We start from the raw sequence: 72,089 nt of genomic DNA on the forward strand, positions 1-72,089 counted from the left end.
ATTCTATTTTGTCATTTTCTTTTGTTCATCTATACAATTGATCGAAACAATATTTTTTTAACATTTCCCAAATGTGGTGTGTCATGTGTTTGAACATATTATTGTAGGATGAAATGCCCACGACTTAATATGACACTTTGGTATTTATTAAGCTTGGAAATAAAAAGGCTCCACAAAGGCATTAATCAGAAGGAGATTAACAAACATTTCCCACCAATTTATTGAAACTGGTGATGTATATGTGTGTATGTGATCATTTAATTAATTGGTGGAATCCTCAACAAATTTCCGTGTCAATATTTATGATGTTTGTAATTGCTTTTAATTTTGCACAAAACATTTGTTTGCCTAGCAGATGGTTCCTTTAGCAGTTACAAGAGGCAGGACCATTTAAATCATCACATGATAAAGCATCTAGAAAAGTTATTTGTGTGCCCCAAATACGACTGCAAACTGTAGTTGTCCACTATGTCTAATTTGAAATGGCATATGAAGTGGCACAGAGAGAGAGGTGAAGAAGTATTCTTGCCCAAATCCATCTTGTGGGAAGGTTTTTAAAAATCCATAAAGCTTAGTGAAGAACTTAGATGATGTTCATTATAAGTATTTACCCCCTCACTGCAAATATTTCTCTTTTGTTTGCACTAGAATTGAGTGTTTGATTATTGCCCAGAATTATGGGCCTGCAGGTCTGAGTGTCAGTTTAGTTATGAATTCAATATAATTTTTGCTTATTTATGTTTCTACACCTCTAACATGATATCTCATGTGTAGGGGTAAATTTTTTTCTCAAACGCAATGTTGTTCCAAACTCTATATGGAGTTTGTTTTTAAGTGAAATTGTTAATTTTTAGGTCCATCTTTTGGAATATGAGTTGATTTTTTAGATTACCTTTAAGATATTTATGATGAGGCATACTCTACATGGTAACATGAAAAGGATTGAACACTTTAGCCTCTATTACAGAGTCTCTTTTTCACTGGAACTGAGTGTTTTATTATTGCCCAAAATGACGGGCATGTAGGTCTGAGTGTCAGTTTAGTTAAGCCTTTGATATCAGTTCTGCTTATTTATATTTCTACACCTTTAACATGAAATCTTGTGTGTAGGGTCAAAACCTTTTCCCAATAGCAATGTTGTTTCAAACTCTATATGGACGTTGTTTTCTAGTGAAATTATTAATTTGTAGGTCCATATTTTGGAAGATGAGTTGATTTTTTGTAGTACTTTTAAGATATTTATGATGAAGTGTAATCTACATGGTAACAATAAAAGGATTGAATGCTTTATCATAGCATTCATTTGATATGCAAGAATACAAATCATATCTTGAAATCATGTATATTAATCTATTCTCGACATGCTGTCCTTTATAAGCAATTTATGTAAGTGATTCATAGGTTAGTGATAGGTGGGTTATAAACTTATAACACATTTCACCTCCAAACAGTTTTACAAATCTTAAAGCTAGCTCTATGATTCAAGTCCCTGTGGTTATGTAATACCAATCTCCCATAATCGAATATCAACCTTTTCTATGGTTTCAGTGTTCTACCCTATGGTGCCATCGTTGGCTCATTGTTGTTCTCTACATGATGCCTATAATAATTAATCTAGTAGATATATTGTATATATTGTGATGATTGAATTGTTCTTAGGATCTTGTGCTTTCGTTAGGATTAAATTCAAATATGCAATTTTGAATTGTATACAATGTACATCTATTTGTTTTTTATTTTGGATTGATTCTATTTGTATGAAATATCTTGACTAATAGGAATCTAAGAGATAAAATTTGTACCATATCACATCTTTGACAAAAATCAATGTTTGTAAATGTGTACTGAAAATTTGAAAACACTATGTAATAGGAAAATGGTGAGTATTCCATACTATTTAGTTCTCTGATTTCTATACTTTTAACATATAGTAAGTTTTGGCAGATAAGCCTTCATCCTGTATTAGACAAGGCTACTTACCACTTGATTAACAGAGATAGGCTATCAATCATGCAGATGCTAATGCCTTTATTTCAATGATTTCTTTATGAAATTAGAGTATTCATCATTAAAAACATACTATGTGTCCTGCTTGATTATGTCCGGATTGGGCATCTAATCTTTGATAATTCTCAATTTTAATGCATTTAACAAAATGGAAAACTTATCGTTAAAAGTTTCTTCTAGGATGCAGGAAGCAATTCTTGTAAATGCAAGCCGAGCGCAGTGATTGATGAAGCATCCTTAGTGGACCATTCGAAAGCAAATCCCATGTTTCGTGTAGGACTGGATGTGTTTGAGGTAATTTACTTTATACGTTTCCTTAGCACACTTTCATGTGGATGCATATTTAATGAAGTTTTGAACTCTAGTGTGTGCAAAATATGTTGGTTTAATGACCAAGTTGATATTGCGAATGATGCTAGAATTTATGTTAAGCATGGAAGGAAAAGCACTCTCTTATCGTATTTACTAGTTTTAGAAGACACATACTAGCAAGTTTCAATGTTTTTGGTGTTACGAGTAAACTGCTTCATTCCTTGTTTGACATGGTAGAGAATGAGCAATACATGAAGCCTGGTCCTATAGAGTAGAAGAATGTTTTTGTGGTCCCACACATTGCCTCATCATCAAATGTTATTATGCAGACTCTTCATATGTACAAAAGTAGGAATGACAAGGAAAAATTGAAACTATATATCTACAATTCCAGAATTGGTTCTATGTGTGCCCCTTGGAGCAATTGTTGAAGTCCAAATAGTAGTTTTAAGAGTTTAGCATTTTATCGCATCTTTTTCTGCATTTTTCATTTATGCACATTTTTGTTTTCTTTTTAGTTCACTAATTTTTAAAGGATGTTATCGCATAGTCTTCTTGCAGTTTTTTATTTTTGTCTAGTGTATTATTTTTCCCACAATTTCTCATCAATCTGTCATATCAATTAGGAGATTTCTATTTTTTACAAGCTAGCATTCCAACCCCTTTATGTTCCATTATCATCTTTTCAATTTTAATTTCTTTGGAGGACAACCTCATTGAAAAGCATGAACCTTCCTCTCATTTCTTCCATGACATTACCGAAAGTTAACAGGTTTAGTGTACCTGTTCATGTCTTTTTCATATTTATGCCAGACCTTGAAAAGTATGTTCAAAACTGTTGGCAAAAGATACTTGCACAATGTTCCATGTCCATTCCCCTCTTGCCACTGGCACTGCACTAGTACATTACTAATCAGTTTTATATGCTAGGAATGGGGACTCACCTCTCCAATCCCCAATACTCTTGAGCCATATTTCCAGTTCGTTTCGGTTCCCATTTGTTGTTTAGTTTTTTTTTATCTCTAGTAACATAGGCAACTCTAGCGTTTCTTTGTCAGGTAGTGGGAATGACCTACATCTTAATATGAACATAACCTTTCATTTTACCCAAATAGATGGCATGGAACTCCATATTCTTACTATAAAGTACACTATGGTCTGCTACGAACAAACTACATTCGCAGTCTATATGTCACCTAAGATAGCCATCAAAGAATGTGGTCATATTAATTGTGTTCAAAATTGGTTACATCTATTTGCAGCTTTACAAGCACAGAATGATCCTTGTATGAAGGGAAAGGAGTCCATCAGACTTGTTTTAGGAGATGCCAGGACACTCCCATGTTGTATGAACACTAGATATTATAGATATTATTATTAAGTTATAGGTGTGGTTAATATGGTGGTGAGGAATTTTGATTTTTTAATAATTGAACAGATAAAATTTGATATTATATTATAGATATTATTAAGTGGTAGGTGTGGTTTATAGGGTTGAGTGTTTCTACATGATGCTCTGCAAACTGTTTTGAAGATACGTGTTGAAGCAGTGCAGTACTCCAAAGCATCAATAGATCTTACAATGATGTATATAAACCAAGAGCATATACTAAAAAATAAAATGAATGTCACAACCAAAACAAAAAATACAAGCTCACTATAACCAGTATACAACACGGTAGTTATTCTTGTAGAAAAATGCTAACCTACAAATGTTAACCAACGTTCAATGGATGGGTCAAGAGATACTAAGATTTTTATGGGTTCATATCAACCACAATATACATGCTCTAAAAAGCGAGACCATCCACATGGCAAAGTGATTGGCTTAAGATTTTGTACAATGTTTATATCATGCTATGGTGTTGTTTGTTTTTGTTTTCTCTACAGCAACTACTTTCCAAGGAACTCCCTTATTTACAAATTCCTAAACTTTATTATCCCAAAAGTAGAATCTCCAAAATGGACATGCATTGTGAGGGGGAACATTGCACTTTCTTTCTAATTTGTTCCATAAACAAAACGTTATTGTCAGCACTGCCAGCTATGTTTGTTCACTCTTCATTCGTGTTTGGTCATGTTTCAGATATGGGTTTATGGCAATAGTTTCAAATATTTTCTTGTGGAAATTGTTATACCTAATCAGAATGCACTTAAAATCTCGACTTCCACCAATGAGGTAATAAGGAATTTTGAATATTTGTGCGAAAATCATAAGGCAAAGCAATACATCCTACACGAGCTCAATGCAACTGGTAAAACCACAATGTAACACATTCTGAATCATCTCACATGATGTCGCTTCATGTTTTGAATTTCCCTTTCCAATACATCTTTGGGAACTTTCTTTCAGTTCTGATTCATTTTTCTTAGTTATGTGTTAATTTCATGATTGTTGGAATTTTTGATGTTGAATCTATCTCAAGGGTTTGGAGAGACTGAAAGGTATTCACCTTGAACCTAAGCCATTTAATGTGGAAATGGACCTGATCACTCCAACATTTAAATTGAAGCGACCTCAATTACTAAAGTACTAAACGTATGATTGTTGAAATATTTATTGTACTTGTTGTTGGTTCTTTGTGGTGCTTTCAACCTCACCTTTTATAAATATTGTTTCCCTGAAATTTTATGCAATACAACCATACAACCACTGTAGCTAGAAATATATCTATATTGTTTTCTGAAGATTTTTATGTTTATCATACTACCCAAATATGGTGAAAATCCTTATAAACTTGATCTATTTTTCTTGATGTAGGACATCATTGATGAAACTTGTTGTTGTTTTTTTCATTTTCATGATATATCTTTGTATTTAGTAGCAACATAGATGAAATTTTTAGCCCATGCTCTCGGTCATCAGTATTCTTCACTGTAATAAACAATTGCTGGTATGAACTCCCAAGCCACAGAGCGCCCCGAATAACTGTGGAGCTAGGATATAGCCATTATCTATCAATCTTAAAATTCAAAGGAAAAACATATTCGAGGTCTATTAACTTTTAAGTAGGGAGAATTGATTGCAAAGATGCAAGTGAATATATCAACTCTATTTCATTTCTTTTGCTTTGATAACAACTCAATCGTAGATTGTGGATGCACAAATCATAATTCAGTTTGTTTTACATTTGGAAATCAAGAAAGTTTGTTATAGAATTTTATATGGGTGCATAAACACAATAATAAACACATACATGTGTGGAGAAGAAGATGAAGAAATATAAGTCCTAACATTGAATGAAATCGCAACACATGGATATGCCACTGTACCAAGATAGCCTATATACATGAACATTTGATTGTATACTAATAGAAGATTTTGAAATTTTTTGCTAGAGATATAATCTACCTCTCTTTGTACCTTTTGGGGAAATCGCTAGTTTTAGAAAGTTAAAAATATGGTCTCCATGATTATAGTTTTTATAAAGATTATAGATCATGTGTCAGATTTTTTATTTTTTTTAATCAATGGCTATAAATGTAGTTTTCAAGATTGTGATAACTCTTCACGTAATTCTTTAAAGTGTGTTAGCTCAATGGAAGAGCACCTCCCTTACAAGAAGGAGGTTGGTGGTTCAATTCCACTCTGGGCTAACATGAATTAATCAATGATTTTGTAGCTTATTTTTAATTAAATGTTTTTTATATCAATTTATTTCAATGGTGAGATATTTCTCGATTCATTGTTTTATATTGTCTCTAGAGAGACAAAAATGAAATTGTAATGAGATTTTCTCTTACACACAATAATGCTTGTGTTATATATTGTCTTTATAGAGACAAATGTTTAAGACAATTTTTTTAAGACAATAATCTTTAAGACAACAATTTTTGGGACACCCCCACGCAAGTTTCTTTGTCTCAAGTTAAGACAATTTAGCCAAAAATTGTCCCAAATATTGTCTTAAACCCCCTTTATGTACCTCTCTAGATTTTCATTTTGATGCAATCTTTGTCATAATGCGATGTTGGACCATGGTCTTTATTTTAGGGTTTATAATATTTCTCTTAAAATTAATATATATTATATTTATAATATTAATTCTTTAAATTTAATACTATTCTTTTGGGTTTATAATTTCTCAAGTTTAGTACTAAAAATCCAAAAAATTGTAAAATACAACAAACATTTAAATAAAGAGAAATACAACAAGCCCCAAGAGTTAGCTCAATCGGTCAAATCAAGTGCCTCGCCAATGGGAGGTCACACGGTCGAATCCGAAAGCTCTTGGGGTTAAGTCAGTAAATAGGCCGAGGGGTGTTGAGTGTTGAAAAACCATGGATGTAGCGGCTACCCATTGACCAGGGTATCCCTGAACCAGAAAGTGAAAAAAAAGAGAAATACAACAAACCTTTAAAGAAAGAGAAATAGCTAATGAAGAAGATGCTATCGTGAAATAACTAAAGAGTCTGGATTAGCAAATGATTAGAGATGGTTTGCATATGAAATGGAAGAACTTGGTAGAATTGAAATCTAACAGATTGAAAGAGAACCAAGAATTCAGTAGGGATAGATGAAAGGATGGAATAATTCGAAAAAGAAAAGATTTTCTGGTTCGACGCATGAAATGGGATAAACATTTTCTCGGAAATAAAAGAATCTATTTATATTAAAAACTAAGCTGTTATACGAATATATGATATTAGAGGACGAAAGATATTATGTATGTGAAATAATTTTATTTCGTAGCTCTTGCATTCTGCCATCATATCATTTTATTGCAGAATATATCAAATCTATGATAGAAAGCAATGTTTCATAATACAAGAATATTTTATAATGCTAGTGGTGATCTGTCGTTTTCAGATGGACTAATCAATTATCGTGAAACATTTGATTTATGTGATTGAAAAGGTTGGGTAGAGGTGGCAACTACCCACGCTATGTTTTGAAGATGGGATGGGAATGTAATTGATGGTTCCATCGTCAATAAAGGCTACAGGGCTTATTCTTTAGCAGCTTTGCATATATGATTTACATATCGTCTCAAACTTATCTAACTATTTGATAACTCAAAACCACAACATTCAAATGTAATAAACTGGTAACTGAAAAAATTTGGTTTATTTATTTATATTGATATTAGTTATATGTAAGGTCTGGGTAGGACTGGAACTTGGATGCGAGGATAATAATAATCCTCAGAGATTTTTTCTCACATGGACATTATTAATAATAAGTGATTTTGAATTTGCGAATTCATAATACGACGGAAAGTGTAAAGATTACTGTGATCACATGATTCAGTGTTAATTAACAGTTTTAAAATGCTTGTAATATAAAAATAACTGTGAACGCGTGATTCAGTTTGCATTAACAATTTTAAAACGCTCGTAAATTGATCTCACAATGAATAGAATGGGTCCATCCAATTTTTCTGAGCTATGATTTATTTCTGATCTGGTTTCTTATTATATAATTATTAAAATAATTTAATAATGGTATCACGGAAGTTTAAAAGGATAAATAGTTTTTGAGATATGTTTTGGGATAATTATATCAAAATTTATTTGGACATGTTTGGAACCAATAAGTGTGGTTCATGGTTATGACAAGATGAAGAACAAGATCATTGAAACAAATTAAATAGAGAAACCTATAATTTCATAGGGCATCAAAGGAGGCTACTACAATTAACAGGACTATAGCTAAATTTAACTGACCAAAAATTAGTAGAAAGTTTATTAATTAACTAATTAATTAATTAATTTGTTATATTTGATTATTTTTATTTTAAATCTATAGATAACTAAATATATCGGCTAATAATAAAAAAAAAATTATATCCTAAATTAAAAACTTGATAAATGATTTATTATCCTCTTCTCTATAGTTTAAAACTAAACAAACTATATAATTTTTTTATATAAATTTTTTATTATTATGAGATAAATTAAAGTAAAAATAAATGTTTATTAATTAATTCGTTAAGTTGTTTACCCACGTTAATTATTTAAATATATATGTAAGGAAATATGCATTATCCTCATTTAAAATATATATAATTATATATTAATACTTATATGAGAGATTATGGGATAAACTAACATAATTTTTTTTAATTAATTAATTAAATAGTTAATTTGTTTATTGATATATTTAAATGTATAAGTTAGCAAATTTATATTAGGATAAATAAAGATTAAACATAAATGTACATCAAATAATCTGTTAAGTAGTTAATATGATTATTAAGTCTACATATCTAAACATATATGCTTGTAATTCTTTTAGTTATGTTTATAAATAAACTTATTTATCTATCATGTTTAATAAAAATTAAGTAAAATTATTAAAAGCGTAAATTAAGAAATTAAAATGAATATATAAATAATAAGCGAAACTTTATTATTCTCTTATTTTTAATTTTAAACTAAATAAAATATAAATAATCTTATATGAATGAAAACATATTAATAAAATATGAATGAATAAAGGTAATGATTACCAAAAAAAAAAAAAAAAAGGAGAAACAACAATTTTATAGATAAGGAAACATATGGAAATTCAAACAATCCAATAGTCTAGGATAATAATAATAATAATTAATAGAGAGAATATTGAAAATTTTATTTACTAATATAATGGAAATAATTTATATGATAATAATTTTAATTATTTATTATAATATTGAAATATTTTATGTAATTTTCTGGTTTTATATTAAGAAGTATACATGGAGACAACGAATAGGTCAATATTTTTTTATTTTTGAATATAATATTGGGATATTTTATTTAAGCATTATAAATTTATCTTAATTCATATACCATATAAATCTTTTTTATATTGATATTATGATGCTTTATTGATTCTTAATAATATTATTTATATTTATATAACTCTTAATTTATATATATATATATATATATATATATTTTATTTTATTAAAATTTTTAAAAATATTATTTCATTATAATTACTCATTATAATTATATGACTATTTTTCATTGATAATATTCCTTTATTATTTATATTTAATATAAATTTTTTGAATTATCAATATGAATAATATGAATCATTATTTTGATTTATATTAAATCAAAAATACATTTTACTTTATAATTATAATTTATATTTCAAATATATATTAATTTTTATATTTAAAAATACTTTTATTTTAAATTTAATATTTATTAATTAAATTTATTTTAATTTAATTTGTAAATTTATTTATTTCTTATTTATAATTTTATTAATAAAAAAATCATAATATAAAAAGTCTAAATAAATAAATTTATTATTTTTATGTTCTGTTATTTTTTTTATTTAATGTTTTATTTTATTTTGACAGAACATCCCTTAAATATAGAATCAATATAAAATTATAGGAAAGAAGAATACAATATATATTAACATCATTTTAAGAAAAAGAATAATAATGAAATTGCAAAAATAATAAATCTTATAAAATGTTAAATAAAATAAAAATAGATTGATCAGTGAAAGAAATGGAGAATATAAATATATATATATACATGAAATTATTTTATGCTTTAATATAAAATTATTAATATATAATGATGATTAAAATTTATTAAGATCAATACTCTTTATCTTCATCGAACCTTAAAAAAAAATTTAAAAAAAATCTAATTAATATTGTTCAAAATCTTATTTCTATGATAAAAAAGAAGGGAATGAAGCGCTCCAAGATCACTATTATTGGGCTGACTTAACAAGTCAAGAAGATTGGAAGTGTGGAAGATGTTAGGTGAATCACTATGGATGTGAGTAAGAGTTGGGCAATCTAAGATGAGGTTCTTTTCATCTTCCAGCCTCTTAGTATCGCAAAGTTGACAGATTCTATCATCCCACGGAGTTTTGGGAGTAGACTACCTCTCGGTTTCACTCAAGAGTTCATGAGAATTAGTTCTAATCCTAGTGATCTTAATTTTATTCTTAGTGATAGTCAAAACAAAGAGATAATTATGGTTGTCAAGGGTGGGGATGATCATGTCATAATATCTAAGCTTCCTTTTTCCCTCCAACTCTTTATCATCCCAAAGTTTATCCTTAAATTTAGAGGTAATAATACCTTTGACACCATCCTTGCTTCTGAGGATGATCTTCTCCTTTACCCCTCAATCGTTGAGCCAAGACCGGGCATCCTTATGCCGCCCACGCTTAAGGCGGATGTGGGTTTTTTACTAGCGTTAGAAGCAAATTTGGGAATCTTTTTGGATTCCATGATGTAAATCTTCTTCTTATACATCAAATACCTAATCATAGCTAACATCTCAATGGGGGAAAGTCCAACTTCTCTCAAGAGGGTAGGATAGGGAATATTTCCCTTGATCTTGAGGTTGTAGGTTATGAATTTCTTTTGAATAATCTCAATATTCCTCCCAGCATATCTAGATATACTGTAACCCCACACTGCACAACCTTTTTTTACTCCAACTACAAAGATTAGCCAACTTACAGTTGTTTTCAAGCTCATAATAAGTTTTCCATCCTCCAATAATTTTTTTGTCAATGCTATAATTCCAATTGAGTTGATGAGAAATGTCAATACCTCAATATTTATAAGAGGAAACATGTTCTAAGTTATTGGTATTATAGATGAAATTACCATTGGTGATCCTTTTGGATTTAATTATCATGACTTTAGTCTTGTGAGTATTAACTGTCATACCCATCTTGGAGCAGTAATCATGAAGAGTCTTAAGTTCCTTGTCTAGATCATCATGGCTTCTGATAAGAAGAATGATATCATCGACATAAAGGAGAAGAGTAATGATTATACTAGCAAGCTTAGTGCCTTTGCAACCCGCAATTCCTAGACACACCTCTAGCTTATCGATGCAAAATATAAAAAGAGTATGGAATAGCGGACATCGTTGCTTAACCCTCATATTGCATTTAATATCTTTATATCACCCTTCGTTGGTCTTAATATTGACAAAAACATTCTTGTAAAGGTGAATAACAAAAATCCTTGACTCAGGAGGAACCATTATCTCTTCAATCCTTTTCCAAAGCTTGTCCCGAGGAACAATGTCAAAATATTTTCTAAAGTCCACAAAAAGCCAAAAGAGATCGATTTTACGATTGTAAAATTCCTCGACAATGATCTCGAGAGTGACAAGATGGTCGATATTCGAGTGATGTCTCTTAAAACCAACTTTCCCTTTGGCCTCTTACCATGGCTTTTAAGCCAATGTCTAATCTTCGTTTCCAAAATAAGCCCATATAGTTTGGCTAAGATATGCCTAATCATAATGGTCCTGTAGTTAGAGGGAGCATTTGTGTCCCCACTTTTAAATATAGGCACAATAAATCTTTGCGTCCAAGGCTTAGGGAAGCCATGCTTTACCAGAAAATTAAGAAGCTTGTGGAGATGAGGAATGACAATATACCTTCCCATTTTAAATATTTCAGATTACTATCCTACATATATTTATGATGCAGCCCAAGCCTCTCCCAGGCCACAACTACCAGGATCTTCCTTTCTCCATGCATGTAAAAGCTTTTTCCATTATAGCGTAACCTTCATGACTTATAAAACCTATGCTTGGAATTGCACCGAGTTCACAACTGAATTCTTCCTCATTCCCATAAATAATATCAACATACATATTGCTGGATTCATATTCAAAGAGTGCGCATTACCTTCTAGTGGACCAGAGTTCATTTACAAATAACACAACTTATAAACGTAATTTTACCATCACCGCTGCCATATAAATATGACTACATCGGGAATAGGTCTCTGCTCCTCCAACCTTCTTCACAACTGGGTTATATAGCTATAACAATCCCGATTTGTAAGTCGCATGACAGTCATGGATATGAAGTGTCAATCAACGCATAATATCCGCAACTCGGATATATATCACTGTCCATATGCCGTAGGCATGGACGGTCTCCGTCTTCTGTTCAACCCCTATATCAACAATATATACAGAGAGTCCAAACCATCGGTTGGACGTTAAGTACTTTTAATTGCAGAACTCGTTTCGGCGATGATTCTTCCACGCACTCATCATGATATGAAATTACTTGGAATACCAACATATCAATATTTAACAATTAACAGTAATTGCGTATTGGAACAACCACGATACCCCCATTCAAATAGACATCTAAACATTGGCCGCTAAAAGCAATCAAATTGTTCAACACATTCAATTTATTACGCCAAGTGCAGAGCCATATCTCGGAGTTCATTAAGCACAAACACATCCATATCAATTGAATTCAACTACTCATATTTACATAAACCAAGCATATATAAGAAATACATTCATGGCCAGATATGCAAATCCATGGCCCTTTTACAGACTGCCCGAAGGCTCTAAAGGAGAATACTTCCTTAATTCTCACACTCACTCCTGACGTCTTCCCTGCCTTCAATGCCTATGAGGCTCCATAATTTATTAAACTTAGCATGATAAAAAAATCCCAAAATCACTCAACTAAAAGCTCTAACACTACATGCAATGCATACACATGGAAAAGAATCTTTTCAGCTTTATTCCATCTTTTTTCTATTCTAAAATAGAAAATCTTTCCTTATCACTTAAAAGCTATCCTAGTTTTATTTATTTATTTTGAAAATATCTAATAACTTGGAATTTAGGAAACTAATGCATGACCCCCATGTCTATTATTTACAATAATTTCCCTTTGGGCTAGATGCTCCCGCATCATACTCCCAAGGTAGAAAAATTTCATGATCTCTTGATCATGTGTTCATATCTATGTTTGCCTGGATCCCATATCTTGTGTTGTAACTTTGCACTTGCCGCTGCTTCTGTCTGTTCTTCTCCAGGTCTCCATATTTTATGCTGCTTTGCTCCACTAGCTTTACTCTTGCAATCTTCTGCTGTCTTCCTCTTGCTGCTTCTCTTTTGTTTCACTGCTACTGGTCTCTTCCAGAATCCTTCATCATCATCCGCCTCATCATTTCAATATCTTTGTCTAGCAGATTTTCTCCAGCTTCTTCAGTAAGACCTGTACTCACAAAACAATTGTTAGAATAAAAAATATAAGGCATCAGTGCCTCTTCTGCTGCTAGTGTCGCTCTACATGTTGCTCTCGCTGTCACTGTGAATGTTGTTGCCTCCCAAACTTCCTGCCCCTCTACAACATTCGGTTGCTTGTCACCTGCAATTTCATCTGCAATTTCATCTGCAACTTTTTCCTCAGCTTACGCTGGCAACACTTCAATATGTTGCTCTGAGTTTCTTCCTAACTTCTCTGTCAGCACATCAATATGCTGATTCGCATTTACCATGAGATCGTCAGCTACTCTCGCCTTCTTACCATCTACCTCCAAGATATCTTTCTGCTCTCGTGCACTGTACTGAAATCTTTCTTCTGCAATCTCCCTGTCATATCTTGGATTTTCCAACCAGTACTCTAACAATGCAATTTCTCTATGGCATTGTTGCAGCATATCATCATCACTTACAGTCCCTGCATTCACACACAAGCTGTCAGTTTGAAAATCACAGAGTTCAACAGTCTCAACTGTTGCTTTACTTGTCCATGCTACAGACTGATCGACTTCTTCTGCATCCACACGAATTTCCTCTTGTGCTATAACAGTTGCACATCCTCCTCAGTAAAACCTGCCATCACACCACAATTGTCAGCTACAAAAATACATGGTTTTATATTATCCATCTGATCTGGATTTTCCCAATAACTCAAGAAATCATCAATGATCTTCTCCTCTGTTAATTGCATGCTTATCTGTAAATCTCTTCTCTGCTGTAGTCTCTGCCACTTCACTCTCTTCCTCATCAGTAAACCATATCTCTCGTCTTTCTCATTTTCCCGTAACAACTCCATCAATAGCTCAAGATGAACTTCTATCTCATCTTTCTCTTTCTCATACTCTTCCTGAGTCAATTGTTGTCCTATGCCATTCGCCTTGGCATATTTCTTCTCTTTGTTTCTGTGGCCTCTTTCTGAACCCATGCTCTCTCCTTTATGACCTTCAGTAGTCATCTCCTTCGCCATAAGTTCCTCACCTATGAGTTGCATGAAACTTCTACCACAGCAAGCTCTCTTGCTGCCACTTACCTCGCCAATCCTTCCCTCCGGATCTGGTCTTTTGGTAATCATTGGTCCTCTACTGGAACCTTTCGAGAATTCTCTACTGCTCCTGTAGGCTTCTCTCATCTACAACTTTATTCAACCTCTGTTGAATCTTTAGGTTCTACCACATTCACTTAGAATACCTTGCTGGACTCCTTTATCACTGCACTCTAGCTGTGATCTTCTTCTTCCTGCTGAGATTTCTTCACTATGCCTGTAAATCAAATTATCAAGCATAACCTTTAAACCAGAGATAAGTAATACCTGTCAGCTCACGTTTCAAGATCCTGTTGATCTTGTTTCACTTCCTCATCCGCACTGCATATCTGTGCTGCAATATTCATCAGTTCCAAAATCCAACATTCATTCATCACATGCAATTAACTGAACTTAAAAAAACTTGAATCTTCAACTAGAACTATTCTAGCTCTGATACCACCTTCTTTGACAATCTTTAGTAATTGTCCAACATCATGTTGATTGATTTTTCCAATCAAAGAAAGTTCTTCAAACATTGTAGCCTCATCTTCTAACATTGTAGCAACTCTCTCTTGGCTATTTAAGCAAGCCAACTATTTATTGTCACCCAAGGAAACAAGTTTCTGCATAACTGTCTCATCCTCATTCTGCAACAGTTCTTCTTCCCTTAAGACCATTCCATGTGATGGATTGTCTTCTTCATCACCTATATCAACACTATATGCAGAGCGTCCGAACCATCGGTTGGACGTTAAGTGCTTTTAATTGCAGAACTCGTTTCGGCGATGATTCTTCCACGCACTCATCATGATATGAAATTACTTGGAATACCAACATATAAATATTTAACAATTAACAGTAATTGTGTATTGGAACAACCACGATACCCCCATTCAATTAAACATCTAAACACTGGCCGCCAAAAGCAATCAAATTATTCAACACATTCAGTTTATTACGCCAGGTGCAGAGCCATATCTCGGAGTTCATTAAGCACAAACACATCCATATCAATTGAATTCAACTACTCATATTTACATAAACCAAGCATATATAAAAAATACATTCATGGCGAGATATGCAAATCCATGGCCCTTTTACAAACTGCCTGAAGGCTCTAAAGGAGAATACTTCCTTACTTCTCACACTCACTCCTCACGTCTTCCCTGCCTTCAATGCCTATGAGGCTCCATAATTTATTAAACTTAGCATGATAAAAAATCCCAAAATCACTCAACTAAAAACTCTAACTCTACATGCAATGCATACACATGGAAAAGCATCTTTTCAGCTTTATTCCATCTTTTTTCTATTCTAAAATAGAAAAGCTTTCCTTATCACTTAAAGGTCCACATCCACTCCTTTATGCCTAAAAGCTCTCCTAGTTTTATTTATTTATTTTGAAAATATCTAATAACTTGGAATTTAGGAAACTAATGCATGACCCTATGTCTATTATTTACAATAATTTCCCTTTGGGCTAGATGCTCCTGCATCAATTTAGCTTTCCCATTAGTGATATTATTAATCCCAGACTCAACGTATTCTAGATAAAATATATCTTCCTTAATAGGGATGTTTAAGATGGTCCCCATGGTGTCTGGGGAGTCATATAACTTCTTAATATACATGTCCCAATTCTCTAAGGGGATCAACTGGTTATATTTTGTTTTACGAATAATCACATTCCACTAAAAATTTCTGGGTGCAACTTTGGAAAGGTTAATAAGATTCTCTTGTGTCTCACTAATATATGACATCCTCTTCATTTTCATAAGATATTTGTATATACTTATATTTCAGATCTTTACAACTTCATTAGGAGTGTCTCTATTCACTTCCATGGCAATTTTATAGTCCTTGTCATACCAAGGGTTGGAAGTCTATTATTCTTTTTATATGAAAACTTAGTAGAGAACTTGTCAATGGTATTATAAAGGGTAGTAGCAAAATTGTAATAAATCTAATCAATGTTGTTTTTCTAAGTCAAGAAGCCTAAATCCCTTTTAAATCCTTTAAAAAAATGTCCACACTACGTCTATCAAAACAAGTGTGTCTTTGGCTCTCACCTGCCTCCTACATGTGATTGGTATGCATAACAAAATTGATACTTAAAGACAAAGGCCTGTGGTCAGAGTCAGGCTCATATTAGTTAAGTAGCTCAAAGTTTGCAATACAGTTGAGGACATGGCTGCCAAAAATCACATAATCCACGTTACTATTACCCAACCCATAGATACAAGTCATCTGGATGGAGGTAGGCTACTTCTTAATACCATTACAAATAATCATGTCTTCAGAAGTAAAAAGCTTGAGACGCTTGTTGCCAAATAATTTCTCGGTTATGTCTTCATAGTTTCTCTTAAATCTATAAGCTAATTCACCATTTTCATCAAGCCAGAAAGGGTCAAGATTAGAGTTGTTACCAAACAAATAGCTTGGTTAGTAACAGTTCCCACCTTAATGTGAATGAAATATTATATAAAGTGAAATAAAAATAAGAAAAAAATTACAACATATAAAAATAATTTTAAATTAAATATGAAGTATTATATAAAGTAAAGGAAAAATAAGAAACAAATAACAAGATATAAAAAATATTGTAAATTTAATATAACTAATTTTTACCGAAGAAATGTTTGAAAAAGTATGGAAATATGAATTGCAATTAGAAAAGGAAGTGTAGCAATCGAGTTATAAATAAGGAGGATTTAATTAGACTAATGGCACCCCATATTTTAAGAGCACCTAAACATGCCAGCATGTACAACCACCAAGTTTCTCATTTTGACATGGTTTCACATGCTGCAACGACATTGAAATTTCAAGTATTTTTGGATTAATTGATGTAGCCAAGAAGAATGGGTTACCTAAAAAAAGTTTCCATGACAAAAGAAGTGAGTATCACATTTGTTGAATATTGGAGAAGTGTATTTCAAGGTAGCGGTGAGTATATAATTTTGCCTTACAATTTAACTATAATTGATAACGAAAGGTATGACAGTACCCATCCATTTTAAAAGATGGACAGTATCCTCAATCCAATCATAGGGTAATAATATCACATATGATTATGCACTGCGAAAACCCCTAATACTTAATTCAAAAGAGTGAAGGGAACTCTACTTGAATGGTTCATGAGGCACAATACATGCTAAGGTTGTGAAAACGGGGTAGCAAGGTAAGTGGGCTTGATTGTGGGAAAACCTCCACAGTTAAGCGTGATTGAACCAGAGGCAATCTGGGATGGGTGACCTCTGAGAAAGTCCTGGTTATCGATTGCAAGCCATGGAAATGATGATGGACGCTATGTGATTCATTTCACTAGTTTCAATCCCACTTCTTCATCCTTGTGAGCATCACTTGATGCAATGAGTGCTAAGGGGATTATTCAAAAATCATGAGAAATTAGCAAGTTACGACTACCTCTCATGGAAATAGTCATAGATGAATGACTTACTTAATGCAATTGAATGCCAAAAATGATATCTAATATAATGCACTGCAAAAACCTCGAATACTTAATTCAAAAGAGTTAAGGGAACTCTACTTGAATGGTCCATGAGGCACAATACTTGCTAAGGTTTTTCAAATGGGGTAGTAAAATAAGTGGGCTTGATTGTGGGGAGAACTCCACAGTTAAACGCACTTGATCCAAAGGCAATCTACGATGGGTGTCCTCCCAGGAAGTCTTGTTTACCGAGTTCAAGCCCCGTAAATGATAATTGACGCTATGTGATTTATTTCACTAGTTTCAATCCCACTTCTTCACGCCTGTGAGCATCACCGAGTGCAATGAGTGCTAAGGAGACTATTCAAAAATCATGAGAAATTAGTCAATCACGACTACCTCTCATGGAAATGGTCATAGATGAATGACTTCCTTAATGCATTTGAATCCCAAAAATGATATCTAATATAATGCACTGTGAAAACCCATAATACTAGATAAAAAACTAAATAAATAAATCTCATGGTTATTGGGTAGCCCAGCAAAAGAAAAACCTACTGGGGAATTTGGCAGATAATATAAAAAAGCATCAGTTGTGGTTGTACCTTCTTGCAAACAAAACCGATAAAATCTCAGATATCTCAGTCTCGTCACCTGATTGCATTGAAATTTAATTGAAAAAACAACCTAATTGCATTGAAATTTTAATTGAGAAACAAGGCAATGAAGCATGCAAAATTAGGAGGAAAATGCCCAATTTAGAATGCTATCTTTATTTACACAACATGTTGTAAAATATTTCAAAACTTTAATCAATGGTAGATTATAAAATATTTTAGATTGCAGATTTCAAAAAATTTCAAAATACTAATTAAATTTTATTTGGATTGTAAATTCTAAATATTGAAAATATATAAGAATTTTTATCGAAATGGTATATTTCTAACCCAGAGGTATAGTTTAATTGGTCCAAGTACAATGGTTAATAGCTCCTCCCTATTTAAGAGAGGTTAATTTTCATTTTCTTTGAGGTTATATGAGTCATTATCTCTTACCTTATAAGAGTTAGGCTCTGCTATTAAATTAAGGAAGTGATCTCTTCATACGAATTTGCAAAAAAAAATCATTGTGAAAAAAATAAAATAAATAATAAAATTTTCATTTTGCAATAATAATAAAAAAATTGTACAATAACATCAATCTAACCTTGCGCTGCAAACATGATGAGAATTATTGCAATCAAATCCATGAACAATTTGAAGTTTCTCGTTCCCTCCATTAAGAATATTGTTTGAATCTCCATATTATAATTTCTGTAGACTTCTCGCTACTACATAAAGGAGGGTTTTAACACAATATTTGAGACAATTTTTGGGTAAAATGTCTTAACTTAAGGCAAAAAAAACTTGTGTGTTGTCTTAAATATTGTCTTTAAGTGGGTGTCTAAAAAATTATTGTCTTAAAAAAAGTGTCTTAAATATTATTGCTTTAAACACTATTGTCTTAAAAAATATTGTTTCTATAAAGACAATATATAACACAATCAGTATTGTCTCTTAGAAGACAATTTCATTTTTGTCTCTCTCGCGACAATTTCATTTTTGTCTCTCTAAAGGCAACACTTGGATTAGATACAATATGTGTTTAATACTAGCTATTGTCTATCTAGAGATTATACAATTTTTATTTAAAGACCACTCTTGTCTCCTTAGAGACAATATAAAACAATGAATCTAGAAATATCTCACCATCAAAATAAATCGATATAAAAAACATTTAATTAAAAATAAACTACAAAATCTTTGATTAATTCATGTTAGCGCACAGTGGAATCAAACCACCAACCTCCTGCTTGTAAACCAGATGCTCTTCCATTGAGCTAGCACATTTTAAAAAATTATTTGAAGAGTTATGGAAATCCTTAAAATTGCATTTATAGTCATTGATTAAAAATTAAAAAAATAAAAAAATTGCAGCTACATGATGAATTTCAAACAAAAAGTATTGCACATTTCAACAGAATTGAGTGAGAAAAATAAAAGTGAGTCAAAAATGGCAAGCAAGTTGCCTGCTTTTCGTCTTTATAAACTATAGATGGAGATGATAAGGCATTTGCAGTGCAATCAACACTTCGCTATGATTTTTTTCTTTTCAAACTTTCAAACAGGCACTTACCTTAAGAAAAATCAAATGGAAATGAAATATCATCTGTGCTTCACATATCTTTAAAGATTCTACAATCCATCAGAAGCATTTACTTTGTCAAGCCAAATTTACAAAAAATTGTATACCGTTCACCTTAAAATACCTCTTTGATCAGAGCACACATTGCACAACCTATCAAACACATATATCTCAATAAAAGAAATAGATTAGAAAACTTAGTGCCATCACCCATCAAATCTACCAGAACCAAATGAGAAGCGTATCAGAGCAATAATTAATGTTAAAGGCCCTGTAGTGAAAGACAAAGCATAAAAAGTAATTGAGGACTTAATTGTCCATAATACGCGTGTGTATTTTACCCATGTAGAAGGCTCCACACAATTGGACGTCATATAATATCTAAAAAAAATAATAACCTGAATGACCTGAATACAAACATCCCATGTAAGACTAGTGATAAAACAACCCAGAGTGCACTAGGCCATTTTCAATTCATTTGGAGATTGATTTCTGCAGTCTCATGAAAGAAAAAACGTTTTCCAATTGACACCCATTTCTAACATTCAACACAATTGGAGAGGAATAGCCAAAAGAGATCAACTCAATGCACGCTATGAAAATTTCACTTTGTTTTCCATTTTTAAGCATTATATCATACATCCATGTTACTCTCAATTGAGAAAATGATTTATCACCACCACCACAACAAAATCTAGCTGTTTCAATCCACTCCACACTTATTTGATCAATTACATAGGCTTACACATGCACGCCTCTTATGATAGAAGAGAAAAAGGCTCTGCTAGGTACTGGAGACTTTAGATTCAATCTCAAAGAGCAAAAGTAGAAGCACAAAATAAATAAAGAGCTACAAGTTCGATATATAAGTGGGGAAAGGGAAAGAAAAGGTGTTACAATGAATCTGGTTCTTCCTCAATGTGAATGAAACTAAGAAATTATAGATGCGTAATGTAGGAATACTCTACTTGTCATTTGGAATCCAAATTAAACTCTATCCTCTAATTCCAACAACAAATATTTCCTACAACTAATAAAAAATGAATGTCAAAATAAGCCAACTGTCAACAACCATATAGGTAAGGGAGGTCTACCCTTCCCTAAGTGCAGATGCCAAATAGAATTGCGAGCTTTTTCCATTAAGTCCAACAACCTGGTTAGATCCTTTGGTGGCAGTGACTAGGCCAAGAGTACCCTAGCTGGCCAGGCCACTATGACCTTAGCATAAATGTATAGACTGTAACTGAGAAGAAAAGGGATGTAAAAGTGCAGCATACTACATTGAGAGAGCCTTAGGTCACTAGGTCATTATGAACCTAATCATAAGCATCTAGATTGTAACTGATCAAGAACTATCACACAAAATATTACATTTTTTGAACCCCGAGATTTACCAACTCATGCCAAAACAATAAATGGATATGGAAAAAAAAACTGAAATAACTTATTTGAGGATGTTCTAGTTTCAATTTTTCCTTGAAACAATCTCCGTGACACTATTGGAAAACCAACATATGTAAACCAATCAAAATTCCCATATCCAAAAGACTAAAAGAATATGAAGATGAAGTGTGGGTTTAATAAAAAATTGCTCTTTTCCTCAAACCCACTCTTAAGGGTTGTAAAAAATCATTCTCAAGCAGCCCACGGACAAGCAAAAATTCAATCAATCGATAGATGCACCAATAAAACAAAAAAATAATATAGAGTGAAACCAATTTAAAAATAAATAAATAAAATAAAATAACTCCAAAAATTTGTTTTCAGAGTTCATGAAAAATTACCCTCTCAAGCTCATCATGGATTTCCTGTAGCTTTTCAATGGAGAGAACAAGCTCATTGTCTATGTGCTCTTCCTCTTCCCCTTTTAATCTCCTGGACTTGTGCATCTTGCCTAGTCCTTTAGACCCAGAAGTCTTAAAAATCCAACAGATTTGAAGGCACAGGCAGAGTGGCAGAGAGGGAATGGTCCTAGCATTTATTATTATGCCCATAAATGTTGCACGCTCCACCATGCCATCCTCAATGAAGAAAACTTCCAAAGATTAAAATTTAGATCCTAACATTCGTTATTACCTCCAAAAATGTTGCATGGTCCATCCCGCCATCCTCAGTGAAGAAAAACTCAAATGGAATATTATCATTAAAATACCAAACGAGTTGTTCATTAATTTTTACTTCCACCTACAAAAGAATGTTTTCCAATCTAGGTGATATGTTTTGAAACAATACCATTAGTAGTAATGTGCATGCTGAGCTCCGAGGCTGTAATGATGACACCTAATTTACTAGGAACAAAACTTAGAAAAAGGACTCAAAATAGATATGCGTCTACATCCTATTAAACTAGCAATGTTTACAGTAAATAGAACTAATATATTAGCTATTTTCACATTTTATGAACTTGTTGAAGCCTCGAAAATCATTGCTTCAACATGGGAGAAAATCACACGGTCTGGCCCTTGGTTGGTAGCTCCTTTTCCGTTTGGATTAGTGGCTCTGACTCGAGATAATGGGACCAGTTTCCTAATCTATTTAATGCTTGTGCTAATGGGGTGATATGTGATGTTTTAAAGTAATTTTCAAGCTAAAGTAATCTAATATAAACTAACAATCACATGCATTTTATCCTAATTTAAGCACTATCTAGTTATAAATATACCCAAGATTAAATTGATATATGAAATCTACAAGAAATATCTAAAAGCAATTGGTAATAAAGCTCATTCAGTTATGATGAGAAGTGAATCCGTTTTAACAATAATTGTTTTGTATAAAAAGTTAGCTAAAACGATTGTGAAAGATATATCGCATAAGGAATTATTCATATATATTCAACATAAAATATAGATCATCATGATACAAAAGTCCCATAATGGCAATCAAAAGTCAGACTTTCATACATAAACAATTCATAAGGAAATCATTGCTTAATACATAAGTAAAAAGGATTACGAGATAAAATTACCATTTATAATAAGTCCTACTCATGTGCTTCAACAATATTGATCTATATTGAGTTCATTCAACAACATCAAAGAGTACAAAAGTGAAATTTCAATAGAAGATACTAAATCAAATAAAAATAAATCTTGTTCCATTAATTTTACCAGAACTTCCTCAAAGGGACAGAAGTGCATGTTTTGAAGACTATTTCTGATAAAATTCTTGACCCCTCTCTAAATGCATGAGAGGAGTTTAAATACTTAAACTATAAAACTAAATATGGATTATTACAAAAATAGTTAAGGAGGTTTAAACGACCTGCCCCAAATTATGGAAATATAAAATCAAAATGGAAATAAATAAGGTGACTAACTATCCTGCATTTGATCCTTCAGATTGAAAATATCCATCATGGGCTTGAGTTGTGTTGGCTGGCTGGCTTAAGCTTTCAACTATCCAACGAATACAACATCGGTCAGTGTTGGTGCCATTTTATCCATAGAAGTGGTTAGGCATCGCAGGCTCATCCATTGGCTATGAGCTTTTACCAAATTTTGCTAATATTCCTCCCAATTTCGCATAGTCATTCTCCTTATCACTTTTGCTTTTTCTTCCGTTTCCTGTTTGCATTGTTGTTCAAGCTATTTTGCATTAGGAAGGAAACCTGGAGTGGACTTTGCCACAAGATTGGCACTATGTAAATTTTCATTGATGTTTTGTATGAAATTGTTTTTTGCTTCCACCACTTCTGCTATTGCCTTTTTTCTACTTCTTTAAGATGAGAATCCTAGCTCGCAAATAATATTTATTTATGCGATTCTTCTAGCTTAGGCAGGTCGATTTTCCTACCATCTTTTGTATTCTTCCAGGCAATGAAATCAAAGACCTCTTTAAATATCTCATCGTATTCAAGTCCCATTTCCACAACTTGACTTGTCCTCTTATCACTCGTTTCACAATAAGATTTCCACTGTGAAATATTCTGGCACACTAATTCTTTCTGGTGCATCCGTTGGGAGTTATGACTGAGTGCTTTGGTAACAAACTGATCAATTTTTGGATCATCTTTGTGTAGATTAGTTATTTCATGTATCTATGCTTCCTTCTCAGCTAACCAGGTTCGATGTTCTATTTGCATCTCTTAGAAGTCCCATTGTAGCTTAGCTAACTGTATCTCTTCCTACTAGTCAAATTCTCCTTGTTGTAATTGTTGCTCAAGTGACATTATTTTATCTTCCTTTTCTGTAAGCAACATTTTTACTTCTGTTGCTTTTTCCATGGTCATTGTAGCGTAAGAACCTACAAACTCTAAGAGTCTAGTAAGGTTGGTGGATGGGTCAATGGGTGAGTCTTTCCAAGGAACATACATTGGTTCATTTTCGGGGTAGTAGGACCTATAGAGTCCAATTTGCTTTTCTTTCTTTGTCTTTTCACCATGGCATTATGTTGTGGGGTATAAAACACATCTAGAGGGGGAATTTCTTCGATTCACAAAATTATTTCGGAAGTGGGGGTAACAAGGATGTGCTCTACCTCTTATGTATTTGCAACCTCTTCCACTGTAATTTCCTGAGTTGTTTTCTATTGTGGAGTTTGCAACTCTAGCGCCTGTTCCTCTCTGTTGAGACTTTTTTAAAAATGTCGCACTCCTCTAAATAAATTAACAGGAGTTTTATTGGTTGTCCAGAGGTAGTATGGATCTCAACCTCCTTGCTAGCTGAAGTTTCCTCAACTATATTCTATTTCGATTTGGATGTATCCTTTACTGAATCCATGCTTATGATTTTCCCATTTTGCGATGACTGTTGTGATCCCCTGGTAGATTTCTCTTGAGATTTCACTCCAGAATCGGTTTTAGAATTTTGTTCGGAGTCTCCTTGTATAGTCACACTGGGAATAGACTCCCTTATTGGTTGAATCAATAATTGGTCCAATGGGACCTTTGCTAACCTCCTTTCTCTGTAGCTATAAAAAATTTCCAGATCTTCGCAGTCAAAAAGTAGTTGTGCCATATGCTTCACCTCTGTAAAGGCATTTTTTTGCAAAATGATGTCATCAAAGGCATCCTCCTCATTACTAAATACTTTTATTTTCACCGGAGTATTGAAATTTTCGAAAGTGCAGAATGGGTCATATTTCCTTCCAGGTAATTTAGGTAATCGCAGAGATAGCATGTTCTTTGCTTCTCTGAACACATGCCCTAGGTCATGTAATGGAAATGCTCCATACTATACAAGGAATGTAGGCCAGACGGACCTTTTTTATTCTTTTAGTGTCTTTCTCATTATTTGATGAGGCCTGGGTGTATTCTGTTGGGTCGTCATTCTCATTGGACAACTTCTCCACGAACTTCCTGTTGTAGATGACTTGTGGCTCTGGTAGGTGGTACATATGTCGTAGGCTGTCTGGGGTAAAAGATCTTCTCTTGAATTCCTTGTCTAGGATGTTGGCTTCATCAATAACCCATTTAACCATGTCGGTATAAGGGATTATATTCAGGCACGTGGCTATGTGGTGCAAAATAAGCATGTCGTCACTAACCTGGAAACATTTGAGGAATCACGTCTATCAACTGTAATTATTGTTTCCATAATCCTTGGTTGCTCCTCCTCGAGTATATTATGCATAGTCTTCCATGTAGAGGTTCCTCACTCTATGTTGCATGTAGTATCCGTAAACAGAGGAGTCATTTCAGACTTCTGAGAGGTGACATCCTTGCCTTTCTTCACCATGGTTCTTAACACTTTTCTCTGTGGATTTTTCCTGAAAGTAAAGAACAACAATGATCGGATACACAAAGATTAATGTAAAATGAAATAATGCAGATAGCTTGTAGAGGTGATAAAAGGAGTTTTATTTGAAGGCACATAAGAAGATATCATATCACTCTAAATGGCTTTTCCCACATAAATGTAGTTCTGTCTTACTAAATTCCCATTAATGATTCATTATCCCTTAGCTTTAATGCTCATAAATTTTTGCATCGTAAAATAGGAAGAAAGATTCTAGGGTGGCAAGCCTTTGAACTACAATGATAGAGATTGTGTGATTTGCAAAGAAATATCGCAGTTCACAATATCACAATATGCCTTTTTACCTTTCTTACCTCTTGCTATGTTTCTCCGAGATACGAGATACGATCCACTCCTTTCTCATTTCAAAACATAGCTAATTTCCAGGTTTATCTTATGTAAAGGACCCTTTTCACTGAGTGACGGAGTTAAAACATTTTCTTGTCATATTCATGGAGTGGTTATAGGTATTAATCACATTTCACAATATTGGTTGGTGATAAGTATATGGTGTTCATTTGAATGCCCGAAATTTGATGCAATAAAGGTTACAACACCATCGCAGTTTCGCATCTCACATGTTTCGCAATGACCTTTTTAAAGAGGGTTCTTTATGAATGGTGATATGCAATGCGAGACTTAAGCCTAAAAAGCTTAAGAACTTAGTTTATGTCAAGTTTCATGATATTTTAGAGCATAGAGTCCTTACTTAATCATTTTACTTGATTTTGGAGGGTTAGAAAGTTCCTTTGGTGGGTTTTAATCATGCTATATTTGAGAAGGTAAGTATTTAGTAGTTTTATAAAAAGGGGGGTTTTGATTGTTATATTTTATTTATTCCAAAAAATAAAAGAAATGCCTAAATGCTAAGTTTGTTTTTTGGATAGATTTTTTTGAAGGGTCCCCCTTTATTAACATAATATTAAATACTATAATTAATAAATGGGGGGTTGCTAAGTATCACAACAATTGACGATTCACTTGGAAGAACTAGTTATCTCTAAGAGTTTTTTGAAATTTCTAAAACTTCCAAAATAAAGATATTTTTGGAAATAAAATAAATTACATGGAATATAAGGTAAGTAATACTTCTCTTTATTAATAAAATAGCATCTACTTAGCTACCATTTTTTTGATTATTCTTTTCTCATAAAATGTAACTTTGTCTCCAGCAGTCTTTACTTCGTTTTTTAAAGATAAAAGCAAGAAGTCTCTCCTCAGATCAATTTTTGGTATACTCAGTTGTCATAGGTAGAGCCTCCTCTGCCAACAGGAATTCATAGCTTCGATAGGGTTACCTTTTAACAATTAATGGTTTAGTATCCCACTTAAATCAGAATGCAATTTTAAAGATAAGCTCATAAGTATACATATTGCTTTGTTTATTTTCTAAACTAATTCATTGTCACTTTAGCTCTTCATCTTTTGTTTCTTAAGGGACAATTTCTTGGTTTGGTGACCACCATTGACAATTACATTCACGAGACTCAAAATCTTGTGCTTAAGAGCGTGCAGGTTCAAGTCCTCTTCAAGGCATAATATTGTTCATGCTTATTGAATGAGCAATTCAATGTCTGATTTGTAACTTAACTAAACAAGTTGGCTCATGATGAGACCCCTTGCCTTTTGATTAATATAATCTTAAGCCATTACCCTGTTTTGATATGAAGTATTGGTAATGTTAGTTAGTTATAATCTTAGGATCACAGTAAGCCAGCTCTTGATGGGACCTTTTATCCTTTAAGTTTAAGTATATTTTAAAATTACACTCTAAAAAATGAAATCTAATTAAGTGGGGAGAATCATTGGCTCTCTAAGAGCTTTTGGACGACAATTGTAGAGTTTTGAAGATGCCTTTTTGAAGAGAGACTTTGCTTTGTTATTGATACTTTTCTGGGCTGATGTAAAGGAGAAGTTTCCTTCTTAAAGTAAGTTTCATAAAAAATCAGATAATTGAGGCAGAAAATAGGCAGTTTTAAGAGCAATAGAACTTAACTATATATTTCATATGTGAAGATTACTTTCATAACAATCTTTACTTATGCTAGCGAAAAGTCAAATTAAAAAGAGACTATCTTTTTTCAATTGGTATTATTCTTTCGAAAAGAAAATTTTAACTAAAGGCAATAATACACAGTGAACAGAAGAGATCATCTTCTATGGAAAGTATTTCTTTAGAACTTGTCCATTAACAGGTAGAGATTCTCCGTTACCTGATAAATCTTGTAGCAGAAAAGTCAATGGGCCTACTTGTTCCACAATCTAAAATGGGCCAAGCCTCATTTGTTGGAACTTGATATGCTTACCTTCCTCTTCATGGGCTTTATCCCATTTTAATACTAGGTATCCCAGTTGAAAAGACTTTGAAGTTACAAAATTTGAATCAAAGGAGGCTTTACTAACTGCTAATGATCTGCATGCATGGTCCTGACTTTTTCCCTTTCCTCTTCAAGCTTAACAATTTGTAATTGTCTAACATGCATAGATGAGGAAGGAGTTTCTCCAATGAATTGAACTAAGGCTAAGGATGGAATAGCTACATTTGTTGGAAAGGTTGCTTCCTTCCCATAGACCAAATTAAAAGCAGAATTGCCAATAGAGGCTTTCTAAGTTATTCGATCTACCCATAGAGAAAATACTAAAGACTTATGTGAGTTCTTTGGCCTTGTTCAACAGTTAATTCAATAATCCTGATGATATTTTTGTTTGTGGATTGGCCAATCCATTTCCTTGCGGAGAGTAATTGGTCGAATACTTAAGCTTAAAACCTATTTTAAGAGCAAATTCTAGCATAGCATTGCCTGAAAAATAAGATGAATTATCAAACATCAAAGCAGATGGTAAGCCAAACCTGGTGATGATAAATTGGTCTATAAATTCAATAATATTTTCTGAATTAGCTACCTTGAGTGGAATTTCTTCTACCCATTAAGTGAACTAATCAGTGGTTTTAAGGATGTATCTATGCTGCTTAGAGAAATGAGGAATGATCTCACCTATTACATCCAATCCCCATTGCTAAAATTGTTGGTCAATGATGACTGGTTGTAATGGTAGCGTGGGTTTTCCCTGTCTTCCAGTAGCTGTTTGACAAATATTACATCTCCTTACATAACCATGTGCATCTTTGAATAGTGTTGGCTAGTAATAACCAGCATGCAAGATTTTATGTGTTGTAGTATCTCCTCCGAAGTGACCACCAGTTGGTCCATTGTGAAGTTCTTGTAACACCTTCTCTGCCTCAAACTTTTCAAGGCATCTAAGTAAAATAGAATCATAATCGATTCTAAATACCACATCCTCGACTATTTGATATTGCCTAGCTTTCAATCTAGAGGCACTTTTCTTTGTGTAATTTAATTGGGTTGGTGTGTATCCATTTTTAAAGTAAAATATGATATCAGTGTACCTTGATTCTGTGTTGTTAAGGATTATCTCATAGATTTCTACATTTTCACCTGATTGTTGCAATTCTAATATATTCGATGCTCCTACCAACATCTTAGAAAAACCTTGACATTTTACAATTTTCACTGGTTTAATTTCTCTGTCATATTTTTGCAGGGTTGTCACCCAATTTTCTCTCTTTTCTCCTACACCCCTTTGTATTAAAAGATTTCTCACTAATGAGAATGGTACTATTACTTTAGTGTGGGTTTCGAGGAGAAAAGGTCTGAAGTGTTTTATAGATTTCAAAGTAGCAAATGCTTGTTTTTCAACATCTGAGTAATTTAGTTCAGCTCTCTGCAAATTGGAGCTAAAGAAAGAGCTTGGGGCTTCAACTTTTTCTTGATTTACTTGCGTCAATATGGTTGCGTATGATTTCTTGGAAGCAAAAGTATATAAAATGAAATGATTTGAAAAATTTGGTGTTGCTAAAGATGGGGTGTTTATGATTGCTTGTTTAATCAAGCTAAAAGCTTCATGTTCTGAATGTCCCCATTTAAACATAGATTTTTTCTTTATCATGGATTGAAGAGGTAGAACAATTCTTGAGAAGCCAGGGAAAAATATTTTAACAAAATTTATTTGACCCAGGAAATATTGCATTGATTTTTTGTTAAGGGGTAAAGGTATTTCAGAAATTTCTCTAATTCTGTCAGGGTCAATATGAATTCCTGCTTCAGAAACAATGAAACCAAGGAATTCCCTTCACTTAACGTGAAAACGACTTCTTGACATTCAGAGAAATTCCATATGTTTGGCAACGTTCAAAGATTTGTTTTAAATATCTTAGATGATTAGTGCGTTTTTTGGAGTATACCATTATATTATCCAAGTAGATCCCTATTGATTTTTTTACTAAACCTTTGAAGGATATATCCATATCTCTCTGGAAAGTGGCACTGGAATTGATCAGTCCAAATGACATATTCTAATAAGCGTAAGTGCCCCACTTTATCGTGAATGTAGTTTTCGGCTGGTCACCTGGATGTACTAAGATTTTATTATAACCTGAGAATCCATCTAGGAAAGACATTAGCTCTGAGTGTGCTACTGATTACAAAATCTGCTCCACAGGGGGTAATGGGAAAATGTCCTTTTGGCAAGCTTTATTGACGTTTTGGAAATCTATACATATCTGAATATTGCAGTTCTTTTTCCTGACTAGGAAAAGATTCGAAACCCACCGGGAATGTCTGACATGAAAAATAATTTTGGCTTTCAGCAGTTTATTCAACTCAGATTTAATTTGACTTTATAAATTAGGATGGATCTTCCTCAATTTCTGTTGAATAGGTATTTCATCAGATATAATGGGAATAGTATGTTAAATAATAGAGGTATCATATGTCTTGAGATCTTCATAGTTCCATGGAAAGACATTCTCGTATCTTTTCAACAAACCTATAAAAGCTACTTTTTCGTCTAATGTAAGACTGGGACATAAGTTAATATTTTGAGGCTTTAAATTATTCCCCAGATTGATCAATTCAAACCTGAGAGTTGAACTCTGAATTTTTGAATTGGTGGATTGTTTAAATCTATTTTAAGGTCATATAAATCTTCCAACTTAACTACAGATTTTGGTATAGCATTAATGATTGTTTCTTGTTTAAGTTAGTTATCATGTTGGTCCTCATCAACTATCTGGTCATTGTAAGAGCCTTCTAAGGTTAGGAATCTTATGATGTCCGGGTCATTATTAAAGACTCTCTAGTTGGTGTTATTGTCAGGAATAAAAGGCCTAAAAATTAATTCAATGGAAAATCGATCTGGTTGTAATCTTCTGGTGGGATAGGATTGTGAGCGACCTTGGCTAGAAGATCAGCACTAGCATTCTGGAGTCTTGGAATAGGGGAGATATTAAACATTTTAAAGTGGAGAGTCATGTCTTGGACTAATGACTGATAATGTTTCGAATGTCTCGATTAATAGTGTACGATATTTCTTAGCTATTTTATGACAATCTTTGAAGCTCTGAATACTTTGAGGTATTTGACGTTAAGGTCAATTGCCTTATCCAAACTTTTAACTAGTGCCTCATATTTAGCGGTGTTGTTTGTGAAATTGAATTCAAGTCCGTGTGCTAACATAGTATTTTGCCCCTTTGGGTTGACTAAGATGCAACTTGCTCATGCTCCATCATTGGATTTAGATCCATTAAAAAATAATTTCCAAAATAAAGATTTAACTACATGTTTATCAACAAAATTTATGCATTTAGAAGTGTCTGTTTGAGAAAAATTTTCAAGTTGAGAGACAACAAAGTTTTCTAAGAAAGGTGAACAGAGAAAATTTTAAGAAGCCCCCCAAATTCACATGTATAATAAATGAGTGAATCTCCATGGTATATAGGAAAAATGGAAGGCGATTTTATCAATAATATGATATGTATATATAATTTTTTTGCGAATGTCTCACGAGGCATGGCGAATATTTTACTCAATTATAAAATCTTGTGTTTATTGAATACAGAAATAAAATCATTGCATTTATTTAAAATATATTTTGAAATCAAAATTACCGAAATTACATATCGATAACCTAGTGGGTGTAGGATAAAATTCACCCGTGCCATTCACAGAAAGCATGAGGAAAAACCTAATACTATATATAAAACCAAGAAAAATTCAAATTCATCACTTCTAGGGACCTCATAACCACCCTGCCAATACACAAGTATGTTCCTATTTGCAATTAGAAAAATTACCGAAATTACAATATGTTTACTCCAGCATATGTTGGAAAGTTATAGAAGGATGACTAGTGCAATCAATCCATTCCTTTTAGCCCTGGATTTGTTTCAGTTTAAAACAGAAGTATACAAATATACTTGTCCAATGTCTATGCTTTAACCATTCACCTTAAGATGTTTTTACAATATAATTTCCTAAGTCTATTTAATATCTTCATTATCATAAAAACCAACCTATATCCATCTTAACTCCACATCTACCATTCTTAGGGGGATGAAATCTATTTATCCCTCTGAGCACTTGGTAGACCCAGAATTAAGATGGATCTAAGATGATAGAATTTCCCCTTTAAATAGTCTATGGTCACATGAATACCATGGTATTACCATGGGTTATCATAAACCTGGAGCTTAAAAATTACTATTAGTAATTTATAAAAATTAATAAAATTAATAGTTGATTTTTATTTTATTTTTTATTTTAACAAAGCTAAAATGTTTAACATACATTAAATTACAACATCCATTTTTACTCTTGATCAGATCAAATATTTTTTCACTCTATGCTACTTTGCATCTCACGATATTTGATACCTCTTGGGGGTGAGTAGATCTAGAGTAAAGATGGATCTATGCTGTTTTAATTCCCCCATTTAAATAGCCTACATTCTAGGTGAATACCATGGGTCAATACCATGTGCCATTTTTATTTTTATTAATACTAATATTAGGGTTAATAATGTCTTTTTGCATGGTATTAATAACAATCTAGTCCATGGTATTTGTCCCATAGTACTTTTCCCATAGGTTTCACCTAAATATAATGCATGTTTTGAGTATTTGTAAATATAAGGTGATTTATGGAGTAAATATAAAAAAATGTTTTATTTGTTTACCATACCTCTCGTTTATTTATATTTTTATTAATTTACCATACCTCTTTTACAGATATGGTATTTGGCCCATAGGATTGACTTAAATAAAACCTCTTTCTTGAGCCTTCATAAATAAAACGAGGGATATGGACTAAATGTAAAAAGAGGTTTCATTTATTTACCATGCGTCTAGTTTATTTATATTTTTATTTATTTACCATACCTCTCATTTATTTATATTTTTATTGATTTACGATACCTCTTTTATAAATATGTTATTTGGACCTTTGGCCCATAGGATTCACTTAAATAAAACCTATTCTTGAAACTCAGCGAATGGAAGGTTGTAACTTCTAATTTCAAGGGCTAACTTTACCTTTTTTACCCTCTCAATTAAAATAAGGTGGGATATTTGAGGTGATTTGTAAAAATGTACTATGATACAAAATATTCACCCACTAAAAATTTAAAACCCTTTAATTTCTCCAAAGGGCGAACATCCGCCCCTAAAATTTTCTATGAAGGTGAAGTATGAGCATTGAAATTCCCTAGAAATTATTCTACAGAATAATTTCTGATGATATTGTTGCTATACGTGATTAGTTCATTTTCTCCTTCTAATTCTGTTACTATGAACTTTTGATGTTTCTCACCATTAACCCTTATTTGATTTGGTTTGCCATTATAGGGAAGCCACATGTGACACCAATCAGTTTCAAAATAACCATGAAGTTTTCCTAACCAGTCTCTACTAAGGATTAAGCCATAGAACTCATGAATGTCAGCCACAAGTATGTCAATGACTTGGAAAACTTTAGGATTTGATGAAATTTTGATGGTTACTTGGTTAAGTTCCCCAACAACTTCAACTTGAGAGTGATCTAACTGAACTATTTGTACAACAGATTTCTGAGGTTGAGCATTCAACTTTGCACAAATTGTTCTCGATAAGATGTTATATGAAGCTCTATAATCAACTAGACAGTTGTGAAAGTTTTTGTTAAAGACTTCAAAAGTAAGGAGATGTGGTGAAGTGTGGGACTTTTCTATTCCCCCAATTAAAGCTATATCAATTGGATCAATCTCATTAAAAGAAGCACTAGGGAGTCTTCCCCTTCCTTGGGCAGCTTGTGAGATCAGGATAGTAGGAAGCGGTGCAGTAGGTACTACTTTAAGTTATCTTAAAAGTAACTTTTGTTGATGTTTCAATTTACTAAGCTGATGAAATGTAATTTTTTCCCTAGTCTTCTTCATATCATCAATAATATTATATTCCATTTCATCAGAAACTATCAAAGTTTTAGATGAAGGAGAAGGATCCAGTTGATTAGGTGTAGTTTAAGTGGATTTTGGTACAAATTTCTTACCTATTGCTTCGTCCCTCTAGGGTGGCATTGGAGCCTTCTGTTTCATATTTGTTTGTGACAATTCTTTGGTATTTTTACTTCGGGTAGCAACAGGTAATGCTTTTTCAGTTTCTTCATTGGGAAGGATAAAATCCCACATTCCTTGTAATTCTGATACTTCTTCATCATTTGTCTCTTCTTTGTTTGTTGAAACTTTGTCCTCCTCTCCATTTGATTCAACATTTGATATGGCATTTGGGGGTTTACGATCAATAGGGGAATTCATTGTAAATGGTCTAAAAGGTCTCTTAGAGGAATTCTTTGCAACCTCTTTTTTTAATATCAACCATTTCGTTAGACATGATCTTGACAACTTTATGTAACCCTTCAATATGAAACAAATATTTTGGTGTTTCTTCATAGAGTCATATCTAAAGGTTACCTTCTTAGATTTCTGTTCTTCTAATGTGTTTTTCTTTTCCTAAACTAAAATGCATTTTTCCACAGCTATTGCCTCTTTCATATTTTCTGCCAAAGTTGGTTTAACAACTCTATCAACAAACATAGTTGTGTTTGATGGTAGAGTAGAGATGTACCACTCATTTTGGACCACATCGCTAGGCTTAGATGTCATTGGTATCTTATTCAATAATTTATTGAAGCGAGAGCTGAAGTCCTTAATGGGTTCCTTCGTTTCTGCTTTCAAATTGGAGAGATCATTGATTAGGGTAGCTGTAGATATATCATCTCCAAATTTAGATAAAAATTTCTCTTGAAAATCATCCCAATTGTTAAGAGAACCTGATGGTAATGAAAAGTACCATGATCCTGGTACTCCCTGTAAAGTATATGGGAAATATATTACAACTGCGTCTTGTTCCACTACTTCATTCAAGTCAGTGGACAACATAAAATTATTTCTATGTTCTTCAGCTAATAGGCCCTTATCAGGATTGAATTTGGGCAACCATTTCTTTGGATGTGCTGGTAATTGATGTAAAGGTCTAGCCATCCCAATAGCCACTAGGTTTTTTCATGGCCTTGGAGGATTTTGTGCCATTGCTGGTATGTGGGTAGGGGAAGGTGTAGTGATAGTGTTTGAAGGTGATTGGGTAGAGGAATATGTAGCTCCTGTACATGTGTGAACCATGATCTGGAGTGTTGAGATGGATGATTGATCTTGTGAGGGTATACATGGAATGAATGAAGATGATGATATGTCAAAATTGGCAACTGGGGAAAAACTTCATGTGGGTCATCTTATTCATGGCTGATAATTTTTTTATTAGATTCCTCTCATTGAGAGGTGTAGTATTGATATAAATATCATCCCATTCTGATAATTATTCATGGAGATATGAATTTATTTTGATTATGGAATTATTATCAAGCCAACCTACAACTCATGTAGGCTTAGAAGCCCAACTGTCGCATCTATTCAAACACCAACATTTTGTATAAAAATACGAGGAATTTTCCTCATTTGGACTCACTCATCTCATCACATCTCTCTCTATCTACTACACACAAAAGTGTCTCTTCCCTACTACGCAGAAAAGGATCTCTCTCTCACATATGTGAAGCCAGAAGTTGCTGAAACTAAAGCTGCAATTACAGAAGTAAAGATTAACCTACATGGACTAGGAGATTTCCTAATCTGAACTATGTTGTAGGTTCATATGAACCTCCTCTAAAGGCTACAACTTTTGGTGGTGGAATCAAGTCAATCCGACAGACGGTTTGCAAGATATCGACTACCTAGTTTGAAGCTGGAAGCCGCTGAAACTGAAGCTACAATTGTGGAAATAAAGATTTACCTACGTGTACTAGAATATCTCCTCATCTAAAATATGTTGTAGGTTCATACGAACCTCCTCTAAAAGCCACAACTTTTGGTGGTGGAATCAAGTCAATCCGACGGACGATTTGCAAGATATCGACTGCCCTAGTTTGAAGCCGAAAGCTGTCGAAACTGAAGCTGCAACTGCAGAAGAAAAGTTTGACCTGCGCGGACTAGAAGCTCTTGTCATCTAAACTATGCTATAGCTTTAGATGAACCTCCTCTGGAAGCTACAACTTTTGGTGGTGGAATCAAGCCGATCCAACAATTGGTTTGTGAGATATCATCTGCCCTAGTTTGATGATGAAGCCGCTAATGCTGATGCTGTTGATCTAGGGTTTGCTGCTACTGATATGAATCATATTTATTGTACTATTTCTCTGTACTGAATTATTGAATATAAAAGAAGATTTGATCAAAGGGTTTCCTCACAAATTATGGGGTTCGTCCCTGGATATCCGCCACATCTTGTGTCTCTTGTCTTGGTTTGTTTTCTATTGATCGTTTAATGTTCTATCCACACTTTACTTTATGGACATGTGATTGCTAATATGTGGAATATAATAAGAAAAATAAGTAAAATTTTATAAACATAGAACATACCATAACTTAACATGGAATTAGAGCTGAGGTGAAGACAAAGCCCAAGCAAGAGCAAGAGAAATCACTGAAGAGAAGATTGGCATGGCTATCCTAAAAAGAACAATGGAGTCCTCAACAGTCTTTCCCACCAAAGACAAGCTCCATGAAAAAGCTGACTATCATGGATGGAAGATGTCTATCAATCTAACCCTTGAGGATCAAGGAATGTTAGATCATGTGAGAGACAATATTGTTGAGCCTCCATCAAATACACCTCCTATTGCCAGGAACAAATGGAAGAACGGAGAAATTAAAGCGAAGAAGATCATATAGGACTCTATCAACAAGTGCTTGGTGGCCTATGTCTCTGAGTTAGACACCTCCATGGAAATCTACAATAGAATGGTGAGTTTATTTCAAGTTAATGATGCAAATCAAGTTTCTTTTCTTAGAAATAAGCTGAAGGAAATTCATAAGGGTAAAGATGAGAGTATGTAGGCATACTTATTAAGAATCACCGAAATCAATAACGATGTCCTATCTATTGGGGAGACTATTACTGATAGAGAAATGGAACTCACGACTCATGGAGGATTACCATCCAAATGGTATGTGTTCAGGACTACTCATCTGAAAAATAATGTAATTCTTGGTTTCAAGGAATTAATGGCTAGATGCATTCAAGAAGAAACAAGGGTAGAAGAGCAAGAAATGACCATGCCTAAAGGTCCTCCTACTTCCTTTTCTTCTCATGCTAAGAAAAGAAATAATTCTGGGACTAAATCAAAAGGAAAGGTTGGACCTAAGGGTGGAAGAAAAGGATGATGTTACATTTGTGATAAAGCAGGTCACTATGCAAGGGAGTGCCCTGATAGAAAGGACCCACACCAGGATGAGGATCAAAATCCCTCTGATGGAAATCAAAGGAATGAAAAATTCAATTGCAAAGATAAGATGAGAGTTGGGAATCAAGGAAGAGGACAACCATTCAAGAAGGCTAGAAATTCTAGGATGCATTAAATGCACCTGACCTCAAAAAGAACTTGGTGTCCATCTCGGCAATGGAAGAAAATGGCTACAAGGTAACCTTCAACGATGGCAAGGTATGTATATGGAAAAATAATGTTAAAGATGCCTTTACTCTTGGGTTTCATGTTGATTCATTATATCAGGTCGATGGATGTCCGCTAGGTGTCATGTCTTATGACACATCTCTTCAGTCCAAACATTGGCATCGGAGGTTTGCCCCCCTTCATTATAAAGCTCTACTCGGTGTAAGACAATGGTAGCAGGGATGCCCAAATTCCGAGTAGAGAAATAAGGTGTATGTCCAGGATGTGCTGAAGGAAAGCTCAAAAGGAGACCATTCCCCTCAAGCCTAAGCAAGACCTCTGATATATTACAGTTGGTTCACTTAGGCATACCTGAGGTTGGCATTAAGAGGGAGACTACTACACCACATACTCTAGAGCAGAGTGGTGTGGCACTATATGATTATGGAAGTTGTCTCTATGGGTAGATGATGTAACAATGCTTGATGTGGAACAACCAATGGATCCTATTTATCCACATGAGGCTTCCTCTTCCAGGAAGAGGCCTTCATGGCTTAGGGCACTACTTGATGATGCTGAAGGACATACGGCACCCTAAGGAACCTTTTGTGAAAGTAAGAAACCTAATAGGTATCAGGGATACCTAACCATCATGATCACGATCATAGAAAATGAGCCTTCATCATTCTCATATGCCATCAAGCATCAAGTATGGAAGGATTCTATGACTAAAGAATATGAGTCTATCATGAAGAATGATGTCTTGGAAGTAGTTCCCAAACCCCAGGAAAAGACAGATGTTACTTCCAAATGGATTTATAAGATAAAACATGCAGTATATGGTAGTACGGAGAAGTAGAAGGCTCGTTTTGTTGCTCGTGGTTTCTCCCAGAAGGAAGGTATATACTATGATGAGATATTTGCACCTATTGCCAGATATACAACCATTCACTCAATCATAGCCCTTGCCACTTCACAAGGATGGAACCTACATCAGATGCATGTCAAGACTACGTTCTTGGATGACTCGATCAAAGAAGAGGTCTACGTGGAGCAACCTGAAGGATTTGAGATTTATAATTGAAAATATCGTGTATGCATGTTGAAGAAGGCTCTCTATTGGATGAAGCAAGCACCCCGAGCATGGTATGAGAGGATCAATAGCTACTTGATGAAATTGGGATTCACTAGGAGTGAAGCTAATTCTAACCTTTACTTTCAGGTTGAAGATGACAAGCCTCTCATACTGGTGTTGTATGTGGATGACCTCTTTCTAACATGTGCATACCCTCTCATTCACAAATGTAAGAGGGAGTTGGCTTTTGAATTTGAAATGAAGAATCAATGACTTGAATTGTGGTAGAAACCAAGGGAAATTTTCCTATCTCAAGAAAAATATGTGGTGAAGATTCTGAAAAAAATTGGTATGGTGGACTGCAAGCCTGTGACTACCTCGAGGATCTTAACTTTCAAAAGTTATATGGTAGTGATGTCGAACCAGATTTTGGAAATGCCTCTGAGTTTCAAAAACTCATTTGCATTTATGTTTTTGTTGAACTTCCATCCGAACATATGTTTTTCAGTTAGAATTGTGAGCTCATATTTGGTTGAGCCTCACTAGATTGGTGCCAAGAATATTTTGAGATGTCTTCAGGACAATATCTCATGGATTGAGATACACTACCAAAAATATGAAACTGCATGATACTAATTAGGCAGGTAGTGTGGAGGATCACTGGAGCACTTTTTAGTGTTGTTTCTCTTTGGATTCTGCTTCGATATAATTGATGAGTAGGAAGCAAAAGTCAGTTGCCATAAGCCCCGTCGAGACCGGATACATATCTATGAGTATGATCTCGTATGAAGATGCCTGGTTGGGGAAGCTCTTCAGTGAGCTGTTTGAACACACACAACTGTGATTCTCTGTAACAACCAAAAGTGGGATTTGATTACTGAGGAATCCCGTATTTGTTGATTGCTCCAGCATATAGACATCATCTGGGATATGGTAAGTTGATGAGCAAGGAGGCTCCATCACATTAAGATGATGTATAGGTCGATACACCTTGTCAAAGCCCCAAGGAAAGATATAATCTGTGATTTTCCCAAATGACACAGAGTGATCACGAAACCCTTGTACAAGGGTCCTGCATGTTGCATACATTGAACTTTGGGAGCTCTAAGAGCTTGTGGTTCTTACTGGAGCAACATACGACCACAGGTTGACTCATCCTCCCCTGGTGGTGTGCACTGGAACAAGATGATTTGCTCTCTTATGGGACAAGATGATTCGCTCTCTTGTGGAACAGGATGATTCGCTCTCTTGTGTAGCAGGATGATTAGTTCTCCTATGAGGCCTGGATTGATGTGTTCTCCATAGCGATTGTAGTGGGATTGATGTGTTCTCCTATGAGGCTTGGATTGATGTGTTATCCCGCGAGGCCTGGATTGATGTGTTCTCCATGGCGATTGTAGCAAGATTGATGTGTTCTCTTATGAGGACATGATTGATTAGTTCTCCTGTCAAGGCATCCTACCCATGTAGTCTGGGACTCATGGGAAGTACCTCTCATATGATCAATGAGCAGGGAAATGAAGTTAGGGACCATAGGAGTACCGATGGATGCATCATTGTATCTACCATACACCCTACGCTAGGATGACCTCCATTGATCTGGGATCAATGATACTAGTCTGGGATCAGTGGTAGGAGTTGTACCATACTATGACACTAACTTCGAGTCGGTTTAGACTTGTCTGGGACCAGTGGTACATACTCTGAGACTGACTTCGTGTCAGTGCAGTACTGGTCTGGGACCAGTGAGAGTGGTAAATACTATGACGCTGACTTCGAGTCAGTTGAGACTATTCTGGGACCAGTGGGACACTCTCTGAGACTGTGATACTGGTCTGGAACCAGTGGTAGGAGTGGTACTTACTATGAAGCTAACTTCAGGTCGGTTGAGACTAGTCTGGGACCAGTTGTACACACTCTAAGACTGCCTTTGAGTCAGTGGAGGATGATATTGGTCTGGGACCAGTGGAGTTGTACTCTCTATGACATTGACTTCAGGTTGGTTGAGACTAGTCTGGGACTAGTGGTACATACTCTGAGACTGATTTTGAGTCATTATGATACATCCTCGATCATTTCCTCTTCTTCATAATTCGAACAAAAGCAGAGCAGAACAAAACAATGCAAGAGCAGAGCAGAACATAGCAGAACAATACAGATCAGTACAGGGCAGAACAAGACAAAGTAGAATAGGCAGAATAGAGCAGAGCAAGGCAAGGGGCATGCTATAGAGGGCAGTGCATTTGATTGATGAACAGTAACGACAAATAGATAGATTGCATATGAAGTTCTCCCGAGTTGAGAGGGAGTGTTAAAATTGGAAACTAGGGAAAAACTTCATGTGGGTCATATTATTCATGGCTGATAATATTTTTATTAGATTCCTATCACCGAGAGGTGTAGGATTGATATAAATATCATCTGATTTCGATAAGTATTCATGGAGATATGAATTTATTTTGATTATGGAATTATTATCAAGCTGACCTACAACTCATGTAGGCTCAGAAGCCCAACAATCACATATATTCAAACATCAAAATTGTCTATAAATACAGGAGGAATTTTCCTCATTTTTACTCACTCATCTCATCATATCTCTCTCTCTACTGCATAGAAAAGAGTCTCTTCTGTACTGCACAGAAAAGGGTCTCTCCCTCACACATGTGTAGTTGGAAGCTATTAAAAATGAAGCTGCAACTGCAGAAGTAAATATTGACCTGCGTGGACTAGAAGATATCCTCATATAAACTGCGATGTAGGTTCATCTAAACCTCCTCTAAAAGTTGCAACTTTTTGTGGTGGAATAAATTCAATCAGACGGACAATTTGCAAGATATCGACTGCCCTAGTTTGAAGTTGGAAGCTGCTGAAATTGAAGTTGCAACTACAAAAGTAAAGATTGACCTATGTGAACTAGAATATCTCCTCACCTAAACTGTGTTATAGGTTCATCTAAACCTCCTCTAAGAGCCGCAACGTTTGGTGGTGGAATCAAGTCAATTCAATGGACGGTTTGCAAGATATCATCTTTCCTAGTTTGAAGCCGAAAGCTACTGAAACTGAAGCTGCAACTGCAGAAGTAAATTTTGACCTATTTGGACTAGAGTATCTCCTCATCTGAATTGTGTTGTAGGTTCATATGAACCTCCTCTAGAAGGTGCAACTTTTGGTGGTGGAATCAAACAGATATGACGGTCGGTTTGTGAGATATCGTCTACCCTAGTTTGATGATGAAGACGCTAATGCTGATGCTACTGATCTAGGGTTTGCTATTGCTGATATGAATCATATTTATTGTACTATTTCTCTCTGCTGAATTATTGAAGATAAAAGAAGATTTGATCAAAGGGTTTCCCCACACATTGTGGGGTTTTTCCTTGGCTAGCTACCACATCTTGTGTCTCTTGTCTTGGATTGTTTTCTATCGATCATTTAACGTTCTATCCACACTTTACTTTATGTACATGTGATTGCTAATCTGTGGAATATAATAAGGAAAAGAAGTAAACTTTTATAAGCATATAACATACCATAACTTAACATGATATAACCTCACTATGAGATTCAGATGGTGTTTTCATAGCTTTCTTCAGGCTTGGCAGAGGAAATTCGAGCAAAGGGATTCCGAACTTTTCACTCTGTGCTCTAGTTAACTATTGAGATGGGGTGAACTGAGAGGTAACACTATCATGGGATAACTCAGATTCTTTTTGAGATACTGAAATCCCATGTTATTTTGTGAATGAAAGATAGAACTCCAGGGGCTTAAGTGAAAGAAGAATGATCTGGCTTGTTTGAGATTTTAGCAATGGGTTGTGTAATTTTCTGTGCAGCTTCTCGCTTAGGATCAGGGGATTTGGAAGACCTTCAAGAAGTTTGAGGTGAGGGTGAGGGAGTTTTACTCTTAGAATGGAATGCTAATTTAGATTTACTTGCCATTCATGGTCAAGCTCTCCTTCTAGCGCCAAAATTTTGAAGCCTCAAAAATCATTGCTTCAACATGGGGGAAAGCCACCCAATGCAAGCCTTGGTTGGCAGCTTCTTTTCCGTTTGGAGTAGTGGCTCTGACTTGGGATAATGGGACCAATTTCCCAATCTAGTTAATGCTTGTGCTAATGTGGTGATATGTGATGTTTTAAATTAATGTTCAAGCTAAAGTAATCTAATCTAAACTAACAATCACATGCGTTTTATCCTAATTTAAGCACTATCTAATTATAAATATACTTGGGATTAAATTGATATATGTGATCTACAATAATATCTTAAATAAATTGGTAATAAACATGATTCAATTGCGATGAGAAGTGAATCCATTTTAACAATAATCATTTCATATAAAAACTTAGCTGAAACAATTGTGAAAGATATATCACATCAGGAATTATTTATATAATCACCATAAAATATACATCATCATGATATAGAAGTGCAATAATGGCAATCAAAATTTAGATTTCCATACATAAACAATTTTAAACGAAATCATTTCTTAATACATAAGTAAAAAGAGTACAAAACTTCAATTTTAGTAGAAGATACCAAATCAAATAAAAATAAATTATGTTCCATTAATTTTGCCAGAACTTCCTCAAAGGGACAGAACTGAATGTTTTGAAGACTATTTCTGATAAAATTATGGACCCCTCTCTAAATGCATGAGAGGTGTTTAAATACTTAAACTATAAAGCTAAATATAGATTATTACAAAAATAGTTGAGGAGATTTAAACAACTTGCCTCAAATTATGCAAAACTAAAATCAAAATGGAAATAAACAAGGTGACTAACTATCTTGCATTTGATCCTTCATATCGCAAATATCCATCATGGGTTTGAGCTGTGTTGGTTGGAAGACTTCATCTTTCAACTGTCCAACGAATACGGCATCAGTCAGTGCTGGTGCTATTTTCTCCATAGAAGTGGTTAAGCATTGTAGGGTCATCCATTGGCTGTGAGGTTTTACCAAATGCTGCCAATATGCCTCTGAATTTAACCTGGTTGTTTTCCTTGTCACTTCTGCTTTTTCTTTTGTTGCATGTTTCCATTGTTGTTCAAGTTGTTTCGTATTAGGAAGGAAACCTGGAATGGACTCTGCCACAAGATTAGCACTATGTAAATTTTCATTGATGTTTTGTATGACACTCTTTGCTACCGCTGCCACATCTACTATTGCCTTTTTCTACTTCTTTAAGCCGAGAATCCTAGCTCACAAATAGGATTTATTTATGCGATTCTTCTAGCTTAGGCAAGTCAGCTTTTCTCCCATCTTCTGTATTCTTCTAGGCAACGAAGTTGGAGACCTTTTTAAAGATCTCATTGTATTCAAGTCTCATTTCCATGACATGACTTGTCAGCTTATTACTTGTTTCACAATAAGATTTCCACTGTGAAAACTTCATGCACAATAATTTTTTTTGGTGCATCAGCTGGGAATTAAGATTGAGTGCTTCGGTAACAATCTGATCAATTTTTGGATCTTATTTTTGTAGACAAATTATTTCCTTTATCTGTGCTTCCTTCTTGGCTAAGCTGGTTTGATGTTCTATTTGCATCTACTCGAATTCCCGTTGTAGCTTGGCTAACGGTATCTCTTCCTGCTGGTCAAATTTTCCTTGATGTACCTATTGCTCAAGCGACATTCTTTTATCTCTCTTTTCTGTAAGCAACATTTGTACTTCTATTTCTTTGTCAATGGTCATTGTAGTGTAAGCACCCACAAACGCTGAGAGTCTAGTAAGGTTGGTGGATGGGTCAATGGGTGAGTGTCTCCATAGAACATCCATTGGTTCATTTTTGGGGGTAGTAGTAGCTATAGAGTCCAATTTACTTTTCTTTCTTTGTCTTTTCACCATGGCATTATGCTGTGGGATATAAAATACATCTGGAGGGGGAACTTCTTTGATTCTCAAAATTATTTCGGAAGTGGATGTAATATGGATTTTCTCTACCTCTTGTGTATTTGCAGCCACTTCCACTATAATTTCCTGAGTTGTTTTCTATTGTGGAGTTTGCAACTCTAGCACCTGTTCCTCTCTGTTGAGACTTTTTTTTTTAAATTGTCTCACTCTTCCTCTAAATCAATTACCAAGGGTTTTATTGGTTGTGCGGAGGTAGTATGGATTTTAGCCCGCTTGCTAGCTGAAGTTCCTTCAACTATATTCTGTGTCGATTTGGATGTATCCTTTACTGACTCCATGCTTTTGATTTTCCCATTTTGTGATGACTATTGTGATTCCCTGGAAGATTTCGATTGAGATTTTGCTACAGAATCGGTCTTATAATTTTCTTTGGACTCACCTTCTATAGTCACACTGGGAGTAGGCTCCCTTATTAGTTCAATCAATAATTGGTCCAATGGAACCTTTTCTAACCTCATTTCTCTGTAACAGTAAAAATTTCCCAGATATTCACAGTCAAAAGGCAGTTGTGCCATATGCTTCACCTCTATGAAGGTGTTTTTCTACAAAAATATGTCATCAAAGGAATCCTCCTCATTACTGAATACTTTTATTTTGACCAGAGTGGTGAAATTTTCGACAGTGCCTAACAGGTCATATTGCCTTCCAGGGAATTTAGGTAATTGCAGAGATAACATGATATCTATTTCTCTGAACACATGGCCTAGGTCGTGTAATTCAAATTCTCCACACTGTATAGGGAATGTAGGCGAGATGGCCATTTGTTATTCTTTATTCTCTTGCTCATTATTCGACCAGGCTCGGGCACAGTCTGTTGGTTCACCGTTCTCTTTGGAAAACTTCTCCACAAAATTCCTATTGTAGATGACTTGTGGCTCTGGTAGATGGTACAAAAGCTGTAGGTTGCCTGGGGTAACAGATTAAATGACCTCTTGGATTCTTGTCCTGAATTCTTTGTCTGAGATTTTGGATTCAACAATAACCCATTTAACCCTGTCGGTATAAGGGATTATCTTCAGGTGCACGGCTATGCAGTGAAAAAATGAGCATGTGATCTCTAACATGGAAGCGTCTGAGGAATCATGTCCATCAATTGTAATTTTTGTTTCCATAATCCTTGGTTTTTCCTCCTCCAATATATTATACATAGCCTCCCATGTAGAGGTTCCTCCCTCTCTGTTGCATGTGGTATCCATAAACATATGAGACATTATGGACTTCTTAGAGGTGATTGCCTTGCCTTTCTTCACCATTGTTCTTAATGCTTTTCTCTGTAGATTTTTCATGAAAGTAAAGAACAACAAATATCGAATACAAAAAGATGAACATAAAATGAATTAATGCAAATAACTTGTAAAGGTGATAAAAGGATTTTTATTTCAATGCACGTAAGAAGATATCATATCATGCTAAATGAATTTTCACACACAAATGTAGTTATCTCTTACTAAATGTCCACTAATGATTCATTATCCCTTAGCTTTAATGCTCATAAATGTTTACACCATAAAACGAGGAGAAAGATTCTAGGGTGGTGAGCCTTTGAACTACGATTATGGTGATTGTTCAATTTGTGAAGCAATATCGCATAACGCAATATCACAATATGCCTTTTTACCTTTCTTACCTCTTGTTGTGTTTCTGTGAGATGTGAGATGCGAGCCACTTGTTATTTGTTTCAAAACATAGCTAATTTCTAGGTTTATCTTATGTGAAAGACCATTTTTACTGAGTGGTGGAGTTAAAACATTTGCTTATGATATTTATGGAGTGGGTCTAGGTGTTAATCGCATTTCACAATATCGTCTGGTGGTAAGTATACGGTGTTAGTTTGAATTCCCAAAATTCGACGTGATAAAGGTTACAACGCCATCATAGTTTCCCATCTCGCATGTTTTTCAATGACCTTTTTAAAGAGGGTTATTTATGAAAGGTATGCAATGTGAGACTTAAGCCTAAAAAGCTTAAGGACTTAGCTTATGTCGGATTTCATGATAGCTTTGAGCATAGAGTCCTTATATAATCATTTTAATTGATTTTTGAGGGTTAGAATGGTTTTTTGGTGGGTTTTAATCATGCTATATGTGAGAAGGTAAGTATTTAGTAGTTTCCTAAAAAGGGGGGTTTTGATTGTTATCTTTGCTTTATTCCAAAAAATAAAAGAAATGCCTAAATGCTAAGTTTTGTTTTTTGGATAGTTTTTCTAAGGGTCCCCATTTATTAACGTAACATTAACTACTATCATTAATAAATGGGCGGTTGTTGAATATCACAATAGAAGTTCACCTGTAGAGTTATAGACTCCAACAGCTGCAAGACAAAAAGAGTTATTCTAAAGCTTCAAGCTATAAAAAATTTGACCATCGCGCCATATAATGGAGGCTTGCACAAAGCATTAACCAAATATTACAAGTTTCTTTAATCAGGTTGACACTATCATAGTAAATACAATTCACATCTTACAACAATAAATCCATTTTTTTTCCATTTGTTCTTTATAAAATGAAATGGAATTGACTATATACTACCCAACCATAGCCTACTTCTAACTAATCTCTAGGGACAAGTGCATTACCCAAACCTATCAAATAAACAAGAAGATCTAGGACAGGAGTTGGAGGTGGAGTTGCTGCTATGGGTACTGCTTTTGATTGAACATTGGGACCTTTGGTAGGTGAAACATTGATTTCTATCTCAGTGGATGATAATTATTCATATGGAAGGTAACAGTTTACTTGCATGTTTTGAGGTAACAAAGTACATTGGGAGGTGACAAGGTACAATGTACATATGGATGGGCATATGGGAGGTAACCTATACCAGCATAAAAAGGGCTTAGAAGAATATATGTGTGCTCTAACTTCTCAGCAACATCAAGGTAATGGAGGCTTGCACAAAGCATTAACCAAATATTACAAGTTTCTTTAATCAGGTTGACACTATCATAGTAAATACAATTCACATCTTACAACAATAAATCCATTTTTTTTTTCATTTGTTCTTTATAAAATGAAATGGAATTGACTATATACTACCCAACCATAGCCTACTTCTAACTAATCTCTAGGGAGAAGTGCATTACCCAAACCTATCAAATAACCAAGAAGATCTAGGACAGGAGTTGGAGTTGGAGTTGCTGCTTTTGATTGAACATTGGGACCTTTGGTAGGTGAAACATTGATTTCTATCTCAGTGGATGATAATTATTCATATGGAAGGTAACAATTTACTTGCAAGTTTTGAGGTAACAAAGTACATTGGGAGGTGACAAGGTATAATGTACATATGGAAGGGCATATGGGAGGTAACCTATACAAGCATAAAAAGGGCTTAGAAGAATATATGTGTGCTCTAACTTCTCAGCAACATCAAGGTAATGGAGGCTTGCACAAAGCATTAACCAAATATTACAAGTTTCTTTAATCAGGTTGACACTATCATAGTAAATACAATTCACATCTTACAACAATAAATCCATTTTTTTTCCATTTGTTCTTTATAAAATGAAATGGAATTGACTATATACTACCCAACCATAGCCTACTTCTAACTAATCTCTAGGGACAAATGCATTACCCAAACCTATCAAATAACCAAGAAGATCTAGGACAGGAGTTGGAGGTGGAGTTGCTACTATGGGTACTGCTTTTGATTGAACATTGGGACCTTTGGTAGGTGAAACATTGATTTCTATCTCAGTGGATGATAATTATTCATATGGAAGGTAACAGTTTACTTGCAAGTTTTGAGGTAACAAGGTACATTGGGAGGTGACAAGGTACAATGTACATATGGAAGGGCATATGGGAGGTAACCTATACAAGCATAAAAAGGGCTTAGAAGAATATATGTGTGCTCTAACTCCTCAGCAACATCAAGGAAAGACTTAATTTCAAAAATAAATTCTCTAATGAGATCTATACCTATTAGTTACCACTTTAGATATAAGTGTTGAGCATGACAACTGCCATAAAAAACATATTATTATTAGACATATTGGAGGAGAACTCCTTGAACTAAGCATAAAATATAATTCTTATACTAGAAAAACCTATACAAATGCAAACATCTCAAACAATGATAGATGAACTTAAGACTTTTCATTAAAATAACTTACAACCTTTCTGGTATCCATTTTAGAATCCAAACTAAATCCCAAAACCTAAAAGGCTGGCTATTCTTGAACTTCTTTCCTTCTCATTCTCCAGCTCAAAATGGTGAGTCCCATGTTTGTGATCATAGGGCAGAATAGAAATGGTAGCCAACAATCCATATGATTCCATGAGCTGCAAATCCTTCTATGCTAAGTATTTATTGTAGCTTTTCTACAGGATATAGAGCTTGTGCCATGCATAAGCATCATACAAATGACTTTCTAATATCCAAAATATCTTTGTTAACTTTGAATAGAAGACTGTTGTCATTTGACATTTAGGAATCTTCTTGACCATATACAAGGCCATGAATATCCTCTATAAAGCGAAAAGCTTCCTACATATCATATGCCATCCATCATAAGAAATAGTATAAGGTAAAAATATATTAAAAATAGAAAATTTAGCTCATAGATTGTATAGTAGGTTCATGAAATTTCATTCAACCCAAAGCTTCCTCTGCAATAGGGTATTCTCCAATAATTAGTTCCTACAAGCTCAAACTATATCAACCTTCCCATCTAGACAAATATAATCCTATATCAATTCAATGGATAACATTTTAGATTTCTAGCCCCCATTCATTAATGATGCCTTCTTAAAGGTGTGCCAAAAATCTACTGAACATGACATTATAGCTATTTACATCATGGGCGATATGGATACACCCAACCAAAGATAAATGTGTTGTGCCTTTTTCCGAGAGGCATTTATTAGCATACCCTTTGTAATTGAGAGAAGATCCTTTGGATAGTGGGATACAATCTTTATTTCTTGTGACGACATCCAAAAATCACCGTTGGAAAATTAACCACTAGCATCTTTACAACAACATTTTCTCACTAACTTGATATTTGCCTCAGGGGAGTTTTCCTTAAGGGTCTTTTGCGCAACAATTTCCCTTAAGGTAAAAGTGTGTATACATTGTTGTATGTAATATTGATCTTCCATATTATCAATATAAGAAGATACAGATCCACAAGTTGAATATGCAATAATTGCGAGATCAGATAACTCAAATTGTTCAGATTTTGTGTTTTCCTTGAAGTTGGATGTTGTTGGATGTTCTTCATTAGAATTTTTCCATATTTGTCCATATTGCTGTATTTTCTTTTTTTACAGTACAAACTTCATCCACATTACCCCCTGAATGGGATTTCTCCTCATTCATTTCTTCAACCTTATCCTCATTATACATCATACTCGACAATCATCATTCTAGTACAAAACAACCTCTGCATATTATGGGTGAATAATTATAGTTAATGGGTTCTCATGTAATGATTCCAAATATCAATGGAACAACATATAATTTGAATCACTCAAGTAATGAATCTCAATTTAACAATATTATAATATAAATAAATTCTACCATAAATACACATAAAGAATGGTCTACATTGTAGATTTCAACACCCATGTATTCTATGGATTTATAGGACTGAAAGGGAAATTGGAAAGCCAATGATCTGCTATAGTTATGTATGGCCTTGTCTAGTACCTATGGCCACTTAGATAACCAATGTCGAGCTCAAACTCACCACAGAAAATGAAAATAATGCTGATGGGAGAGGGGAACAACTACAGTAAGTAGAAATACACCCAACAACACTTAATAACACACCAGGTAAGGAGAGAGAAATTCTTAACAATCGTACAGAAACCAAATTAGTAACTCCTTGAGGAAATGCAACAGCTTAGAAATAGTGGAAATTGATCTCTAACTCAGCAAGAAAGTGGAGAATGAGTAACTCAGAGCTGATGCATTTCATACAGGATCAATCAATAAGGAGCTTTTGAATGATGCTAATAGAAATTCAATGGAGGATTATTTATTTTAGCCATGAGCACAAAGACAGGGAGCACATATACTACGACTAAAAACTAAGAATGATGATAACTCATACACCATAAGTTTATTATATATTAGAAACATATATTATATGAGAGCCTAACACATTTCCATCATTGTCGAAAGAGAGATGTCCATGTGCAAATTAACCCTCGTTCTATGTGAGACTATTGTAGCATAGCTACTATGGGAAAATAAAGGAATTGGTCATGGAAGTTAAACACTGAATTGAGCTAGTTTCAGTGTTGTCCAATTAGGGGTATTACATCTTGTCATAGGAAAAGATTGCAGGACATTTCAACATTACAAAGGCACCAATCCAGGCACAATCACTCTTTGTTTAGTTAAGTCAAAGCTCATGGACAATGATATCCAGGAATTTTAGGTGAATTTTGAGAAAGCATGAGAAGATATTTCATGAAAATGTTGATAAATAATCAATAGGTCTTTCAAACACTAGTGAACCATAAAATCAGAACCCTAGAAAATATACAACTCCCAATACCAACGGAAACATGACCCCTGACAGATAATTCAAACATGACCAACTGTCCAAATTATAGCCTATACTTAATTAGAAATTTATATAGTTTTTCGTTGATATTACTAGAGAGAAATGTTTATCCCTATGTAAAAGCTAGTGAGAAAACATAGTTACATTCCAGTTCAGTAGCATTTTATGAATTATTACCCTATAATCAACCAGAGTGACTAGACTCATTCTAAGTGAATGCAATACACTTGTGCTAATCTAATGTGATTCATAATGCATATTATAATACTAATTAACTTCTCCCTCGGAATTTAGACTGAACCGATGTCAAACTTGATCGAAATGAATCAACAATGATGTGATGAATGTTGAGTATAGAGCTTCATCTAATGACTGGAAAATGACATTGAATTCAGGGGAAGCGGCTAAATCATGCAAAAGATGTTAGGAACTAAATATATGTGTATCAGAGCCAAGTTTTGAGCCATATTTTTTCTTTAATTGTATCAAACATTTACCAATTATGTGTCAGTGGCATGTTCATACTCACAACAGGTTTGGAGGACATGAAAATTGCAGCCTTCTAGCAGTTTGTTGGTTAAATGTTTCCAATTTTTTGTGCTAGATTTAGTGTTTTTAGAGTAATGTTTCAACTTTTCACCATGGCCACACATCGTGGTAAGAAAACTAGCATGTCTATGATAAAGCTCTAATTTGTAGGAAACTAGGGTGCTAGCCACTGTCTCGAGCCCATCCAAGGCCTCTCAAGTCTAGATTAGGTGTCTAGAATAATCAAACCTTATAAAAAATATGTGTGCTCTTGTTGAACTACCTTCCATGCAATTGAGCCATTGCTTTAGCCATGATCTTGCATGACACCGAGGAAGGTAATGAGTTTCCAAGCTCCAATGGTGTGCCTCTAGCTACATTCAGTTGTCTCACCCATTCTTTTACAAAGAAAACATTTCTCATACCCATCCTTATTTTGCCTCATCATTCAGCTGTCTCACCCATTCTTTTACAAAGAAAACATTTCTCATAGCCATCCTTATTTTGCCCTATCTTTTCAAAATGATGTCATATGATTTGAAAGATCACATCCATGTAGTGTAGTCATCTTGTTTGTTTTTTAATTTACCCCATTAATTCACTAGTATCATAGATATCAGAACTTGATATATTGTAATAACAAAATTGTAAACTATAAGTAAAGCACAATATCTAATATTTTAAAAGATTGAAATGGTGAATTCGCAACTACTATCCTGAGTTGCTTTCTATTTTTTGATTACATAAAGACTGTTTACCCCTTGATTGCCTCACAACCATTTTGAACAAGTGTGGGGAAAAACTTATGTTGGAGGCAAACATTTGCCCAAATATTATCCATATACTTATTAGTAGGGCATTAAAAATATTGGACCTATGTAGCAACCATTCCTTACCATTAGGAGCAACTCTATTCTCATAAAGGACATTTTTTAGTTGAAGAAGATGAAATTAAGGTACAAAATCTTTGGCTAGACCTATGTACTAGTCATTCCTTACCATCAGGAGTAACTTTATGACATCAGGAGGAGATTTATGAGTATTTATGACATCAGGATCAACTCTATTCTCATAAAGGGATTTTTTAAGTTGAAAAGGATGAAATTAAGGTATAGAATCTTTGTTTTTTAGCATGGGATCCTTTTATTACTTTCTTCTTGTAATATCACATCAACCTATGTATTCACTCTCTATAGTTAATTATTAAGGAATTCTATTTTCCTTACTCTAGTGCTTTTGTTTCCATAATGTTGTTTCCATAGCAATATTGGCTAAAAGGTACAAGAAAATCAGAAAAGTAAACACGAGGTTCAGAATATCTAACCTAATTGAAAGATATGTCTTTATTAAAACCATGTGTTGTACTTAATATACCTATCCGTCCATGCGCTATACTAAATATACCTCTCTATAGAAGATTATTTTTCCTCTCTATATAATTTTGGATGGCATTCATGTATCTTTCTTATGTTACCTTTATATAGTTTATATAGTCTGGCTGACATTCAAATTTTTTGCATGGTTTACCTTGTGTTGTAGCCATGCTTATCCATAATTATCTAGCTCCTACCTTCCTCAACAGAGACTAACCTTGCCTCCAACCCTTGTTTGTTGTTGTCGTGATTCCAAAATAAAGCACACCCATCTTCTATTCCTTATTTTCTATAATCAATATTAAGCCTATGAATTGTGTTTTGTGAAGTAATTTTATATGGAATTGACACCCATTTAGGAATAGTCATATCTATCAACTATACTTTTTCATGAATACTATTGATAATAATTATCTTTTGTATCATCTATAAGCATCTTGTTTAGTATTTTATATACACATATATCGTTATAGTAATACAAAATAAAGTTAATGTTAATATTTGAACCACCTACAATACTCACAAATGAGGACCCTTAGCTATTACTGTCGATCACGTAACCTAGACTTTCTTACAAGTCCATTTTTGATTGGACCAGGGTCTGTTGAAAGTCATATATTCAAATATTTGATGGACATAATTTCAAAGGATTTGGTATAGAGCCAAACGAGTTGTAATTTGTACAAGTTTGGCTCTAAAACAAGTGTTGAATGAGGGTTGAAAATGATAGTTATATTTTGACTGGAAGATACAACTCTCGTTAGACCAGATATATTAAAAAGAAAAGCTCACAATTTTTTACATGGAATTCTTTCATAAAATTTGGTATAAATTTGAAGGAGTCATATCATGTATGAATTCAAAAATTTTGATTGACATATCCAATTCAAGTAGGATTGAATACATTGGAAAGTGGGGATTTTAATATTTTTGTTTGACATAAAAACTTCCTCTGACTATTAATAAAACTTAATGACAGAGGTTTTATACAAAAAAGGGTATCCTGTTCTTCATCAGAATTAGTCCATATTTGTCCATGACTCCATATTGTTGCATTTTCTTTTTCTACAGTACAAACTTCATCATCACTACCCCCTAAATGAGACTTCTCCTCATTCACTTCTTCAACCTTATCCTCATTATACCTCATACTGGACAATCATCATTCTAGTACAGAAAAAACGTCTGGATATTATTGGTGAATAATTATAGTTAAAGGATTCTCATGTAACAATTCCCAATACCAATGGAATAACATATAATTTAAATCACTCAGGTAATGGATCTCCATTTAACAACATTATAATATAAATACATTCTACCATAAATACACATCAAGAATGCTCTGGCTTGTAGATTTCAGAACCCATCTATTCGATGGACTTATGGGAATGAAGGGAAATTGGAAAGCTAATGATCTCCTATAGTTATCTATGGCCTTGTCTAGTTCCTATGGCCTCTTATACAACCAGGAGCGAGCTCAAAAATGCCCCAAAAAATGAAAATAATTCTTAGGGGAGAGGGAAATGACTCCAGTAAGTAGAAATCCACCCAGGAACGTTTAAGAACACTCCAGGTAAGGAGAGAGAAATTCCTAACAGTCATATAGAAACCAAAGTAGCAACTCCTTGAGGAAAGACAATAGCTCTAGAAGCATTGCACTTTATCTCTATCTCAACAAGAAAGTGGATGATGAGTAACTTAGAGTTGATGCATTTCATAGAGCATCAATCAATAAAGAGTCTCTGAATGATGCAAATAAGAATTCAATGACGAATTATTTATTTCAGCCATGAACACAGAGACAATACATTTACTACAACTAAGGAATAAGAATTATGATAACTCATACACCATAAGTTTATTATATCTTAGCAAAATATATTAGATGAGGGCCTAGCACATTTCCTTCATTTTCAAAAGAGGGATGTCCATGTGCAAATTAAAACTCGCTCCATGGGACACTATTACAACATAGCTACTATGGGAAAATGAAGGAATTGGTCATGGCAGTTAAACACTGAATTGAGCTAGTTTCAGTGTTGTCTAATTAGGGCTATTGCATCTTGCCATAGGCAAATATTGCAGGACATTTCAACATTACAAAGGCACCACTATTGTAGCATAGCTGCTATGGGAAAATGAAGGAATTGGTCATGGCATTTAAACACTGAATTGAGCTAGTTTCAGTGTTGTCCAATTAGGGCTATTGCATCTTGTCATAGGCATCTCTAGATAAATAAAGGATTCATTTCCATCTAGATATGCCCAGATAAATGAATCTAGATAAATATAGCATCCTTCCTTCCATTTACACTATCATATACCCTCGATTCTTACTTTAGACAAATATACATTGAAATGCAGTCACCAACATCCATCAACTAGATTTAGATTGCTATAATGCTAATAACAGGGAATTGTTACAAATAGCTACCATGAATTCAGCATGCCAAACTTTACCTGGATAACAACAACTCCACCAGAAATCTTGGTAATTCTTTCATTCAAATTTTCTTTTTTGTAGTCTTGTTTTGCAACTTGCAAAGAAAATGAGAATGATATCATTGTTGAAAAATTTTGATAAAATGGGTTGATAGGGAAGTTAAATATCGAGATAAAAATATTATAATATTAAAGAGACCTTAAGTTATTTAAATTTAATGTCTGTAATTATTTTTGCATGTTCCTTCAGAGGCACATATATTCAAATTATAAATCATGCATCAAAATTGTTTCTTTCTACACTCATGTCTTGACAACTCACAAATAAAATTTGAGATTAATACCATCATCATGAATGATATTAATGAGGAGATCCCTCCCCACAAGGTGATGGCCACTTTACTATATATGGTGGCTATACAGAGAAAACAAGACAATAATTTCAAGCCTCGATTTGCATAAAGAAACCTATTTAAGTTATAGAGAAATAACACACCTCTATCAAGCTTCTAATTTGAGACACTCTTTTATTAACACCTTCCTGAGTGCTCCCATCACCAACTATTGTTGTTGAATCCTTGGTAAGTACCACCTTGGCAATAGTACCTAGAACCTTACTTCCAACTTTATCCAAGGGAAAATCCAACTTCATCCTTGATAACAGTGCCTACACAGAGAAAGAATAAACAAAACAATATCTACATAAGATATTAGAAACCTATGACTATAGACATGGTGGAGAGATTTTATTCTCAATACATCTCACTTAGTGAGAATTTATCCTATTAACATGAAAAGTTGAACTTGTAGAGCAAACCCATTACCAAATAAAGATTGTTTCCATGAAAAATGATATAACACTGCTTATATACACACCGAACTTTGTACTTAATCTCTTAGTGCATGTAAGTCCTTAATGTAGCTAAACTTGAAAAATAACTCCAGTGAATATAGCAATGTCATCCAAATATTGGCTTTTCCACTCTCTGAATCCAGGAGCTTTCAAAGCACCAACATTCAATGCACCACAAAGTTTGTTCACGACAAGAGTATCCAAGGCTTCTTGTTCAATGTCCTTGGCAATGATCAAGATTGGATACCCCCCACGAATGGCCTCTTCTAATATTATAATCAAGTCTCTTGTAGTTGTGATATTTTTTTCAACCAATAATAGCTGCAAATTATAAGAAAATGTAAAGATGCAAGTTCATTTACTGATCGCTGAATTTCAAAATGCAAGCGAAAATAAATATAAATTTAGCAACCCTCTTCACATGCTTAGTAGTGGTCATATTTCTTTCTAATTACTAGATCAGTATTCTAAATCCAATATTGTACAGATTCCAAAAATAATAGAAGGTTCATAAGGCACAGAATTTAAAATTCCATACAAACTAGCACCAACCTATATTGAACCAGAAGGATGTGCCATGAATATATGATAGATGGAGGTAATTGGGAAATAATTCTACAACTAAGATGAGATTTTATTCTAAAAATGTTACACATGATTTCTATCCATTCTCTTTTCATTACAATGAGAAACAACAAGTAGTAGCACAACAAAAAAAATGTAATAATATTTCGTTCACATCAATTACATTGCAATTTTCATACTCTTCAGACATCTTCTCACTATCTATCACAAAGTATGCAAAAATATATCCATGATCAAATTGTGTTTGATCTACAACATGCATATTGTTTTATGCACTTTTGCCCTCTTCAAGTGTCACAACACGTTTCCTTCCAAATTTACTTGCCTCTGCTATCATGTTTCTTATTTCATAGTTATTACCAGCACTTACTGTAGCAACATCAGTTAATTCACGATCTTGAACCTAGAGAATAATGACAATTACAGGGTGTTAAGTTTCAACATGTCTACTCCCTTACGGATAACACTTTTCCCAAATGTTTGACAAGTAACTCCTAAACATTCTACCCTGTATTCTTCAAGAAACTCTAGCTGACAGTTTTAAATCAACTATTCCCCTAACGAAAGTGCACCTCAACCATATACTAAAACCAGCTCAAGTGTGTGCACTTACCTCCTTTGACAAATTCTTGAGTTCAAAGACAAGATCCTTTACTATCTTGTCAATTCCCCTCGTAATTTAAATAGGATTTTCTCCAGATGTAAAAACTGAACCTGCTTATGATTTAGATTCTTATCCACAAATATTTAAAAATACAAGCTATATTTATCTGTTAGGTTTTTCACAACTAGGTCATACCAATTAATAACACGACTACAATTTCATCTTCAACGAGGCTATTTTTCCACTGAAATACTATCTTGATCCTCGTGAAGCCTTCAATATTCAAAAAATAAATAAGTAGACAACAACCACCAAAAGGGACAATAAAAATGAATAAATACTTAAGTCAGTAATAGGGACAAATAAATTACCTTTACACCTTCAGCTATTAAACCTTGCACAAGTACAACAGATGTGGTAGTTCTATCTCTTGCTAAATCATTTGTCTTTGATGTAGCTTGTCTTACCAACTTGGCCCCAATATTTTCAACTGGGTCCTCTAATTCAACTTGTTAGAAGAAAGGTGCAGCATTTAAATGCATTAACTAGACTGGATTAACTAGACAGGAAATAAAAATTTAACTTGACTCATCAACATCTAGCACACAAGTATTTTTTTTCAATTGTTTAAAGTGTCATTCATTACCAAGGAAAATTTTAAGGATGGAAAATTTTCTTGAAGTTTAAAAACATTGGCGAATCTCACTAATCCCTAATATGCAAAATATAAAATGTTTATTGATATATTTGTAAAATTATTCAAATTTACAATGATTTTATATATAGTCTCTATATAATGTTGGCAATTTTTAAGGTAAAATAATTTTATATTCTAAAATTTGGGCGAATCATCTTTTATAAAAATTGGAAATGGCGAATCTTTTTTGTGGAAAAATCATGGAAAATTAGCCCACTGGGCGAATATTAGCCCCTAAAATTTTCCATGTGAATCATTACTCTACTATGGCTACCCCATAGACTAGGTAGATCCTGAAAATATAAATATGTTATCTATGACCTGTGAGAAATTTTCCTTCGAGGTCTAAGATAGTAAGACATTTAGGCAAAGAAAATTAATACAAAACATAAAAAATTTACAACCCACATCTAAAATTTACCTCCTTAGCTACTACCACACCATCATTGACAATCTTCGGAGAACCATACTTTCTCTCCAAAACAACATTTATGTCCTTCGGTCAAACAGTGACTCCGACAATATCAACAAGCTTGTTGAAACCTACCTACAAGACAATTTGAAAATATTTTCAATAGGTGCACAACAAAATGTTGGAATATATGTCATACCAAACCTACATACAAACCAAACATTAACATCAAAGGTATATGGACAAGGAAAGATCTACCACAGTAAAGTTTTATGTAAAAAGAATCTTCCTTTAGATGGAATTCTTTTTCTCTAACATACAATTTTTTTGTCACTGACCCATCTTGGTTGAATTACAATTGCTTTTCCATAGATCTTGGATTTACTACCTTCACTCTGCTACGTAATCTTGCGATCTTCCCTCTTCTTAAAAAAATAGAGGAGATGGGTGAAAAAGTAACAAGCGAAGACAATTGCCTGGCATTTTTGTCATATAATACACCCAACATCTTCTCATTTCCAATGTTAGCCAATGAGGCAGAGTGGAAACTATTTTCATACTAACTATAGCATATGCCATCTTCCCTTATTCTGAAAATAGAATTTGTAGGAATTTACAGGGTAAGTTCCTCAGACAGAACACCAAAGGACACCGCTCATAAACAGATCATATATCAATACACCATTATTATTGATGTGGTTAAAACCCTCAAGGAGGGAAACAGTCCATGGCTTGAGCCAACACGACCACTTCAGGCAATTTATTAATAAAAGAATGAAAATTTACATAAGCTTCTCTCATGAATGGTTACCCTACGAATGACCCTCCATGCCCTTTAAATAGAGATCATGGACCGATCAAGTGTTAATCCATGGATGAAGTGTCACTAATACCAAGGAGAGAATGAACCATTATATCACTACATATAATGATCGTTGGATTATAAGTTACAAAAGTTCATTGTAAAGAAACACACTTTACCTAACTCTACACTAAAGCAAGTTATACTCAACTATTTCCTATGTGTCAGAATATCCTAACATCTCCCCTTAAGAATAACTTGGCATAGGATTGAAGGATGTACAAATATGAAACAATAGGAGAAGGAAGGAGGCATTAGAGCCTATCCCCCATTAGTGACAACTTCCTGAACTCCAAACATAAATCGAAGTTTAGTAAACTTTGCCTCTGTGAGAGATTTTGTAAATATGTCTGCAACTTTATAATCTGTTGAACAATATTTCACTTCAAGTACATGATCATGAATGATATTTCTGATGAAATGCATGTGAAGTTCAATGTGTTTGCTGCGCTGATGTTGGACTAGATATTTCCATAGTTGAATGGTACTTTGGTTATCACACCAAAGTGTAGTTGGATGCTTTTGATGAAAGCCAAACTCTGACAAGATCTGACGAAGCCACAGAGCTTCCCTACTAGCTTATATGGAACCATGATACTCTACTTCCACTAAATAAAGAGAAATGACACTTTGTTTCTTGCAAGCCCATGTAATATGTCCTGAACCAAGAGTGAACACATAACCTATAGTAGACTTCTGATCATCAGGGTCACCAGCCCAATTAGAATCAGTGAAACCAACCAATAGAGGAGAGTATTTTTCATTATAATGAATCCCAAACTGAACTATACCTCGAACATAATGAAGTATTATTTTAGCTTCTTTCCAATGACTTTCATGTGGGTTTCTCCTAAACTGAGCAATAAGGCCAATAGAAAAGGAAAGGTGAGGATGAGTATGGGTCAGATGGAAAAATTTTCCTACAAGTTGACAGTATAAGGTAGCATCAACTTTAGGGGAAGTACAAGTGACTGAAAGCTTGGCTCCAGATTGAAAGGGAGAGGTGGCTGGCTTAGATTCTTCCATGTGAAAATGGTGTAGAAGATGACATGGATACTTGGACTGGGAAAGGAAAATACCTTCCTTGGATTCCAAGACTTGAAGACCAAGAAAATAATGCAAGTGTCCTAAGTCTGTCATTTCAAACATCTTTTTAAGGCTGGACTTCACATGGTTTAGAAGGTTGGGATCACTACCAGTAAGGATAAGATCATCAACATAAAGAGCAAGAATGATAACAGACTTTCCCACTTTCTTGGTGTATATAGTATTGTCAGAATGACACTTAGAAAATCTAGTTTCTAAAAGAAAGCTATACATTTTGTAATACCAAGCCCGAGGGGCTTGCTTGAGACCATAAAGGGATTTCTTAAGCTAACATACATGACTAGAGTTTGTTTTTTATAAAGCCAGTAGCTTGTTCCATATATATTTCTTCATGCATGTCAGCAAGAAAGAAGGCAGATCCAACATCCATCTAATGGACTTCCCATTTTAAAGAGGCGGCAAGGGAAAGAACAAGGCGGATAGAGTTCATTTTGGCAATAGGGGAGAAGGTTTTAGTATAGTCAATGCCTTCGACTTGTGAAAAACCCTTAGAAACAAGACGAGCTTTATGTTTATCAACTTTTTCATCTGGTCCTAACTTCATTTTGTAAACCCATTTGCATCTAACATGTTTTCATCCCTTTGGAAGGGAAACAAGATCCCATGTATCATTTTCCAATAATGAACGATATTCTTCATTCATAGCTGCATCCGAATCTGGATGGCCTGAAGCTTATAAAAATGTGTCAGGATCATAATTAGCTGAAGCTTGAGCTAGTAAATAAAAGGCTCTATCGAACTGAGAATGTGTATGTTGCTAATCTGTAGGATCATCGGCAAGAGCACCTGCTACATCCCGAGTAACACGGACCCATTTTGGAAGCTAAGGAGTGGAAGGAGGATCCTGATAAGGTGGGGGAGGATTTTCATCCTTGCTGTCATCATCTGAGGAAGAAATATTTTCATAAGTAGAAGGGATAAAGAGAGGTGGCACATCCGCTGAACTAGGCTCATAGGCCGATGTATTTTCAACAAAATTTACATCTCTTCTAATGATAACATTTTTGGACTCAAGTGAAATATGTTTGTATCCTTTGACATCTTCAGAATATCCACAAAAATACATTTTTCACTCTTAATTCTAAATCTTTATGTTTCTCATCTGGAATATGGGCCCATGATTCACTTCCAAAAACACGAAGGTGACTTACATATGGTTTTATTGAGCTCCATGCTTCTCCTAGGGTGATATTCTTTAAAACCTTAGTAGGAGTGTGATTTATTATGTAATTTGCACAATTAATTTCTTCTGCCCAAAAATTAAGACTAAGTCCATTAGATTGAAGGATACAATTAGCCATTTCCTTTAAGGTGTGATTCTTCCTTTTAGCTACACCATTTTGTTGTGGAGTATATGGAACAATATGATGCATTTGAATTCCATTCTCAGTGCAAAAGTTGATGAATTTGTTGTTAAAATATTCTCCACCATTATTACATCTTATCTTAAGAATTTGATGTCCAAATTGTTTTTCAACAAAGGCCTTAAATGACAAGAACATGTTAAATACTTCACTCTTGAGTTTTAAGAAGTATACCCAAGTGTGTCTGGAGAAATCATCAATGAAAGTTAAGAAATACTTGTAGCCAGAGAATGAAACAACTATAAGTGGAACACATAAATCACTATGTACACGTTGTAAAGGAGTTGAGGCGTGCCAAGCAGCACATTTTTCAAAACTATCTTGATGATGTTTTCCAAGTACACATCCCAAACAAACGCCATCTCTGCAACATACCATTGGAAGATCTATCACCATATTCTATTTAAATATATTCTGAAGGGAGAGATAGTTCAGGGGACCAAATCGCTCATGCCAAAGTTTTCTCACTTCATCATTATGAGCAACAAATACCAAGGGAAGATTTGATGACAGAAAGTTGTTAAGTTATACAACCTTGTAGAGTCGTTAGCAATGCTAGTAGCTAAAATCTGTCTAGGATCTCTTAGGTCCTTAATTACAACATCGTGAGGTGAAAATTCAATGATTTTACCTTCACCTAAATGAGTTATCTGATATACACATAATACATCATTAAATTGACCACTGTCTATATCAATAGTTCCAGTCCCTACAACACTAATAGATATATCATCACCAACATATATATTTTCGGTGTTACTATCATTTAAAGAAGAAAGCATGGATTTGTTTTTGGCCATGTGATAAGAAGCTTCAGAATCAATGAGCCACTCATGAGAATTAGAAGAGGAAGATACAGTTAGTGCATATCCAGACCAAGATGTTTGACCACCGCATGAACAAAGTGATATTCCTGAAGATGAAGTTGAAATTGAAGAGTACTCCAAATGGATGTCATGCTTCTTCATTGCTACTTCCAAGGCTTCCATCTTCTTAAAGCATTTGGATTCTAAGTGGACATCTCGATTACAAAAGTGGCAATGTTTATCAGTCTTATTCCCTTTGTTTATTTGCCTTATCATTTTGTTGAAATGATTTTTCATTTTGAGACTGAAATTGCTTATGACCCTTGTTTGGTTTAGGAACATTCTTTTTAGGATACGACTTCTTAGGATTCTTTGAATTTGGTTGTTACTACATAGCTAAGTATTTCTTAGAAGAGTTTCCAAGATTAAGAAGACCAAGGTGTAAGAGTTTCTCTTGTTATCTTTTTAAAGAATCAAAAAGGCATCAAAGGAAGGGGACATGTAGTCTTGTCCACTAGAAATTAAAGCTTCTCTTACAGAATGGAAAGTGGAAATGAACACAAAGTAGGCTAGTCCAAACGTAGTAAGAATGCAATAGATAAGGTTACCATCTTGTTTCTTAACCTTCACACCTTCCAAGAGAAGTCTAAGGGTCTTTAACATGGACAAAAAATCTTCAATCGAAGAAAAATTATTGGGGTCCAATGTAAGAAACTCATTTTCGAGTTGATGGGCTCTAAGTTCATTTTTAATTCCAAAAACTTTAGTGATCTGTTTCATTGCTTCATTAGGAGTATCAAGTTCTGCGATATGGAATCTAAGGTCTAGAGAAATAGACATCCCTATCAACCCATGTGCTTGATGTTGCCTACTTTCCCATTTGGCTTCCTTATCTTCATCTTTCTGTTTGGTTTCTCTGCCTAAGGCTATTCTACAAAGACCTTTACGTCTAAGTAAATCCACAATGTAGGAGCACCATTGGAAGTAGCTGGTGTTGTCAAGAATAACATGGCATGGAATTTCCATTTTAACATAATTGAAAGCTATAGATGCTGAAACTAAGTGCTCCAATTGAAATATCTCGAAAAATTAGGCTGATTAAAAAAAAAGGGTTTGAAAATGGCTTCTGGTCGAAGAAGTTATGGATTTTTGAAGAAAAAATGTTCAAGATGCCGACGGAGTGCGAGAATGTGTGGAAATGAATGATAATGTTATATTTTAAAAGAAAATCTTCCCCCTTTCTAGAATTAATCAAATTAGATCAACGAAAAGAAAGACTTGAACTCACGACCTCTATTCTCATTAAGTAACTTTGGACTAGGTGAGCTAGTTTAAAAGGTTAGTAATTTTTGGAAAAGAAGAAGGGGAGTGTTGTTTTTCTTTGTATTATTTGTTTTTTTTTTTAGTCACTGAAGCTTTGGGTGTGTGCTTACTTGAGAAATCTTTTTTTTGCTTGCAAAACAAAAAACAAAAAACCCAAAACGGACATACAAACAAAAATAAACCTTACGGTTTGAAGTTAGCTTTACATGGAAACTAACAATTTTCCCCAATGTTTCTAATTTTCCAAGAAGGTGCGGCGGAAGAGAGAATACGCATGAGAAAAATCCTTCCTTTTTGTTTCTATTTTCCTAGATAGCACAGAGTCACGGGGCGAAGAGCATAGCATAAATGAAAGGTATAGATCCTATAATAAAAAATAGAGAGCTAAATAAACTGAAATAAACAGAGAGAAAATAACTAAAAACTGCAAATAAACACTATGTACCTCCAGATATTCAAAATGACATAGCTCAAACAAAAGTGGTTCCTCACTGGAACAGATGCTCCTAACACAATAGAGTAGTCCTCTCGACCTAAAAGTAGTCAGTAACAGTAGATCTAGGATCTGACAGTCAAATGCAGTTCTACCGGCTTCAGATTTGGATCACCAATAGATGCAGCCCTAAAATAGCTCTGATACCATGTAGGAATTTATAGGGTAGGTTCCTCAGACAGAACCACAAAGGACACCACTCACAAACATATCATAGATCAATACACTAGTATTCTTGACGTGGTTAAAACCCTCAGAGAGGGAAGTAGTCCAGAGCCTGAGCCAACGTGGCCACTTCAAGAAATTTATTAATAAAAGAATGAAAAATTACATAAGCTTCTCTCATGAATGGTTACCCTACAAATGACCCTCCATGCTCTTTAAATAGAGATCATGGACCAATTACGTGTTAAGCCACTGATCAAGTGTCGGTAATACCGAGGAGAGAATGAATCATCGAATCACTACATATCGTGATTGTTAGATTGTAAGTTATAGAAGTACATAGTAAAGAAACACACTTTACCTAACTCTACACTAGACCAAGTTATATTAAACTATTTCCTATGTGTCAGAATATCCTAACATAATTACAATATCTTCATATTAACTATCTCACAAAAATTAATTCCATGTAGATTTAATTCATATTAGCTATCCAATTGGCCACCTATATTTAATTCACCACTGTTGTGCATAAACAATACTTTATATGTGAGAACTAGATATTGAAGGATCTATTAGCACATACAAGTTTTTTCTTGAGCCCTTGCTAATTTGACATTTTTTCTGGAGTGAGCATTCCTTTCTAAGTTGGTAGTGCCTTTACTTTAAATATTTTGGGCATTCAAATGGAAACTTAGGAACCTAGGTTGTGTTCCTAGATGACCCAGCATGCTTTTGGAACCCTTGGAAATCACCCAGCTTCATAGAAAATGTTTAAGGTAAATGTTCCCAAATTGACAAAACTAGTTTTAAGACTTTATTCCATAAAATAAAATACGTTTGGGACCAATTTACGAGAAAGTGGTGACGAATTTTGAAAAAATAAAACACAATTTTTGTTTTGAACATACTGATTTACAAAAACCTCTTTCAGTTTTTCAACAGGTATCATGGTTTGGAATATTCGAATGGCTCTTTGAAGCCTATTTTTCAGAAAATCACCAGATTTAATTTTTTCTATTTTTATAAAATCACCTAAGCGTGAACTGATGGTTATGGAAATATCCAAGTGTCAAAAAGAATTGGCAAAGAGCATCTACGTCAGTGATAATTGTTGAAAAATTTCACCCATAAGGTCCTAGTTTCTATGTCATCAAAAGTCGTTGTTGATATCAATCAAAAAAATTTATTGACAATAATAATACTACACTAGAGCATTTCTTATGCTATAGGAATAAACTTCTGCATTCATGGACATCTGAATTGGATTGTTTAGTGATCCTGGAGGATCTTAACTGGAAACAAAAAACATCAAACAAAGGCAATTTCGGAGCCAGAGGATTTATTTTCAAGGGAATTTGTAATAGGTGTTTCAAGTTGTATTTTTCAATTCATTTGGATAGGACGGTACACAAGAGACAAATGTACAGCAGAAACAAATGGAAAGGTTGTTGGTTATAGCAATCTTTTTCAAACACCCTGGTCATCCTTTATGGTTGAAGATAGTCTGTACTTTATTAAGGACACTCTCCATTATGCAGGTAGAACCTACTATCAAATCATTGTGAGACAGCATGATCATTTTCTTTTAAAAGCCATTACCATTAAATGGGCAAAACATTGCAATTGTTTAACAAGTAAGAAAGTTAAAGTCGACAAGATTGTAAAGTTCATTCCTGTGTTATGGTTTTGGAGGATGGAACCTGAAGAAATCAAGTTCTCTTATACTATTTAGAATTTCACTTGACTGTGGTGATAACAGATTTTTGTTATGCTTTTTATTACTAGTCATGCTTTCAAAATATAAGTTGGAGATTTTAGGCAGCCTGTATCCAATGTGAGGTCTTATTGTGAAAAATCGATGATGTTTCACATACTACTATCATAACGGTTTACATAATCAACTATAGAGAATTTCCTGAGAAGAATTGGAATACAATAATGATAGGAAAGTGAGGCCTTCCTAGATAGTAAATCTATGGAGGAATATAATCTCATTGCAGAAAATTTTGCAGTAACTATCAATGATGAATGCCTATAAACATCTCGTAAGCATCATTATGAAAAATTAGTCACCATCCTTGAGACTTATGTTCTATATGGTTCAAAAATTGGAGACTGCCAACGAATGAGTGATTTTTGGTCTCATTTTGTTACATTAATAGGTGATGACAATGAATCATTTTTGTGCTCTATCTACTCTATACACATGGCATGTGATGATTTCAAATTGAATGAGGTGGAAGAGCATTCTAAGGTAGGGATCAACCAGTTTGGGGCTATTGTAGATATTGAAGAAGTAAATTTGATTATTTTAGAGGTAAATGGTAGAGTAGTCAAATAATAAGAAATTAATAACAACTGGAAGAGGTTTTGAAAGAAAGGAAAAAAAAATTAAAAATTAGATCCAAATTTAGTGGCATCAATCTGGTGCTTTATGGAATGAAATCAAGAGTTCCAGATTTCAAGAGCATTTGAGATTGCATAAAGTCTAGTGCTGCCTGCATACTATGGTCATCACACTAGTGGTGACTACTGTATACAACCACAATCTCACTAGTGATGCCTATTGTATACTATTTTGTTTGAAGTCTGTATTTAGGTCAAAAAGCATTACAACTGGCCGAAAAATGTCAGGGACTGGATGGGGTAAAAATTACCCATAAGGCAGTTAAACAACTGGCCATGAATAAAAGTTCAATTACTTGACAACAAATGAATTCCATTTAGCTCACTTGGCTCCTTCATCAAAATCAACCAAAATTTGCACCTTAATCTTGGCCCTAACAACTAATTCACATCTCCAGGAGAAGTGAATCCTCCAGGTATCCTGGCATGGGAACATCGTAATCCTTAAACCACAACCCCCTTGACCTATCTCAACTAGTGTTATCACGAGCACCTACATCATCCCTACCAATAAACAAATGAGATCAACAACAAAAAGAGGTTCCAGCAAAAATAAAATAAACCCTATTTTCTCTTTCTTCCTAGTTGCATATTTCCCTTCACTACCACTAAGCCTCCATTTCCTTGATTTCAATGTAAAATCCAAATGCAACTGGATAAGCATAGCTAAATAAACCCGATCTTAAACAAATCGAGAATAAAATGTTTGCATCCAACAAAAGCTCACAAAGAAAACAAGCCTGCAAACCTTAACGAAGCTGCCAAAACTTCGACTGAAGCCAAATCAAAGGCATTCATAATGCTCTACAGGATATAAACATTATTCTCCAAACTTACCACCAAAACCCTAAACCCTCACTAAAAAACCTAGAGCTTGTAAAATTGCATTCACAACTAGTTGGACAAAATCATGTCGATCATGAAAAGAAATAAACTTTCACAATACAAGCATAAATTCTTTAAAATTTCTTCTTTGAACAACTTCCAGCAACATTATAGAATCAAGCTCCGACAACGAAGCAGATGATAATTATGATTTAAAGAATTCTTACCTTGAACTGTGGTAATGGGATTTGTTCCCTCCGAAGTGTGCTCGCTATTGGAGTGTGCGGAATGCTACGGAAGAAAGAGATTTTTTATTGAAACTGGAAAGGTCATGTAGGATGAGAGGGATAAGACTCCCTGATGGAATGTGGCTCTATCTAGAACATACGCTAAATCTTAGGCTAATGTAAGTCTTTAACCATAAAATTCATTGATATTCTGTTAAATGTGTTTTCATCAGTATGAGTGTCTTTTACATTTATTGTTTTTCATTACAACTTGAGCACTTATTATTTCTGATATTTTTTTGTTTGCATGCCTTTTTTGGTTGTTGGAGTTTGGTAATACAATTTTCTTAATTTTAAGTTAATAGAAGTTTTATTTTAATGAAAAAATGAGTTTGATATAAATATTTCATTTATAATGATATTAATTTCATAAACTTAAAATTATTTTTCTCAAATTTCAAAGTGAATGGTAAAAATACAAGTTCTGAAGGGTTACCCTCGTTAGTTGAGTTCCCATTGTTAAAACACCTTTTCTATTAAAAGGAAACATTTTTAATTATCTTGATGTTATTGGGGTTATACTTCATGGTCGAGCTCATAGGTTGTGATCCTTTCAAGAATATTTTCCTCATATAAATTGTTACATATTTTATATAAATCTATATGTTTTATAATGTTGGAGTGGAAGAACATGAATATTTTTCCATGTTCTCTTGATGGTTTCAGTGAACTTGTGGTTTTTCTACAAACGAAAAAAGGATCATGGATTCAAATTTTGCTGCCACAGTTAACCTTGAGATCAGATTGGCTAAATCAATAAACTGTGTTGTCATAGCTAGCCATAAGACAAAGTTCTGATAGATTAGTTCAATTAATCAAAAGTATCAATCACATTAGGGATTCATGGCACTATGCTAGGATTTTGGATAACGGATCCTAATTTCTTTTACCAACTCAATATCGTGAGTGGTTTTTCTGACTCGAGAAGGAATAAAAAAATTATATTTGGAGTAAATTTTATTAAATCTCAACTTCATATATGTGGGTAGTTTAGTATTGAGTGATATTTTGTTTTGTTCAAAGCGAAATTAGATGATTTTTATGGATGAATGAGGGACTGTTATTTTAGGGCTTCATCATGGCTCGTGCATTATTTTCACTGAGGATATATAGTGAGTGGCCTCATCCCAAAATGGAAAACAAATCAATAGAAAAATGTTAAAAATGGCAAGGAAATCTCAGATTTTGTTGAAACAAATCATTTGGGCCAAGTCAAAATTGCCTCAGCAAACAAAGCAGGCAAGTAGATTTAGGTAAATGCAAAACAATATCAAGGCATTTTAAAGCGCAGACTTCCCCACTTTAAATGGGAAAAAGGAAGAAGAAAAAATTCATAGAGAAACTAATAGACATATAATAACAGTGAACAAAGTCTTTGAAATGCCGAATTCGTCCATGGAACAATGCCTCCCTCAAGATAACATCAAATAACTTTGAAAAACCTACAATGTAGAAGAATAATTTAGAGGAGAAATGTCTCCCCTCATCCATGATGGCACAATGTTGAGTATATAGTTGATGGTTCGATATTGAATTCAAAATCCTTCCTTAAGCCTTGAGCCAAAGAGCTCTCTCCTCAAGCATCTCTAATAATATCCTATGAAGAGTCATATAATTTAGCTTAGAAAGTATGACCCACCATGATCATATTAATAAATGACAACCACTAAACTAATGTGATAATGTATTCAGAATTTCCTTGCAAAAAAAATTAACTTCTTGTTTTCCCCTTTTCCATAGTGAAAGTAGATTTCCTAATTGTCTCCATCATATTATGCCCCAACACTAGCTAACCAACATGACAACCCATTCACGATAAAATGTCATCAACGATGGTGTCGAAAGGCACAAATGAATTTGGTAGTTCCCCCTTGTTGTGTATATCTCTTGCAAAAGAAGAGAACTCTAATCTGCTCTTCCTCAACAAACAACAAATTGTCATTGTCCTTTCCAGCAACCAGAACAAACCTCGCAATCTTTACCATCTTCACCACATCGAAACCTAGAACTGGATCCACCTCCTCTAATCAAATTGCATTGAATAACTCCTCCTCATGCCACCATTTTGAAAAACTATAAAAGCCTATAAACCGTTGACCCTCAGAAAAAAACCTTTGCAAAGTCCTCTCCATTCACATATGATTTGAAACGTTGCAAAAAAGTATTTCTATCATATAATATTCTTCCTCACATGGTTCATCGAACTCGTAACATCCTTTCAAGTGGTGAGATAAACAACCATTAGTGTGTTCATGATTTAGAATAACCTTTTATTTCTATTACTAAATAGTCAATACTACTTCATGCCTATTTTAGTAGATATCCCCTAGTTTTACCAAATACTTGTTTTAATAACCTCGAAACCTAAAACCCTCTACCCAAAATCCCCACCCTTTACAACAACATTGCTTCATGAAGGCATTTGTCATTGCTTCATAATTTTTCATTTGTATACGAGAAAGAAACAATATGTTACTTCTCCCTTATTCAAGATAATGCTCTTGATTACAAATTTAACAATGTATCATGATATTGTCTTTATCTCTTCATGTGAACTTGCTCAATTAGCATCTAGATACCTTGTAAGATAAAACTCAATGTATGTATTGTATTTGGTATTCTGTCAATTATTCATTTTTAATGTCCTAATATTGTGTTAATGGCCTTCCAATCCATGGTCAGTCTTGCATTAAAATTTTGACATGGAAAATCTCAATTTTGCAATTTTTCCAATCATAGGCACATTCTAGGGACAACATGTATCCATTTGGTGGACAGTGGAGCAACCCAAAATTTTATTGATGCACAGTTGGTGGAGTGTAGAGGCATTCATAGAATGATATATATCCTGAACAACATGGGTGAGAGAGGATGCCCATGCTTCACCTCAGTTGTCTTATTGATTTTTGGTTCAATATGTTGAGGATATGGTTGATGGTTCAATATTGAAGTCAAAATCCTTCCTTAACCCTTTAGCCAAAGAGGTGTCTCCTCAAGTATCTCCAATAATATCCTATGAAGAGTCATAACATTTAACTTGGAATTATGGCCTACCATGATCATCTAATAATTAATTGAAATAGCGCTAGACCCCAATTTAGGGATTGGTTGGATCATATTGTGGGACTATGCTAGTGGTAACCCTCAATAAATGACTCGAAAAGCCCTTGATTTTCTACCTTGATGGCATTCATCTCCGAAATTTCTTGTTGGATACGCAAGTCATAGAAGAAATGACAATGAAGATGAGAGGGAGTTGACAAGGACATTAGGTTGTTCTAGAACATCGTGCTTGTGAAAAGATCATGGGGAGAGATTTGGTCTGTGACTAATCTTGTGGTAGGGAGGAAACCAAATTGATTTCTAGAAGGTGGAGAAATTGTTTGTGCAGACTCGCAAGGCTTTAGATAAGTATTCTATGGCTCAAATGTATAACTGATAACTAGATACAAATCACATTATTGTTATATGAGGATAACTAAAAGGAAACTGTAAGTGTAGATATTTATTATATAAATTTGCAGAAACTGATTCTCCTTTTATGGCTATTATTAATGCTCTATGAAATAAATTAAACTCACATTTTATATGATTACAAACGAGATAAAGGATCATGATAATGACTGTAGCAGGAATTAAGCTATCTTGAGTTATAAAGAAATAACAAAACAAAAAGGATAGTGAAATTGTGGCGAAACTTAACGAGGAAGACTAGTAGGGAAACTTGGCTAGTCTTCTAACGTAGCCTGGCAATAGCTTAACCGGAAGATAGTCCTGAAGTCTTGAATGTTAGATGGAGGGTGTTGTTGGGTATAAACCTCAGAAAATTAAATAATATAGGCAACATGTAGTATAATCGAGAAGAAAATACAT

The 72,089-nt window shown here is 34.1% G+C and overlaps 1 pseudogene; it reads right to left on the bottom strand.

The window, feature by feature from the left end:
- Positions 1 to 13,478: 13,478 nt before the first annotated feature.
- Positions 13,479 to 59,154, bottom strand: LOC149238260 (chaperonin 60 subunit beta 2, chloroplastic-like; annotated as a pseudogene).
- Between the last annotated feature and the right edge of the window lie 12,935 nt (positions 59,155 to 72,089).

This window comes from Pinus tabuliformis, chromosome 8, assembly GCF_031772625.1.
Source record: "Pinus tabuliformis cultivar Carrire ecotype Pingquan chromosome 8, CPIR1, whole genome shotgun sequence".
Classification (NCBI taxonomy): Eukaryota; Viridiplantae; Streptophyta; class Pinopsida; order Pinales; family Pinaceae; genus Pinus; species Pinus tabuliformis.